Source organism: Acomys russatus, chromosome 1 (assembly GCF_903995435.1).
Source record: "Acomys russatus chromosome 1, mAcoRus1.1, whole genome shotgun sequence".
In the NCBI taxonomy this organism is placed as follows: Eukaryota; Metazoa; Chordata; class Mammalia; order Rodentia; family Muridae; genus Acomys; species Acomys russatus.
This window is the reverse complement of record NC_067137.1, coordinates 52,390,218-52,462,306: the sequence shown is the minus strand read 5'-3', so window position 1 is coordinate 52,462,306 and position 72,089 is coordinate 52,390,218. Positions and strand designations below refer to the sequence as shown.

Sequence of the window (72,089 nt, the reverse complement as noted above, 5' to 3'; positions counted from 1 at the left end):
GAGAAGTGTTACTAGAAATAGGATTAGTTAAAGGTTCAACATAGTAGACAAACAGCAAACCTAAAATTAGCATATTTTAGCATTGTTCTATTTGAATTTTCCCATTCTCATTTATTTATTGTTTATTTATTTATTTACTTTTTCTTGAGCTTGAACTTCACAGTCCCTTTCAAATCCTTGTCCATGTTAGAATTTTGTGCAATAAGTTTGTAAAGTTGGCCTATACTCTCTTCCTCTTCATGTTTTAAGTTTCTCCATTTTGTTTGAGGTTGAAGTCTAAGCTTTCAGAACATGTGGGGCAAGAATTCTTTCTTTTCCACTATGAAACTAGTAGTTGCCAAGCAAAGCAGGAGCCTATAAGGCAAAGTTATTTCTAAATCCACCTCCCACAAGTTCTTTATCAAGCAGGTGGAGTGGTGTCTGAGGCAGTTTTATTCCTGGTCAACCCACATTACAAAAGGAGATCCTATCTCAAAGCAAGCAAGCAGAAATCATAGACACAAGCAAGACAAGACAAAGCAAAGCAAAAACCAACTGAATGCAAAAAAAGCACTCAAAATTCTGCCTTTCTATTTCCATCTAAATCTAAGTTGAGTGTTGCTCAAGCTGCTCTTTATAGGCCCTCTCCTTCATAACTTCCAGTTGCATTGTACTAACTGATCTTTCTTTAGTTATTTATTTCACGTCTATGATTGTTTTTGTATTTGTGTCAGAACAGGAGCTGAACTGTCACCATTCTTGATGTCTCAGTTCAGCTCCTGTACTATAAGAAGAACATTATGATGGGCAGATCTAGGCCCAGAGGCCCTGCACAAACTAAGGCACCAGCCAAGGACAATACGTGCAGTAAACTTTGAACCTCTACCCAGATCTACCCAATGGACAGGACATTCTTTACAGTTGAGTGGAGAGTGGGGACTGACTTTCACACATACTCTGGTGCCTCATATTTGACCATGTCCCCTGGATGATGAGGCCTGGTGGTACTCAGAGGAAGGATAGCAGGCTACCAAGAAGAGACTTGATATCCTATGAGCATATATAGAGGGAGGAGGTCCCCCTCAGTCACAGTCATAAGGGAGGGGAGTAAGGGGAAAATGTGAGGGAGGGAGGAATGGGAGGATACAAGGGAAGGGATAACAATTGAGATGTAATATGAATAAATTAATAAAATATATTAAAAAAGAAACATCAAGACTGACATATGAAAAGTTTAAAAAACTACCTAGACGAAGCATTGTGAGACAAAACACTACAAAACCATCAAAACTACCAATGAGTACCTTTTGTGTTTGTCATCTACTGCTGGTGTGGGGCCTGCCCTTAATTGTGCTCTTTTGGAGAAAATGGTTTGTTTGTTTTTTCTTTGCAAGTAGTTGGTTGCAGATAGCTTTGTGTTAGGAAAGGTTGAGTAGGTCTATTTCACCTCTCAGCACTGGGTCCTCATCAGGCTTAGACCTGCACTGGTCCTGTGCATGCTGCCACAGTCCCTGCTTTCATATGCAGGTCAGTCTTACTGTATCTAAAAGGCCTTCTTTGATTGGTGTCTTCCCTCCTTTCTGGCTCTTACACTCTTTCTGCCCTCTCTTCCACAGGAATCCCTGAGTCCTGAAGGCAGAAATTTGATTGAGATATCCCATTATGACTGAGTGTTCCAGGGACTCCCACTCTCTTCAAATTGCTCTGTTGTGGATCTAATATTTGTTTCAATCTACTGCATAAGGAAGTTTCTCTGATGATGGATGAGCCTTTTCAGTTTATTTGCTTTTCCTATTTATTATTATTATTATAGATGCTTATTAGTATTCTAATGAGAGAAAGAAAGAAGAAAGGTGTGGATTTGGATTGGTGGAAAGGTAAGGAATTGGGGAAGTGAAACTGTAATCAGAATATTTTATAGTAAAAAACTATTTTCAGTTAAAAGAAAAAGAAATAAAATGATTGACATGCGAAAGAAGCTAGTTTGCAGAGGTATACTGGAAACTCTTGTTTGCCTGAGGTTCATCCAAGGAAGCGAGCATGCAGAAAGAAAACAATTATTTTTAAAAGCCCTTGACACAAATAGGAGAGATAGCAGCTATATTTGGTGTGTGGTCAGGGTGCTTTGAGTGCCCTTTCCTCAGCTCACAAGCCCACGTTGATTCTTGGGAATGCGTTTGCTTTCTTAATAAGCTGTCTTTATTTCTACTTCTAATTGTGCATCCACAACACTGTGGACATACTCCCTGTTTCTCTATCCTCCATGACTAACTTAAAAGACAAGGTTTTTCTGTATGTCTTCTCCTGATAGCAGGATTTTCAGTTTGCCTCTATTGCTGTTCTCTCAAACTAATAAAACTGTCCTTGAATTCCATTATGAGTCCATCTTTAAATTCTTTTATTAAGAACTCAGAAGAGGGGCTCTCAGCTTCCCTGGTAACAAGCTCATTGCACTTAGTTACAACATTCCATTGATTTTCGTGTTAGCCTTGTTGAATTTGCCTAGAAATTATATTATACTTTAGCTTCAAAATTTCTCAGTCATCCCCCCCCCCCTGCTCCATGCACGCAAGCACACATCTCCTGTACTGTATGAGCATCTCTCTGAGGATTCCATGATTCATTTTTGTAGTTGATTCCTATGTTTATTTGTAGATTAGCATATGTTTTATTACTGACTTTAAGACAAGACTTAATCATTGAAACTGTTAATTGCAAATAGCCATACTTCTTGAGGCAAAGTAAAACATAGATACAGAATATCTGTCTTACTATTTCAGTAATATTTCACAGTGTCTTTTATGACATATTTGTAACTTTAAGTGGATTCATCATAACTTAATTAAATTAGACTGTAGGGAGAAAAATCAATGTTTTTATATTTAGATGTTTCCAGGGATATTCAATAAAAGGAATATATTTTTATTTCATCTTTCTACAAATAGAGAAAATAGCTGTTGCCTTTCCAAACCTCCCAGGCCTTACATAATAAAAATAATACATCTTTATTGCCAATGATAGAAAAGCAGTGGTTAAATTTAAAACTATGTAGGAGGTATAATCCTGGCCACCTGTTAGAAACATAGTTGCAATAAAAATGTTTGCAAAGGCAACTATTAATCAAAACAGAATGTAAATCTAGGAGCTAAAGAGATGCCTCTGCAGTTAAAAGCACTTGCTGCTCTTACAGGTTCAGTCCTTGGGCCACATTTGGTGGCTCACAACTACTTGTAGGTAGAATTCAGGGGACCTGACATCCTCTTCTGGCCTTTGTGGAAACCTGCATGTGCATGGTGTGTGCATACATACACCAAAGCAAACACACACATAAAAATTTAAAAATACAGAATTAAGTCATAGCACGACTAAGCTCATTCTTTCCCATTGGGGCCTGAGAAAGAAGCCCAGTTAGCGGGAAGGGATACAGTGGCAGGCTACAGAATCAGAGACAGTTTCTAGTCCCATTGTTAGGGGACCCATATGTTGACCACGCTGCACATCTGCTACATGTATGTAGGGGTTCTATGTCCAGCCCATGTATGCACCATGGTTGGTGGTTTAGTCTCTGTGAGCCCCACCATGGGCCCAGGTTAGTTGACTCTGTAAACATGTCTTCTTGGGGTAGCCTTGACCCCTCTGCCTCCCTCCATTCTTCTTCTAACTCTTCCACAGAACACCCAGAGCTCAGCCTATTGTTCAGCTGTGGGTCTCCGCATCTGTATCCATCAGCTGCTGGATGAAGCCTATCAGAAGACAGTTGTGCTAGGTTCCTGTGTGCAAGCATGAAAGAATATCCTGCTGTGACTTGAGATGCTTCAGTGTGTTGATACCCCTTGCTGGCCTTACTTTCTCTGAGAAAAAGGAGAAGTGGGCGTGGGGAAAGGAAGGCATGAGGGCTGAATGAGAGGAGAGGCAGGGCCCGAGATCAGACTGTAAAGAGATTAAATCAATAAATAAATGGAAAAATGCAAAATTATTTCAGACAGGAGTTGAGGCTTAAATTTTTTGGTCTGTCCTTAAATTTTCATAAAACACCACGTTGGCCTTGTGCATCATGCCTGCATAGCTGAAGCTAGACTAATTTTATGTGTTTAGCTGCAGTCACACTTGATTCTCAGAGAAATAAATTATTTTATTATGATCCCTCTCACATAAAAAGACAAAGAAATTTCCATAAACAGGATATTTAAAATCTAGACTCAAACAGCTGGTAAATAGAAAACAAGCCTATTCATAAATAAGTTCCTAACAATATCTATGATCTACATCTCTTTTGAGGAAATCTAAACATAATAAATGGAGATGAAAAAATTTTAACTAAGTAAATTATTTCATTCTTGAGATCTATATATCTATTGGAGAGGGTCTAAAGCAGAATCGCTTGTCCATTTTAGAGTGGTGTCTTATGTATTTTACAAAATCAATAAATATTTATGAATTAATATATTATCTACCGTTTTTTCAAACTCTAAACTTGAACAAATGCAATTAGTGTTGTTAATACACTTTTTCACACTGATCTTGGCTTTGATCCAAGTGGTTGAGATTTTTTAATGGATCAGTACTTTTTGTAAACAAAACATGTATAAGTTTACATAATACACTCATCAACAAGTTTCTGAAAACCCTTTTCAGACTACACATATGCTCATGAAAATCCAGTACCCCTAGGTGAATTTTCTTCTTAGATTGTTATTTGAGTTAATATAGTAGCTCAAGTGAATAGCACAGAACATCAAAGTTACCAGTGTTTATAGTATTCAACAACTCTACCAGTCTGATGACACCCAGCGATGGTTCTTGGCACAGTCCCAATATAACTAGTTGTGACTGATGTCAAACTCTCAATAACAAGGATTTTATTTTTTATTTATAAAAATTTAAGCAAGGATGTAAGAATTTTCTTTTATAGTTTGTCTATATTTAGCCATGTCTCTTCCTTTCATGGACATGTGTTTTCTCATGTAGGCAAATCTGATAGATTTGTCGGTCAAAAAGCCTCTCTTTATTTTAAAGTGGCTACACATCATTTACTTTCTACACAGCCACTGATACCAAAATGGTCGCATGACATAGCTGCATGAATCTAAGGCATCTTTCATGGCTAGAATGTTTAATTTCTAGAATGATTAAAAAACCTGTTGAAGATATGAAGTGAAAATATTAGAAACAGAGGCAACATGTCAAAGGTGGTGAGAGGAAGGAGTTGACTAATGAATTTGTTTAGAGTCCTGGTTCTCGTCACCTTTTTATATTTTAAAAATATTTTTTGATTTAAATATTAATTTGTTTATATGGATGAGCCTACATGAGCTTACGGAAACCACATGTGTGCAGTGTCTTTGGCAGTCAGAAAAGGACACTGGACACCAGGAGCTATAGTTCTAGGCAGTTGACTTCCTAGCACCAGGTGGGTCCTCTGCAAGAGCAGTAAGTTCTCTGAAAACTGGAAACATTTCTCCAGCTCAGGTTCTGCTCATCTTTGAACATAGTAATTGAATCTTCTGACTCATTTTTTTATCGCTTTAAAACAAAATATTATTAAAGTTTTGTAGAATCACATTTATTTTGTATGAAACATAAAACAATGCTGCTCTTTGGGAATGAAAATTTATTCAATTTTGTTTTGGACTGATGATAATTATAAGCATAGTTGCAACTGTGATTATTATAACTAATGTTGATAGAGAATCTTGCAGCTTCACACAGATGATCTCACCCATCCTTCTAGGGAGCATTTTGCTCAGTTTCTGTGGCTGTGACAAACACCATTATTAGAAGCAAGTGAGGGGAAGAAAGGATTTCTTTCAGCTTCTGGGTTTCAGTCTGTCGTCTAGAGAAGGCAGGCAGGAACTCAGACAAGAGTGAAAGAATGAGAGGCAAAGCTGTGGAGGAATACTTCAGGTTGCTTTACACACAGGTGCTGTTTGTGTTGCTTCTGACACAGCCTGGGACCTGTCCAGGGAACACTGCCACCCACATTGTCCTGGGTCTTCTTAAATCAACCCATAACCAATACAATTTCCCAAAGATATGTAACAGGCCAATGCGATCTGGACAATCTGACAACTGAAATGCTCTTTTGCTATAACTCTAGGCTAAGAGGTAGAAGTCACTTGGACACCTGTTATCTCAAAGTCATCATTATCACATGGCGCACATGGAAGAAGATAAAGCACAGGGAAGGCAATCACATTTTTCAGGATCACTCATCTCTCAGGATCAAAGGCGAAACAGAAATGTGCAGCTTGCATTAAAATATATTTTGCTCTCTAACCAGTAAACAGTAATGTTAATATTAAAAAATAAATAAATGTGGAGAAGAGGAGAAAGAGGGAGGGAGGGGGAGAGAGAGAGAGAGAGAGAGAGAGAGAGAGAGAGAGAGAGAGAGAGAGAGAGAGAGAGAGAGAGAGAGAGAGCGCACTTAGAATATGACCTAATTAATAATGTACTTCCTGACTTTTTTATTGTGAATTTGTATATCAGGAAAATGTGGTCACATGCATGTTTTCAGAGCCTTTCTTATCCTTGATACATAATCATAAAATGATAATATTTGATCTTTTATATACATGCAAGCTTTTCCAACAAGATTTCAGATGAATCTTAGTTAACAATTTAAAAATAGATCCATATAGTTGGCAGGAAATGAAAAAGTTACAAAGGTCTGATTAATACTAGGTAGTCTTATTTAACTCTGGATGATGATTTAGTGTGTTTTATATTTAATCTGGTATTGCTGTTTTTCATTCTTTTTATCAAACCTGATCAACAACATAAACACCTGAGAACATAAGCTAAAGAAAGCGTTGTCGCCTGTGCCTGAAGAGGGTGAGGAGAGAGCACATCCCTATGTGACAGCCAGACACGGGAGCTTCTCCACACTTACAGGTTCCTGTAGATGTCTGCTGGCTGAAATGCCTCTTTCAAACTTAATTCTATTCTCAGTGAGTCAAGTGCAGACAAGCTTTGACATCCTGGCATCTCAAATCTAAGCAGGTGTCAGTGCATCCTCTCCCACTGAGTCCAGATAAGGCAGCCCAGCTAGGGAAAAGGGATCTAAAGGCAGGGAACAGAGTGAGAGACAGCCCCTACACCCATTGTTAGGGATGCATACATTGACCAAGCTGCACATCCGCTACATATATATTTGGAGTCTAGGTCCAGCTTATGCATGCTCCTTGGTTGGTGGTTCAGTCTCTGTGAGCGCCCATCAGTCCAGGTTAGTTTACTCTGTAGGTCTTCTTATGGCATCCTTGACCCATCCAGCTCCCTCTACCTTTCTCTGACTCTTTCACAAAGCTCCCAGAGTTCAGCCTATTGTTTGGCTGTGGGTCTCTGAGTCTGTTTCCATCAGCTACTAGATGAAGCCTCTCAGAAGACAGTTATGCTAGACTCCTGTCTGCAAGCATAGCAGAGTATCATTAATAATCAGGGGTTGGCTCTGTCACAGGGAGTGAGTATAGATTTGGGATAGTCATTGGTTTACCATTCCTTCAATTTCTGCTCCATATTTATCCCTACACTTCTTATAGGCAAGATAAATTTGAGATGAAGGTTTTATGGGTGGGTTGTTGTTCCCCTCTCTCAACTGGAAGTCCCACTTGGCTACAGGAACCTGGCAACAGCAGGCTCCTTAACCTACTGCTGGGAGTCTCAGCCATGGTCACCCCCATAGACTCCCAGGAGCCTCCTCTGTCACACAGATTCTCCCTTCTCTGATTTCCATTCTCTTTTCTGGTCCTTTCCCCCACCTTCTCCACTCTCCCTCCACCTGATACCCTCCACCTCCTCTTCCACCAGGTTCCCTTTCTCCATCTACTTTAGATGTCTGTTTTATTTCCTTTTCTGAGTGAGATTCTAGCATCCTATCTTGGGCCCTCCTTGACTTTTCTGGGTCTGTGGATTGTAGCATGGTTAACCTGTACTTTAAGGATAATATCCACTTAGAAGTGAGTACGTAACATGTGTGTCTTTCTGAGTCTGGGTTATCATACTCTGGGTGATCTTTTCTAATTCCATTGAGTTGCCTGCAAACTACCTGATATCTTTGTTTTAAATAGATGAGTAGTATTCCACTGTGTACCACATTTTAAAAATTCATTCTTTGGTTGAGGGACATCTAGGTTGTCTCCAGTTTCTGGATATTAGGAATAAAGCTGCCGTGAACATAGTTGAGCAGGGGTGTTTGTGGTATGGTAGAACATCTTTTGGATTGAAGTAGGCTGATGGCTCACTAAAATGCCTTTATTATGTTGAGGCATGATGCTGGTAGCCCTAATCCTTCCAGGAATTTTGTCACAAGGGGTGCTGGGTTTTGTTAAAGGCCTTTCTGCATCTAATGAAATGATCTTATGTTTTTTGTCTTTCAGTTTGTTTATTTTTTGGATTAAATTTATCAATTTATAAATGTTCAACCATCCCTGCATCTCTTGGAAGAAGCCTACTTGATCATGATGGATGATCTTTTTGATTTGGTTTGTATTTTACTGAGAATTATTGCATCCGTGTTCATTAGGGTATGTAATTTCCATTCCTTGTTGGGTCCTTATGGGTTTTGGTTATCAGAGTAACTGTGGCCTCATAAAATGAATTGGGCAATGTCCATTGATGAGTATTGTCATTAACTATTTTTTGAAAGTCTATTAGAATTCTGTGCTAATATCATCTGGTATTGGTTTGTTTGTTTTGATAGACTTTTAATTATTGGTACTATTTTTCACTATAGTTGTGTTTAAATTGCTTATCTTTTTATTTAACTTTGGTAAGTCCCATTTTAGTTTCTCTTAGATTTTTCAATTTGATGTAGCATAGGTATTTTATTTAAAGTCTATTTTTATGATTCTCTGGATTTCCTTGGTGTCTGTTGTTATGTCTTCCTTTTTATTTCTAATTTTGTTAATTTGTATATTCTCTGTACACATTTTAGTTGATTTGGATAAGAAATTTTCAGTCCTATTCATTTTCTCAAAGAATCAACTGTTTGTTTCAGTGATTCATTGTTTTAGTTTTTGTCTCTATTTTATTGATTTCAACCCTGAGTTTGATTATTTCTTGCTTTCTACTCCTTTTGGGTGTGTTTGCTTCATTTTATTCTATAGCTTTCACCTGTACTATTAAGATACTAGTATGAGCTCTCTCTCTCTCTCTCTCTCTCTCTCTCTCTCTCTCTCTCTCTCTCTCTCTCTCTCTCTCTCTCTCTCTCTCTCTCTCTCTCTCTCTCTTTTTAATGTAGGCACTTGCTGAAACTTGCCTCTTAGAACTACCTTTATTGTGTCTAATACATTTGGGCATGCTGTGAATTCCTTTTCATTCAATTCAAAACATTTTTATATTCTTATTCTAGTTTTCATTCAGCAATATGTAGGTTGTTCAGTTTCTATGAGTTTGTTAGCTTCCAGTTGATATCCAGCTTTGATCTGTGGCTATCAGGTGTTGTTTAAATTTCTTATATCTTATTGAGATTTGATCTGTGTCTCAATATGTGGTCAATTTTGGAGAAAGTTACATGAGGTTCTGAGAAGGAGATAGTCTTGTGTTTGGATGAACTGTTCTATAAATATTTATTAGGTCCATTTAATTTATGAAGTCACTATCTCTCACATTTCTCCTTTTAATTTTGTCTGGATGACTGGTCTATTGGTGAGAATGGGGCACTGAAGTCACCCAATGTGCTTTTACCTGTGGTTGTGTTTAAGAACTGGGTGTTCTTGTGTTCAGTTCATATATGTTAAGCATTAAAATGTCTTCTTGGTTGATTCTTTTTCTTTTGATGAATATGTAGTGTCTTTCCCTATTTATTCTGATTAGTTTTGAAGTCTTTTGGGGATATATTAAAATGGCTACTCCAGATTATTTCTTAGGCCCATTATCTTGGAATAATTTTTCTATACATTTACTCTGATGAGATATCTGTTCTTGATCTTAATGTTCATTTCCTAGATGCAGCAGAAGGTTGGAACTTGTTTTGTATCCAATCTCTTAGTCTATGTCTCTTAATCAGGAAATTGAGATTGTTGATGTTGAGAGTTACCAATTGGCAAAGTTCATTGATTCCTGGTTTTTTTTTTTTTTTTTTTTTTTTTTTTGTAGTATTTGTGTCTGTTTTTGTGTTTTGTTTTGGTGTGTGTGTGTGTGTGTGTATGTTTCCTTTCCTTTTATTTTCTGGTCTAGGGTTATTTATTCTTTGTGTTTTCTTGAGCGTGGTTAACCTCTGTAGGTCGGAGTTTTCCTTCTAGTACCTTTTGTAGGGTTGGATTTGTTGCTTAAATTTGGTTTTATCATAGAATATCTTATTTTCCCCCTCTATTGTGGTTGAAAATTTGCTGGATGTTATAGTCTTGGCTGATATCTGTCATCTCTTAGAGTCTGTAAAACATCTGTCCAGGCTATTCTGGCTTTTAGAGTCTGTCTTGAACCTTTAATATTTTTCTTTGTTCTTTATATTTAATGTTTTGATTATTTTGTATTGTGGGTACTTTCTTTTCTGGTCCAGTCTATTTGGTGCTTTCTATGCTTCTTTGTACCTTGATTGGCATCTCCTTTTTTTTAGTTTAGGAAAAATTTCATCTGTGACTTTGTTGGAAATATTTTCTGTGCCATTGACCTAGGTTTCTTCTCATTCCTCTATTCCTAGTGCCTCTCATTTCCTGCATGTTTTATGCCAGGATTCCTTTAGATTTAACATCTTTTGACTGCGATAACCATTTCCTTCATCTTGTTATCAATGACTTAGGTTCTTTCTCCCTCTTATAGCTAGAGGCAGGACTTGCCTCTGAGTTTCCTGTTTGAGTTCCTATATTTTTCATTTCCAGATTTTCCTGTTTGGATTTTCTTTACTGATTCTATTTCCACGTTCAGATTTTAAACTGTTTAATTCATTTACTTTCACTGTTTATTTGAATTTTCATAGATTTTTTAAAATGATTTTTTAATTTACTTAAGGGTCACAGGTTGTCTGCTACAGAGTTGGGGTGAGTCTAAGGGATTAGATTTGGAGGAGAGGGGAGAGTTGAAGATCAGCAGTGTGGCTATCTGCTTCCCTAGTCCCCATTCTTTTAGTTTTTTAAAATAATATATTTAGTCAAGAAGATAAAGCCAATTGTACTAATATTTTCTTTAAGACTTTAAAATTTTGTCTCAGAATAGTTGGTTTTCTTATCCAACTTTTAAAACTTGTAAGAAGCACTTATTGTGGTTTCTATTGAAATATTCATTATTTAAACAGAAACGTCTCATTGTGCCTTTGATCTTTTTTAAAGAAACTGAACATTTAATTTGCAAGTGGTAGTTCACTAGGACATTGCCCTACTTCTCTTACTGATACCAAGCCAGCCCTGGGAGATCCCTAAGGCAAGTCCTTCATTTAATTTAAAGTCTCTAGCTTGTGCTTGAGAGGTTTATTCCAATACAACAGAGACACAGCACTTTAATTAATTACCTTGCCAGTTGCCCCAGGGACTGCGCTAACTCCTAAATAGAATGTCTCTGCTACTGGGAGACGGTTGGTGCTCCATGTGCAGAAACTTTCTTATTCCTGGAGATCCCATTGAGTTGTCAGTTGCTCATCTCTGCAGGGTTGCTATTCCAATTAAATCCCATCTGTTTTTCACACTTAAAAATTCTTCAATTATTCTTGCCCTCTGAAAAATTCTTCCTATTCTTCTAGGATTAATTTTTCTATAATTTCAAAGAGTTTTAGCAAGAAAAACAAGTTAAAGCTTACATAGTCAGATTGACCTATAAACTATATCATGGATTTTGAAAAATAATTTTGTATTCTAAAAATGAAAATAAATGGTTTACTCCTGGTTAGAATAACACTTAAAGGTATTTTAATTTAATATCCTGAAACCTAGACTATATAAGAAAAAATAATTGATGATAATATATACATACATATATACATATATTTCTACTAATAGCTTCAAATATACAATGACTTTGGTGAAAATATCTAGTTAATGGTTTGAAGAAAGTGGTTTAGTCCTTAACATGATCATTTGAAGTAAATACAATTTAGGTTAATTTTTAAATTTTTTTCTGTTAGGGATATTATTAAATACGTTTATTATAAAATGAGTGAACAAATCACTTAATGAGGTATGAAATAATATTTTGATATATGTCTTGAAATAAAGCTCAATTTTAAACTATTAATTTCTGTCTTGTGAACATAATGACACAGGCCTGCCATTCTGGCAGGCACAATGTAGAAAGATCAATGGCATTGCACTCTACAGAAGACACAAGAGAACCACTACATCCTGAATAACTTTACCGAGAACCAATATTCCAGCAGCTATGAAATGTTCTCAAGTCATTTAGATAGCTGTGGGAGATGTTTCTATTTGCACAGTAGCAGTAAATGCATCAACAAAAGCAGCAAAGAGTCGGGGCAAGAAAATATGCCAACAGCCTTTCAGTTCAGACAATAGCTCTATGACTATGAACTATAAAAACTTGGCTAGATCCTAAATTTTTAAATCCATACTTGGCAACAATATAAAGTTCTCATCATCCTTCCTTATATGTGACTGTGTCACATAGTATATGCATCCGGGATGTAATCCTATGAAGGCTACTAATATTCTTTGGCATCAACAAAATTCACCTGTTGGACTAAACTGTAAAAGTAAAAATAGGGAAAACCCAGTAATTTATATATGTTCTATTTGGAACAATGCATGTTAAATATAAAATGAAGTTATACATCCACACACAGTTTTACAAGGAATAGAAGTGTTAATAATTCATTAATACAGAGTAAGGTATTGGCTTTCAGCCCATGGATTGTCAATTAATACTTGGGAGCACGGAGAAAAATATATGGAGACCAGCATTCCTTTTCAGGTGCTATACTTTTTCAGTGTCATGAAGAGATACTTAGAGAGACCTCTATCAATACCAAACTGAACTAACTTAATCTAATAAATATGTACTGTGATGCCAGAAGAAATGGGATATTGTGTTTGGATTTCTCTTATGGAAACCCAGCCTTCAAAGGAAAAACCCAGTGTTAAAATATTTTTTTCCATTTTATTATTTTATTCATATTACATCTTGATTGTTAGCCCTTCCCCTGTTTCCTCCCATTCTTCCCTCCCTCCCACTTCCCCCCTTCTCCCCTCCCCTATGTCTGTGATTAAGGGAGACCTCCTCCCCCTATATATGCTCTTAGAATATCGAGTCTCTTCTTGGTAACTTGCTATCCTTCCTCTGAGTGCAGCCAGGCCTCCCCATCCAGGGGACGTGGTCAGAAAAGGGGCACCAGAGTTTGTGTGAGAGTCAGATCTCACTCTCCATGCAACGGTGGAGAATATCATGATCGTTGGCTAAGTCTTGGTAGGGGTTCGAAGTTTAATGCCTATATTCTCCTTGGCTGGTGCCTTAGTTTGAGGAGGACCCTAGGACCCAGATCTGCCTGTCATAAAGTACTTCTTGTAGGTTTCCAGGACCCTGTGGGTCCTACTATTTCCTTATTCTTCCATGTTACTCTCACCTAAAGTCTCAATAGGATGTTCTCTCCTCTGACCCACTTTCTTGGTAAGTAAAGTTTTTCATGGTACATATCCCTTGGACTAGTGTTTTGATATAAGTGAGTATATACCATTTGTTATAAACTAAATGAAGAGGAAAATATATACAGGACAAACCATAAAAATATAGGAAATGTGAGTATAAGAGAAAAATAACGAAGAGAACCTGGATCCTCCTGTTAGATTTGTTTTTAAAAAACACACACACACACAAATAAACTGATAAGCTTGTATTCTGCTATTTCCTGAAGAAGAGAATGAAGGAAGCCAGTGAACGCAGAGTATCCATAAGGGAAGTTGGAGGAAGGCATGCCATAGAGTATGCATAAGGGAAGATGGAGGAAGGCATGCCATAGAGTATGCATAAGGGAAAATGGAGGAAGGCATGCCATAGAGTATCCATAAGGGAAGATGGAGGAAGGCATGCCATAGAGTATGCATAAGGGAAGATGGAGGAAAGCATGCCATAGAGTATCCATAAGGGAAGATGGAGGAAGGCATGCCATAGAGTACGCATAAGGGAAGATGGAGGAAAGCATGCCATAGAGTATCCATAAGGGAAGATGGAGGAAGGCATGCCATAGAGTACCCATAAGGGAAGATGGAGGAAGGCGTGCCATAGAGTATCCATAAGGGAAGATGGAGGAAGGCATGCCATAGAGTACCCATAAGGGAAGATGGAGGAAGGCATGCCATAGAGTACGCATAAGGGAAGATGGAGGAAAGCATGCCATAGAGTATCCATAAGGGAAGATGGAGGAAAGCATGCCATAGAGTATCCATAAGGGAAGATGGAGGAAAGCATGCCATAGAGTATCCATAAGGGAAGATGGAGGAAGGCATGCCATAGAGTATCCATAAGATAAGATGGAGGAAAGCATGCCATAGAGTATGCATAAGGGAAGATGGAGGAAGGCATGCCATAGAGTATCCATAAGATAAGATGGAGGAAAGCATGCCGTAGGGTTGGAGAAGAGCCAGCTGGCTGTACGTGTGGAAGAATGTGGTGTTAGAGCCTAGTCTATGAAAATTATATTGAGCAGGTTGTGTGCTTCAACTTGGTCTTGACTAATGAATTAAATTCAGTTTTCAAGAAAAGGAAAGGCATGAAATATGATAGATTGGAAGTGGAGGTGTTACCGGTCCCTTCTTCCTTTCATCTCCATGAGGCAGAAACCACAGCCAAGGCACAGAGGGCAAATAAAATTCAAATGTCTGTCTTGAAACTTGTTATTTACAAATGAAGCCATTTGTGCTCACTGAAGAACTTAATGTGGAATGTTTTTTCTCTACTATTTTACATCCTCATAAGTTGTAGGAATAAACCCAGAGAATCCCTTTAAGGGACATTCATTTTACTTTTAGATTTGATATATTTTTATTGGCTCTATGTTAGGAAAAGAAAACGAGCATTTTTGGAAGATAAGTCATTAAACTGCCTTAGTAACAAACACAGTTCTGAAGGGAATTTTTTCATCTGCAAACAAGTGCTGTTGCCACAATTAGGTAAATACATATTTAATATTGAACACAATGTGTTCCCCAAAACTTGAGTAGTTTCATTTAAATAGTTGTAAAATATTAACAGTGCCATTTGCGATTTGAAAAATTCCATACAATAAAATAATCAGTTTTATCTACTGGGCTAAGTGTTTAAAACTAGGTTCCAAGATTTATAATAAAGTCACTATTTAAGTGGAAAATATTTTTTCTCTTTCATATTAAGAGAAGCTAAAAGCATCACTCTCTGGTCTTAAGCCAGGTTCCATGTATTAACTGAACCTATTCCATAAGAGTGCTCGTGAACTAGTAACTATAATGACTCGGATGTGGGTTTGCAGAGATTCCCCTTTCTTCCTTTTTTGAATTTTATGTTTTTTATTTTTTCACATATACATTTTTATATTATTACACATGTATACAATAAGCTACCTACAGCAAGAAGAACCACAAAACAATCAGGAATCATATGCTATACTCATAGTGTTAAAGAGGGCAGAGAAGGCTGAAATATATGGAAGTCAGTCATATGCTTTGTATGAAATGTTCTTTGCAAGTTTCTACTGAGGCAAACGCTGAAGGAAAGGTGAAATGGAGGGCTGTCTGACCTGGAGTTACGTTCCTAGAAGGAGTCAGGAACTGTGACAAAGCACAAGGGTCATTTGATTTTTAGTACTGGGAAATGTTCTTCCATGCAATGCAGCCTTCTGTCAATGATCATGATTTTCATCAAAAGTAGTAATATGTGGGGCAGATTCTTACTGTGTTGTGTAAGCTTGGAGACAGGCAGAGAGCCTTGATTCGAGGTCAGTAGGAAATGCTCTCTGCCTGAGCTTCCTCACGACTTTAGCAAAGCATCCACCCGAGAGATGGCCAGTTTCTTCTACATGCCTCTCAGCATTACACAGCCAGTGGCTTCGAGTCCTTTCACTGCTCTGAGTTTATCTTTTCCGGGTAGAAACTTCAACATTGTTCTCCACTCATTTAGTAGTCTCCAAACCCTAGTTGATGAAACTTCAAGGTGCCTTTCCATTCTGAGTGCTCTTGCCTACTGTTGCATCACTTACGTTGTGAGTCGTTACTTTATCTCAAGCTGAGTCCTGTGGCAGTCTCTACCTAGCTTTTCTAAGCTTATTTCCATTGCTGACTATTATATTTCAAAATTGCCATTATGATTTGTACAATGGCAGTTAACCTCCTTCATTCGTAGAGATTGAATAGGGTTTTTACCTCTTGTGTAGTATTCAAGTAAATCTCCTGTACAGCAATTTACTATATTTATTGAATATCTATGTAATTCTTTACCTTTATTTGAAAGAGCATTTTATTTACTTGTAATTTTTATGTACATGGGTGCTTTGCCTGCATATTTGTTTATGCACTAGGAGAGGGCATCAGAGTGCCTGGGACCAGAGTTACAGACTGATGTAAGCTGCCATATTGTGCTACTAATTGTACCTGCATCCTCTGGAAGAGCAGCCAGTGCTCTCAATCAATTGCTGAGCCTCCTCTCTTGTCCCATTTATCTATTTTTGATAGCTATTTTTTCAGTGCTTCAGTTTTTCCCTTCCCTTACAACATGTTCCCCTATTTTGTACACTTGGAAAACCTTATGTCACTTAATCTCAAGTACAAATACCTGTATATTTTCACTTAATCCTGTCCATTCCTCAAAGTCATTTAAAACAATAGTTCCCTAATATGTATTAAAACAGAATTGAATACTCATTACTATTTATAATCTGTCCCCCATCACTTCACTCAGCTTCATTCTCATCTGTCTAAGTCCCTAGTGTACAATGCCTAAATCCAAATAATTAATATTGGTTCAATTTATTATCCCTACCCCATCAGAGATAATAAACAGTTGCTGTTTAATTGAATAAGAATATGAATGTTTTAATTTTATAAAATATATTATTTATCATAAGAAAGGTTGGATATCAAATATTCACAATTTTAAAATTTAGAGTTACAAAAATTGTTCAAACTAAGTTTAATTTTAGATTTTTTTCACTGTGATATACTTGGATTTTCCATAATATGTTTTCTTTGCAGCATTTGGAGACAAGATCTTCCAGTTCATTCCTGGCTTTATTCCCTCACAGCTCATTTTTGTCACATCTGTGTGTTGTTGGCTCAAATGTTTGCTTATGAAAGTCATCATGTACTTAGAATGCTGTTTTATTTGAAAATGTACAATCTCGCACATTCTTGTTTATTCAATATTTTCAGAAACACTTAGGCAACATTTTAAAACAATGGACCAGAATGACCTAATGAAAGAAACATATCAAGTTAATCTAAGACAAAGCAGAAAACTTTATTATCCCAGCATTGCCACACCACCACCACCACTACCACCACCACCATCAAAACATTTGAGAAAATTATAGAAGCAAACATAGTTTTAGGAAAATTCCAAGGCTCTCTGGTGGCATAGTAAGGATACACTTTCAAGGGTAATAGAATAGACATGTGGATGGACAGGGTGAGGGGAAGGACGGCATGGGATTAGGGATGGGAACAGTAAGAATCAGGGAGCAGGAGGATGGAGGGAAAGAGCACTGGGAGAGACAACTGAAATTGAGGTCAGCATCTCAGGGATGAGCTAGAAACCCAGGGCAATGGAAACTCCCAGGAATCCATGAGGGTGACCCTAGCTAAGACTCTTAGAAATGGAAGGTACACAGTCTGAACAGACCATCTCCTGTAAGACTTCCAATGGACAGATTAGGATACCAACTCAGCCACAAAACATTTGGCCTATAATTTTACCTGTCTACAAGATGTGCAGGGGTAAAGATAGAGCAGAAATTGAGGGAGTGGAAAACCATATGACTGGTCTGGCTTGAGGCCCATCCCATGAGATGGAGCCCACCCTGACACTGTTAATGATACTCTGATATACTTGCAGACAGGGCCTAGCATCACTGTTATCAGAGAGGCTTCACCCAGGTACTGTTGGAAACAGATGTAGAGATCCACAGATAAACATTAGGTGAAACTTGGGAATCCTACAGAAGAGGGGGAGGGGAGGAATGTAGCAACCAAAGGGGTCAAAGATACCACAAGAAAACCTACAGAATCAACTAATCCGGCTACCTAGGAGCTCACAGAGACTGAACTGCCAACCAGAGAGCATGCATGGGACTGACCAAAGCCCTCTGCCCATCTATAACAGATGTACGGCTTGGTCTTCATGTTGGATTCCTAATAGTGGGAGCAGAGGCTGTCTCTGACTTGTTGTCTGACTTTGGAACCTCTTCCTCCTACTGGACTGCCTTTTCTAGCCTCAGTAGGAGAGGTGCCTAGTCTTATGGCAACTTGATATGCCAAGTATAGTTTATAGCAATAGGAGCCCTCCCCTTTTCTGGCGAGAAGGGAGGAGGAATGGACCGGGAGTGGTTAGGGATAGAAAGAACTGGGAGGAGAAGAGGGAGGGAACACTGCAATTGTGATGTAAATGAAAAAAGAATACACCTTCAAAATTTTACTTCCATCTTGCTAATGTAATATTTCTTAATTTCTTAACACGTGTTGATAAATTATTGCATTTACCTTGCTTTAAGTTATTATTATTCTATACAGTTTGATTAATTGCAGAAGCAAAGAGAAGACAAGAGTTCTGAGAACCTTTCAGTGTTTCTGTCAGATCCATAGCCAAATGAATAAATGCTGAATGTATATTGTGCAGCAGGTAATGTGGGAGACAAAATGAAATGGGAGACATAACATGGCCGGCTCATTTGGTTGAAAGACACACAGATCATTTGTCAACTGCACAGGTTTATAATGAGTGCTCCCTAAGGGTGGCAGTGGTGCCAGTGAGAAGATCTTACTAAATTATCGAGGTTTAAAGGCCATTGTGGCGTAGGTGTTATGTAATGAGATATATAGTCATATTGTCTGAGTATATATCTCCTGGCTTATTTAAGCTTTAAAATTCTTGTACCTTTTTATGAAATTTTTATTAAATATTTTTTAACATATCCATTTATATTATTACACATATATACAATAAGCTATCTACAGCAAGAAGAACCACAAAACAATCAGGAATTATATAAATGTTACATTCATAGTATTTGGGCTATTTGTATTTGGCAGCATTGAGGAAAACATCTTTCCTATCTTGGTGAGTCTAAAATTTTGAATGTAAACCAATATCTGTCATATCTTTCCATTTTCAACTTAAAACATCTGTCTAGACCTAAAAACATCTTAAAACCTAAGCAACTAAGCTTAATTGTAAAACTAAACTATCTGGTCTTCAACCCCATCAGAGACTTGAGAAGGAATACAACTAACTACCTGAATATATTAGACTGGAGAGATGACTCAGCTGTTAAAGGCTCGGCTCACAACCAAAAATATAACTTTTTATTTTCGTGTGTGTGTGTGTGTGTGTGTGCACATGAGTACAGGAGTTGGCAGAGGGCATAAGAACATTGCAAGCCCTGAGCTGAAGGTGGATTACAGGCAGCTGTGAAATGTCTGATGTGAGTGTTGAGAACCAGACTTGCATCTTCTGTGAGAGCAGCAAATGCTCTTAACCACAGAGCTATGGTTCCATTACTTCCATTTTATTTTGTGTACTAAAATTTAACACCATCTGAAAGTACCTCCTTGCCAAACAGAATTTTCCCTTACCAAGCTTTTAGAACACACCTATACAAATGATGAGACATGGGTGACATGTTAGAATGCAGAATGAAAAGATATAGAGGAAGCAGTATTATTATTCTATTCAGTGCTATTCGGGGCTAGGAATGTCCCTGACTTTGGGATGAAGTGGATCCCACTGCCATTCTTGTACAAACGCTATGTAGATGGCACACACTTCTCAAAAGAGCCAATTTTGTGAGTTGTTTTCTTGAGTTTCCTGTTCAATGACATCATACCTGCATCTCCAAATTGGATAAAGCTGCTATACTAATGAATCAGGAAATGTCTCTGTTCTATATTTTTCCTTCAGACCACAGGCTTACCTGACAAGCACTATGTAGGCATAATCCCTGCCTAGCAATGTGGGAACTGATAACACTGCATCTTAGAAAACTTGATTTTATTAAATTAAGGTTTATTCTTTAAATGACTGCACGTTTAGGTGCCTCATCCATATCTTATCAGTCTTCTATTTTTGTCCCAACTTGAAATATGGCATTGGTGAATCAAGTACTGAGTCTTTTCCCCTTGACATTCTCAATTAAGTCAGCTATTATCACGGCAAGGGAGCCTCTCTCCAATTCTACCGTTGTTACCCTGGACTATTTTTACTTTTATTAGCATTTTCACAAGCACAAGCCAGAGCATTCCAGGCATTTGGGGTTAGTTTTAATAATCAGTTCACTAATGTTTAATATTTGTGAGTGCTAAGTGTAGCCTTAGTAACTCATGTCTAATCCAGGGTAATTGGCTTGCTTTTTAAGGATTCCAGAATTTTAAACAGGTTAACAGTTATGAGTGCTTGTTGCACACACTGAAAATTTTCTTCATATTTAGTCACCAACTAAGGAACAGCAGTGAGTGTTTAGTGATGTCACAGTGTGGAACTCATGGTTAGCATAGGCCCAGCAAACTATTCCATCGCCATGGGTACAAAGACTAACCCCTGGGAGAAGTGTTCCTCAAAAAGAAAGCAACTAGCAGACTTTTGAGAATTACATATTGTTCTGCACTTCATGATTTTCTTTTACAAATTCAGAAACAGGATTATATAAATTCTCTTTTGCAGAACTACTGAACTGTTGTTTAGAAATCACATTTTTTTTTTAAATTTCCATTTGATGAAATGACAGCTCACTGAAACCAAAGGACTCTGTGTGGTAGGGTTCTGTTTCAGCCCCAGTGGACTTTATCTCTACCATGCTTGGAAGTTTTAGATGGCAAAATGCTGAGCTGAAAACGGGCATAGTGGTGGCAAAGTAGCTTCTGCAAACACTACTGATGGAAGAAAACGAAGTCGGAAACTCTGCCAGGCCCTTGGAAACCTACAAAATATGCCTAGGTTGATATGTGAGCAGTGTCTTAGTTATTGTTTCTGTTGCAGTGATGAACACTATGACATAAAGTAACTGGGGAGCAAAGGCTTTTAATATAATTTACAGGGTACGCTTTGTCATGAAGGGAAATCAGGGCAGAAGCTCATGGAAGCAGGATTTGAAGCCAAAGCCGTGGAGGGGTGCTGCTCACTGGCCTGGCCCTGAGTGCTTTCACCAACAACTCAAGACCCCTTTCCCAGGAATGGTACCACTCACAGTGGCCAGGGTCCTCTCACATCAGTCATTAATCAAGAAAATGTCACAGAGACTTGCAAATCTCATAGAGACATTTTCTCAACTGTGGTTCCCTCTTCCCAAATGACCCGTCTTGTATCAAGTTGACATAAAACTAACCAGCACAAATGATGCTATGAACTCTTGAAAACCCTTCTCTGGTCTTCCAAAAAAAATCTAAGAATAATAAATATTAAAAATACATATTCTCCAGACCTGGCTTCAGCACACCTAAGTTAGCATATAAGCCATATATTCCAACATCATGACTGTGAGTAGAATCCTTTTAATATCTGTAATAGAAAAAATTACAAGTGCTTTAAAGAATTTACTTCACTGAATCTTATACTTGTTTATCTATGAAAGATTATATTTTGCTCATGCCATTCCAGTTAAAGATATTTCCCAGCATCGTTACTTAACTCTCATATTATCTTTGTACTATATATTGCAATATTATCCAGGTAAACTATTTCCAAATTTTTCACCCCATCAGAAACATTGAAACCTTTCAAAAATTGCTGACTTCTGAATCTTTATAAATAGATCCTGATTCAATAGATCTGAGGGATATGGGAAAACAGAGTGACAGGGCCATACATACGACATGGTGTGTGTGTGTGTGTGTGTGTGTGTGTGTGTGTGTGTGTGTGTGTGTGTGTGTGTGTGTATGTGTTTGTGTGTGTGTGCATGCATGCACATGTACACAGTTGTGCATGACACAGCAGGCATGTGGATGTCAAAAGACAATTTGTGCTCCTTGGTTCTTTCCTACTACTACATGGGACCTGGAGATTAAACTCAGGTTGTTGGGCTTGATGGCAAGGGCTTTTGTCCAATGAGCTGTACTGGTCCTAAGGACAATTTTTGTACTTTCCATATTTTAACATATATTTTTAGTTATCTAGAATTACACATTGGTGAAATGAATCAGTATAATATCAAGCCAGGAAGACTATAGTTTTTATTATTATGATTTATAAATGTTATAAGACTGTCAATAATTTAAGGCCAATTCACTTTTAACTTCAAGTTTATGCTTTCTGGAAACTCAGGAGTTTGTTATATTTCCTCAAAGCAGTGAATGAACATTGTCTTCCCAGCCACACCATTCAGTGTTCTAGATCTCAAGTTTAACTGGGGTATGTTTGACATAGCATCCTTCCTCATTGTTTCTTCCTCACTGCTTCTCTTCTTCCCCATACATTTTGTATTCATGTCAGCCTCTTCTCTCTCATCTGCCCCTTCCCTCTGCCTTCTGCCCCTTTTCTCCTCCCTTCCAGGAATATATCCTTTTGTCCTTCTCTTGCAGCCTCTTCATAACCTGCTCACCTGCTTCCTGTTCTCCACCTTTCCTCCTCATAGTTCTGTTTTTATCTCTTGCTCTTTGGACATTTTGTGTCCATCTTCTACCCTTTTCTGATAATTTCTACTCCTTAGTTCCTTTTCTGATGTTAGAATTTTTTTGTCTAAACTATTTTTGAAGTAATTTTTTAGCATATTAAATTATCTGACTAGTCCTTAAAACATGTAAATTTATATCTGTTTGTTATGTGAATGCTTTATTTTTTGAAGATGTTCTAAACATATGGAAATGCATACTACAAAACAAGTACCAAACTGATAACTATAGTTTCTTAATCCATTTATCAATTAGTAAAGATATATCTTCTCAAGTGTGTCCAGAAGGCCATGCAAAATATTGTACCAAGACCCTGAATGTGTTTGATTTTGTGTTTGCATAACTTCACTTTGCTCCAGAAAACGTAGTTCATTTATCCAACCACCATCATTACTCTATTTTAAATCATGCACAACTACTATAATTTCTTCCATATCTGTACATATCTCACAGTCTCGATGCTTTATCTATGTCTGAAAGGGCTTCTTACTCAAGAACACTGATATACTGTTTGCCCTTACATAGTTACTACACATATTCTCTCAATACAGCCTTTTCACCTTATGCAGATAAAGGATAGGCTACAAGGTTTATGCCTAGAGCTTTGATTCTTTGTTACTCTGGAATCAACAAAGCCTTCATATGTGCCCCCCTCCATGCCTCCCCCTCGTCTGTCTCATACACATATGTTCATTATGTTCGCTTTCCATAGTTCTTACTTCTGAGGGTTAGGATGTAAGTGTCTGTACAAAGGGAGTCCCTCTTCAAAGTGGCCTTGGAACTAAAGTAGCTTGTTTGCTGTCCCCCAAAGGAAAGCATTTTAGTATGACAGAGGTCATTCTCCCTTGGAGATCAGCAGAGGCTGCAAAGCCCACAGATGGCATCCTAGCAAACAGCTTAGCATTTAATTACAGTGGCCTTCAAAGCATTATCACGTGGATTCTCCTTTATCTATAATGGTCATTTTACCATTGAAATTCTCTCATATATTTTATATAAAGAAGTTTGATTAGATTATATCAGGCGTCTACTCTGTTTCTATTTTTTTTAAATCAATAATAATTGAACATTAGAAATGAGAAAAGAAAGTATTTAGCCGAGAAAATTTTACCTTACATCCTCCCCCACCCCCGATTAAAAGCCTCAATTAAAAGCCTCCATTGAGTTTGTTATCCAGATGGCTGTCATCAGCTACTCATTAGTATGTGTAGTCGTTCCTGAACTGATTGGGAGGCAAGAACAGTGCACTTATAATGCCTAATCCTCTTCATTTCCATTTAAAGGGGTATCTTTCACAAGAGTATGATAGTGGGAGCACTTCCCCCTTAAGGAGCCAGCAGATTTATTCATGCTAATCAAGGTCATCAAAATATGAGACTACAGAGCTACTTTGCCTATTCAGTAAAGACTCACAAACCAACCATTTAAATGGGTAACTGTAACAAGCTGACCTGAGGATGAAGCAGTGTTTAACGTTTTGCTTTTCTCTTCTTTTAATCCACTGTGATTTGTTCTACTTCCATGTCTGCATAAACACCACTACAGGCTTCTGTGTGCTGTGCCATTCCAATAACCTTACCTTGTTTTTGTTATTTTGATTCTTCTGTGTTAGCTCTCTCCACCCCATTGCTCACTTTTCCTTAAATGAGAAGTTTTGTTTCATCATGTGCCACCTTCAGTTGTCATTTCCCTTCCTCCTCCACAAGAGATTTTCATGTGATATGCGAAATCAATTGTACTTGAGGTACAACGAAGGGTGGCAAACACAGCTACTGCGTTTACCGCAGTGACCCATCTTCCTTATGTGAACTAGCTGGGAGAGTGGAAGAAACCCTAGAAAATAATACGTAATAAAATCAACTGGAGAAAACTACTGAGTAATTTCCTTACCTTGTGAAAAGGTTAAGATAATGTTTAATTTGCAGATTAATAACCAGTGGTTAATGACCAATTGCCTAGGTTAACTGCGAAGTTACAAAGCAACTACCACAGTATTCTAGCTCACATCTTGTCTAAGTTGTGATTATTGCTTTTTTTAAACTTGTCTTTGAGGAACTATCCTACCTCACGCTATATCTCATCGAAACAGATGTGCATCTCAATACATGCTTTGTATAACGCAGAACCACCTCAGGTACATACAGTGCTGAGGATGGTGTTTTAGGTATAGCAGGGGTTCCTTCTGTTAAGTCAAATTACTTATTATGCTGTCTATACAGTAAAAAATGAAAATTGTAAATATTTATAAAACAGAAAGAATTAAGTCTTTCAGCATTTAAACAGAAAATACGTTTTTGCCCTGAGCAATTACACACTCAGTATGATGACTTGATTTTTAACGTTATTACACAATTAGTTTGTAAAAAAAAAATAACTTGAACTGTGTAACTGTCCTTTTGCACACACATGTGCAGCTAATGCATGTATAGTTACTGGCTGCCTTGTTCACTTGGTTATGCAGTCCCTATGCCTCTTCTGATGTAACATTTGCCATACAGATTCTGCACTCATTCTTTGCTACCCACTATAATCACATTGTGTCTTAAACTCACTGATTAAAGCTTAAACTGCCTTTTCAGAAGCCTTTATTATAATAGTCATAGATATGCAAAGCTTTATACTAGTAAATTAAATATACAATACATTTTGTTAAAAATATAAATATCCATTCTTATTTTTGGATAGAGCTTAAGTTAGCAACTTTCTAGTTAGGTTGGTGAAAAGTATTTCATTAGAAATAGCTATAAATAAAAAGTTATGAATAAAAAGGTAAGAATGAAAATATGTTCTTTTAAGATGTTTTATTTCATCAATAAAGATCACTAAATTATTTTTATTTTTCTATATTTGTTTTTAACTTGTTTTGTGGACAGTGTCATGTGCTATGGGGCTGGAGAACGGGCTTAATGGTGCCCAATATTTACTGCTCTTGGGGAGGTCTGGAGTTTGCTTCCCAGCATCCACAGTGGATCACAACTGGCTCTAGCTCCACTACCAGAGATTCCAAAGCCATCTTCTACACATTACAAGCACATGGCACAAATATACATGGACAGACAAACCACTCAGACAGTAAGATAAGAATAAATATGCTTACTGGCGAACCATTTTAAATAAAGAAATAGGCATCTAAAGCAAACTTTTCCCTATCTGAGCGGACAGGCATGACTAATGTCTGTGAACCACAACTGCCTTCTACTCGCCATCTGACTCCAGTGTTCAAGGAAATGAGAGATGCTAGTTGTGGTGGTTGTCTGGGCTTCTGCTCACACAACTGCTTACATTTTTTGCAGACACCTCTGCCCTCTTCGGGTAATTTTACTGGATCACTTTTATGTTCCTTTAATTGGGGCACCTGGTGAGGAAGAGTCCAGCATGACACTAACTACTTCACTCTCCTTTTTTGGGAGGGGGAGTGCATGAATTCTATCTTCATCCTCTGCTTTCCCTTCTTCCTGCTTCTGCTGAGACAGGGCATAGTCGTGGCTTGTGGAGGTGTGGTCAGCTTTGAGATGTTTGCTCACAGTTACCACCAGTTCAGGTTGCTGGCTCATAGGGCCTGGTTAAAACCATTAATCATTAAATTTCCTCTAAATAATGCATAAAATAACAATTAGTCCTTTCTCATTTTAATTTTCACTCATTTAAATGTTTGGACTTAATTTTGTTTTGGCTTTTTAAAGAGACTTTCCACTAGAGAATTCTTCATTTATGAAGTCTCTGATACTTACTTTAAAATTTTTTTCTTTTTCTACCCTTTCTTCTTAACTAACTACTTACTTTCTTTTCTGTATTTTTCAACTTCCTCCCAAGCACCCGAAAATCACCTTTTCTAACGGATACTTGCCACAGAAGAGAGACCTTTACAACTTTCACTATAGTTTTTTCTATGTCATCATTTAAGTCTGATTTCTTTCTTCTTACAAATACTATGTCTCTGATTTGACATGCCTTTTTTGTTGTTGTTTTTATAAACTCCAAAAATACATTATGAAAAATGAGAAAAATCCTGTCCACCTAGATGCTAATCTGGCTTGAACTTAAAATACCATCTGGGGAAATGAACGTGAAATCAGAACCAAACAAAAGGGAAAATAAAGTAGACAATTCTGCCTGCCCCCCACCCTTGAACAGCAGATTAGAGATCTGGTTATGACATAAAAAGTCCTTGCATGGGAGGGGGAGCATGTGAGCTGATTCGGAATGAAACCACAGCAGAGCCAAAGAAAATTGTTGGTAAATAGTATAAAATCGCAGTAAGGAAAAGGAGTATCTGTGTGCATCAACCTTACACTTCCCATACAATTTTACAATTGCCTAGTGGTTGTGTTATAAAGAGTATAAGTCATTTCTGCATTTAAATGCAGAAACACAACCTGATGCGCTGTGCCCACACTCTCAGTCTGTGGATACTTCAACACAGGACCACAGAGTTCGAATCTCCATCTGTGCTTGTGGTGTTTTACTTTGGTCATAATTTTTACAACAGAAAGCATCACTTGCCGTTTTGTAATATAGTGCTAATGAGGAAATAACGGTCCCCGTGGGAAGCAGAGGAATTCCTGAGCACATGAATGCCTCAGCAGATGTGTGTTGTTCAGAAAAGCCAGCATTATAAAGGACTCATGGGAAAATGCCAACCTCCTTCTGGGTGAGGCTCAGAGGGATGGCAAAATCTTCTGGTCCCTGAGGACATGTTAGTAGTGTTTGTGGGAAATTTCCACCATTGTTCCCTCACTCATTTAGCCTCACATCTGTTCCCTACAGAGTATGTTCCTACCAGGATTATTAACCCTGCCTCTTTGTTCAGTTGTCTGTAATGGCGCCTGTCCTCTGTTTAACTGTATGCAATAAACAGGCTAACCTTCCACTCACGTGCGTCTCCATCCTCTGATGGAGGAAGCCCAGTTCTGTGTGTCCCCTTTCGTGTTTTCTTCATTCTCTTACTGCCCTTGGGATGTAAGTGTGCAATGTGGAGTACTTGCCATCTTGAGTGGTCCTTTGGTTACAGTTCCAAATATCTTTAATATTAACAAAAGTGTCTGTGCGGTGTAGTGCAAGTTTTGGTTATGTTATGTGGGATGTGAAACTGCCCTTAATTTATCCATAGCCGATAACAGCCTCATGAGAGGGCACATGATCACTGTCAGCTGGAATCTGGGTGGGGCAGGGGTCATTGTCTTTGCCAGCTGGAAAACATTCTTCTGTGGACTCTGAGAGGGTATAAACAAGAGCCTGTGGGGGCGGGGAGGGGAGAGAGAGAGAGAGAGAGAGAGAGAGAGAGAGAGAGAGAGAGAGAGAGAGAGAGAGAGAGAGAGAGAGAGAGAGAGAGAGAGAGAGAGACAGGAGACATTTCCTCCTGTGTGCAATTACCTCTTGAGGGTTTTCACCTGAGAGGAGGATTCCTGTTTGGCTGCCTATAAGAAGGCTCTTTGGAACTCTGGGAGGATTATTATTGAGAATAATAAACTGCTGCTGCCGCTGCTGCTGCCGCTGCTGCTCTCTTAGCCTGAAGGACCCGCTGTGTTATTGTGTGTGTGTGCATGAGTTAAATCCGCAGTCCCTTGCCCTTGACTCGGTACCGCGGTGGCGCAGGCACCACACTGGTTGATTCCAGAAGGGAACAGAAGGTCATCAAAATCGAAGGTCCCATTTCTCTCTGAGGAGTGGCTTAGAGTGCTCAAGGCAAGGCCTGTGTTCTAGACAAGGCTCCTGTTCTCAGCTTGCCTGCCAGCAGTCAAGTCCCTGGTGTCCAGCCGATATTCTTCCCCAGAATAAATGGAGGAATGGAGTGAGAGTGAGCAAGACTTTGTTTTCATGAATCAGGGACAATATACATATTGGCCAATGGGAGGGATTTCTAGGGTGAATGTATTTCATTCCTTGGGGCTAAAGGAGTATAAAAAAACCAGTACTATCATAGGGGAAGGGAGTAAGGGGAAAATGGGAGGGACGGAGGGAGAAATGGGAGGATACAAGGGATTGGATAACAATTGAGATGTAATATGAATAAATTAATAAAATATATTTTAAAAAATTAAGTAAAAAATAAAATTGTTTATTGTATTACTAAAAAAAAACCAAAACAAAAACAAAAAAACAAAAACAGCACTATCATAAGGAAAAGCAGTACTTAATTATCCTATGGGTAGGAGAGAATCTCCAGGGACAGTTAAAGGTCGTTGGTTGAAAGCCAAGGCATCAAGACATCTCATTATCGTAGGAATCCGGGAATACTCAGGTGCTTGTTTCTTTCTCAGAAAGGTGTTGGGTCTGTAATCTTCTCTGAGGGCTATGTGGTACTTTTTAGAGGACCTGGGGTTCCCCAGATCAGGCAAAGAGAAAACTCCACTGAAAAAGGGAATCCTTCCTTTTTATACCGACTTCAGAGGCTATCCGAAAATTCTTTGCCCTTCATAGCAGGATTCCTCACTGCTGTTGTTGATGCTTTGTTTGCTGTTTAGCTGGACTGCTAAAATCCTGATGATGAAGAGTTAAATTCCCCCAAGGAAGTGAGTTTAAAAGGGTCTATATCCCCCTGTCTCTAACCTTTCTCTCTAACCTAGATGTCATTCATGCAGAAATGGACTTGAGAAAAGCAAGTGAAACTTTCTGGATGTGGCTCACCACTGCAGTTATCTGTGATGGCTGTACCCTAGTAGGCAAAGTCCTTGTCGCTGATTGCCTTTGGCACACATACATACACACACATATATAAATCTCATATACGATATATATATATATATTTTCATTGTCTATGCTCTGATGTAACTGCAGTTTTCTTCCAGACAAATTCTTGCAGAATCGTTATGAGGATTAATTTATAATTTTTGATAATGACTTATAAATTGATACAAGTGGATTTTTCAGCCTCTCTTGCAGAATAACTAAGTCTGCTAGGAGTTCTGTGATTTTTCACTTGTCACTTACATATAAACTTTAATAACATATAAACAAGCCTGAGACAGATTTGTGTCTTCAGATAACCTTCTACTGTAGAGATGGAACCATAAAATTTCAATAAACCCCAAATACAATAGTGTTACCCATAAATGTCTAAATTAAGTACATACCTTAATATAAAATGTATAAACTGTTTTGCTGAAATTCCTTATACCTTGTCAGCTTATGACATAATATATTGTCATTCAAAATTTACTTTGTATCTTGGAATGAAAGACATAAAATTCTTGTCCTGAACTCACTACAACTAAGAGATAGCTGGAAAATGTGTAACCAGATCAGTCCTAATTGAAAAGGCATATATCTTGTTCTAATCTCTTGGACCCTGTTAACCTTTAGGCCTTGACAATTTTGTCATTCAGAACTCACTATGAACTTATGTAATAGATATGTAAATAAGAAGTGCTCAGTTTCACTAAAAAAAAAAGCATATAACCTGTTATATTTTTAAAGTTATCTGTTTTTGTGATTAATTGCTTTTTTGACTATCAGGTAATTTTTCTCTGACATAGACAGCTTTGTGACATAGCACAAGCTACCTATGTGCAGGGGGCCTAGAACCAGTCTATGCATGCTATTAGTTGATGGTTCAGTCTCTGTGAGCCCCCAAGGGCCCAGGTTAATTGACTCTGTAGGTCTTCTATTGGAGTCCTTGAGCCCTGTGGCTCCTTCAATTGTTCTGCCAACTCTTTCATACAACTCTCTGAGCTCTGTCTAATGTTTTACTGTGGGTCTCTGAATCTGTTTCCATCAGTTGCTGGGAGAAGCCTCTAAAATAAGTTATGCTAGGTTCCTATCTATAAGCATAGCAGAATAACACTTAGGACCAGGGATTGGTTCTCTCCCATGGGATGGGTTTCAAGTACGGCCAGTCTTTAGTTGGCCCTTCCCTCGATCGTTGCTTTAGCATTGTCCCTGCCCAACTGGTAGGCAGGATAAATTCTGGGTTGAAGGTTGCATTGGTGTCCTTATCTCTCCACTGGAAGTCCTGCCTGGCTACAGGAGGTAGCCACTTCAGGCTCCATATCTCTCACTGCTAGGAGTCTCAGCTAGGGGGATGTCCCCTCATAGAGTTCCCAGGACCTTCCTTATCTCACATCTCTGGTGTGTCCCAGAGATGCCCTCCCCTTCTGATTTCCATTCTCTCACCCAGCCCTCTGTCCCTGACTTGCCTTACTCCTAACCCTTTACCCCTGTTCCTTTCCCCATCCCCTCTCCTATCCAATTCCCTCTGCCTCCAAAGCCCAATTTATTTCCCCTTCTGAGTGAGATTCAAGCATCCTCCCTTAGGCCCTCCTCCTAACTTAGCTTTTTGGGAGATTGTAGTGTGATTATCCTGTACTTTATAGCTAATATCCATTTATATGGCTCTCTTTCATTCCTGGGGTCATTGGCCACTGGTTCTGAGGAATGAAGAGGCAGAATTTACAGACTAGGGATTTGGTGGTCCGTAAATACAAACAGAAATGACTTTTTGGGACCAGCTTTGGGGAGGCAGATCAATTTTATTCAGAGTGAACGAGAATGTGGGTTGTATAGACCTTTGGAGAGGAGGGTAAAGCTATCCAGGGTGGGCAAAGGTCATTGGCTGAAGGGCTAAGGTACTAAGATGCCTCATTTGCATGGGGAGGATTTCCAGAAATCCCAGGTGCTTGCTGAATAGGTTCATTTGGGGAGAAAGGGGATTGGATTTGCAATTTCCTTAAAGATTAAGGCATTTCTCAAGTAGAAGGTGTTGGGGTCCAGGAGCTCCAGGTAGAGAAAAGGAAGCCTCCATTTTGCACCAAGCTCAGAGCTTTCTGGTAGTGGTGGACTGGATGAGACCTTAGCAGTAGCATTTCCTGACACACTTATAAGCGAATACAGACCATGCATGTTTTTCTTTTGCATTTGAGTTCCCTCACTCAGGATGATATTTTCTAGTTCCATCCATTTTCCTGAAAACTGCATGATGTCCTTGTTTTTATTAGTATTCCACTGTGTAAAACTACCACATTTTCTTTATCCATTCTTTGGTTGACAGGCATCTCTGGCTATTACTAATAAAGCTTCAAGAAACATAGTTGAGCAAGTGTCCTTAAGGTATGGTAAAGCGTCTTTTGGGTATATGCCCAAGAGTAGTATAGCTGGGTCTTGAAGTACAACTATTCCCAATTTTCTGAGAAATCTTCACACTGATTTCCACAGTGCTTATACAAGTTCACACTCCCACCAGCAATGGAGGAGTGTTCCCCTTACTCCATCCGCTTCCACAACAGAGTGTGCTGTCATTTCATGTCTTGATCTTAGCCATCCTGATGGGTGTAATATAGAATCTCAGAGTCATTTTGATTTGCATTTCCATGATGACTATAAGGACATTGAGCATTTCTTTAAGTGCTTCTCGGTCATTAGAGATTCCTCTGTGGAGAATTCTTTGTTTAGATCTGTACCCTATTTTTAATAGGGTTATTTGGTTTTTTGAGCAGTTTATATATTTTGGAAATTAAAGCTCTGCCAAATGTAGGGTTGGTGAAAATCTATTCCGATTCTATAGGCTGCCATTTTGTCTCATTGACAGTGTCCTTTCCCTTACAGAGGCTTTTCAGTTTCATGAGGTCCCATTTATTAATTGTTGGTCTTAGAGCCTGAGCTTTTGGCTTTCTATTGAGGAAGTTGTCTCCTATGGCAATGAGTTCAAGGCTGTTTCCCACTTTCTCGTCTATTAGATTTATTGGATGTAGTGTTATGTTGATTTCATTGATACACTTGGACTTCAGGTTTTTTTTAGGGTGACAGAGCTGGATCTATTTGCATTTTTCTACATGCAGATATCCAGTTAGACCAGCACCATTTGTTGAAGATGCTTTTTCTCATTGTATACTTTGGGCTTCTCTGTCAAAAATCAAGTGTCCATAGGTGTGTGGGATTATTTCTGGGTCTTCAAATTGATTCTATTGTTCAACCAGTCTATTTTCATGCCAATACCATGCCATTTTTATTGCTATTGCTTTCTAGTACAATTTGAAGGTGGGATGAAGATAGCTCCAGAAGTTCTTTTTGTTTTAACTATTCTGTTTTTTTTTTTTTCATATGAAATTGAGAATTGTTCTTTCAATGTCTGCAAAGAATTGTGTTGGAATTTAGATGGGAACTGTAGATTGCTTTTGGTTAAGACAGCCACTTTTACTATGCTAACCCTACCAATCCATGAGAATGGGAGACCTTTCCATCTTCTGATATCTTCTTTAATTTCTTTTTCCAAAGACTTGAAATTCTTGTCATATAAGTCTTTTACTGGCTTGGTTAGAATTACACCAAGATATTTTATATTATTTGTTGCTTTTGTGAAGGGTGTTGTTTTCCTAATTTCTTTCTCATCCTGTTTATTACTTGTATAAAGTATGACTACTGATTTTTTCGAGTTAATTTTGTATCCAGACACTTTTGCTGAAGGTGTTTAGCTTCTGTAGGTATTATCTGGTAGAATTTGTGGGTTTACTTATACATACATACATACATATATACATACATACATACATACATACGTATCTTCTGTGACTAGTGACTTCTTTCTTTTCAACTTATAGTCCCTTCATCTCCTTATTGCTCTATCTAGAACTTCAAGTTATATATATGAGATACACAGAGAGTGGGGAGCCTTGCCTCATCCATGATTTTAGTGGAATTACTTTAAGTTTCTCTTCATTTAGTTTGATGTTGGCTATAGGCTTGCTGTATATTGCCTTTATTGTGTTTATTATGTGCCTTGTATCATGACTACAACTATGTCTTAAATGGTTCCTCCAATGAAGAATCAGCTCAAGTGTCTCTACTCATCTACCTTCCTTTCTTTCTCAAAACTTGGTCCTCCTCTGTTGTTTTGTTCAGCATCAGAACCTTGGTCTCATAGTAACATTTACATAATTTTCTTTCCTACAGAATGTATATACTTCATGAAAGTAAATTATCATGTACATCAATACATACAAATAAGCACTACCTTTATATCCAAATTCAAAGAAAATTCATTATTTCTATGAAAGAACATATATCATTGTCTACAAAGGACAATGAACTTTGGCGTGGCTAAACTCCTGCTGGGAAAATTAAACTGGCTCCCTGTTATTTCACTATGCTAGTCTTTTTACAGATATCTTGCTTTACAAATCTAGAAGTTTACTAAACATCTATAAAAAGATAAATATATAACATGGCCAAAGAACAGCTTATTTTATGTAATATAATATATTTACATTATTAGTGTCTTATTATTGAAACTGTCCTTATAAAAATACTTGTCAATAAATTGTGAGTCATCTTTTTTTTTTTTTTTTTTTTTTTAACCACTGTATTTTATTTTATTTTATTTTTTTATTTTTTTTTTTTATTAATTTATTCTTGTTACATCTCAATGTTTATCCCATCCCTTGTATCCTCCCATTCCTCCCCCCCCCCCATTTTCCCATTATTCCCCTCCCCTATGACTGTTCCTGAGGGGGATTACGTCCCCCTATATATTCTCATATGGTATCAAGTCTCTTCTTGGCTACTTGCTGTCCTTCCTCTGAGTGCCACCAGGTCTCCCCCTCCAGGGGACATGGTCAAATGTGAGGCACCAGAGTATGTGAGAAAGTCGTATCACACTCTCCACTCAACTGTGGAGAATATTCTGACCATTGGCTAGATCTGGGAAGGGGTTTAAAGTTTACCTCCTGTATTGTCCTTGGCTGGTGCCTTAGTTTGAGCGGGACCCCTGGGCCCAAATCTGCCTATCATATTGTTCTACTTGTAGATTTCTAGGACCCTCTGGATCCTTTTATTTTGCTGTTCTCCCATGCGTCTCTCATTTAGAGTCCCAATAGGATGCCTTCCCCTCTGTCCCAGTTTCCTGGTAAGTGAAGGCTTTCGTGGGACATGCCCCTTGGGCTAGTATGCAGATATAAGTGAGTATATACCATTTGATTCTTTCTGCTTCTGGGTTAACTCACTCATTATGATCATTTCTAGCTCAATCCATTTATCCACAAATTTCGGGAATTCCTTGTTTTTAATAGCTGAGTAGTATTCCATAGTGTATATGTACCACAGTTTCTTTATCCACTCTTCTACTGAGGGACACTTAGGCTGTTTCCATGTTCTGGCTATTATGAATAAGGCTGCTATGAACATGGTTGAGCAAATTTTCTTGTTGTGTGCTGGAGCATCTTCTGGGTATATTCCAAGGAGTGGAATAGCTGGGTCTTGAGGAAGCCCTATTCCCATTTTTCTGAGATAGCACCAGATAGATTTCCAAAGTGGCTGTACTAGTTTGCATTCCCACCAGCAATGAAGGAGTGTTCCTCTCTCCCCACATCCTCGCCAGCATGTGGTGTCGCTTGAATTTTTGATCTTAGCCATTCTGATGGGTGTAAGATGGAATCTCAGAGTTGTTTTGATTTGCATTTCCCTGATGACTAAGGAGGTTGAGCATTTCTTTAAGTGTTTCTCAGCCATTTGATACTCCTCTGTTGAGAATTCTCTGTTTAGTTCCAAGCCCCATTTCTCAATTGGGTTATTCGGTTTGGTGGTGTTTAATTTCTTGAGTTCTTTATATATTTTGGATATTAGACCTTTGTCAGATGTAGGGTTGGTGAAGATTTTTTCCCAGTCTGTAGGCTGTCGCTTTGTTCTCTTGACAGTGTCTCCTGCCTTACAGAAGCTTCTCAGCCTCATGAGGTCCCATTTATTAATGGTTGACATTAAGGCCTGGGCCGTTGGTGTTCTGTTCAGGAAGTTGTCTCCTGTGCCAATATGTTCCAGGCTCTTTCCCACTTTTTTCTTCTAAGTGGCTTAGTGTCTCTGGTTTTATGTTGAGGTCTTTAATCCACTTGGATTTGAGTTTTGTGCAAGGTGACAAATATGGGTCCAGTTTCATTTTTTTACACATAGACCTCCAGTTAGACCAGCACCATTTGTTGAAGATGCTATCCTTTTTCCATTGAATGGATTTGGCTTCTTTGTCAAAAATCAAGTGACCATATGTGTGTGGATTCATATCTGGGTCTTCGATTCGATTCCACTGATCAACCAGCCTGTTGCTGTGCCAGTACCATGCTGTTTTAAGTACTATTGCTTTATAGTACAGTTTGAGATCAGGTATGGAGATTCCTCCGGAGCATCTTTTATTGTACAAGATTGTTTTAGCTATTCTGGGTTTTTTGTTTTTCCATATGAAGTTCAGAATTGAACTTTCAATGTCTTTAAAAAATTGTGTAGTTATTTTGATAGGGATTGCATTGAATCTGTAGATTGCTTTTGGTAGGATGGCCATTTTTACTATGTTAATTCTCCCGATCCATGAGCAAGGAAGATCACGCCATCTTCTCAGGTCATCTTCAATCTCTTTCTTCAGAGTTTTTGAAATTTTTTTCATACAAGTCCTTCACTTGCTTAGTTAGGGTAACTCCTAGATATTTTATATTGCTTGTGGCTAATGTGAAGGGTGTGGTTTCCTAATTTCTTCCTCTGTAAGCTTGTCATTTGTGTATAGGAAGGCTACAGACTTTTTTGAGTTAATTTTGTATCCAGCCAATTTGCTGAAGGTGTTTATCAGCTTTAGGAGTTCTCTGGTGGAGTTTTGAGGGTCACTTATGTACACTATCATATCATCTGCAAAGAGGGATAATTTGACTTCCTCCTTTCCCATTTGGATACCCTTGATCTCCTTTTGTTGTCTTATTGCTCTGGCTAGAACTTCGAGTACTATATTGAAGAGATATGGAGAGAGTGGGCAGCCTTGCCTTGTTCCCGATTTGAGAGGAATTTCCTTGAGTATCTCACCATTTACTTTGATTTTGGCTATTGGCTTGCTGTATATAGCCTTTATTATGTTGAGGAAAGTGCCTTGTATCCCCGATCTCTCTAAAACTTTAAACATGAATGGGTGTTGAATTTTATCAAATGCTTTCTCTGCATCCAAGGAGATAATCATGTGGTTTTTTTATTTTCAGTTTGTTTATATGATGGATTACATTGATGGATTTCCGTATATTAAACCATCCCTGCATGCCTGGAATGAAGCCTACTTGGTCATGATGAATGATATCTTTGATGTGCTCCTGTATTCGTTTTGCAAGTATTTTATTTAGTATTTTGCATCTATGTTCATAAGAGAAATTGGTCTGAAATTCTCTTTCTTTGTTGAGTCTTTGTGAGGTTTAGGTATCAATGAGACTATGGCCTCATAGAATGAATTTGGTAATTTTCCATCCATTTCTATCTTTTGGAGTAGCTTGAAGAGTATCGGTATTAGCTCGCCCTTAAAGGTCTGGTAGAATTCTGCACTGAAACCATCTGGCCCTGGGCTTTTTTTGGTTGGGAGAACATCGATGATTGCTTCTATTTCTGTAGGGGAAATGGGACTATTTAACTTGTTTATCTGTTCTTCACTCAACTTTGGCAAGTGAACTTGATCAAGAAAATCGTCCATTTCCCTTAGATTTTCAAATTTTGTGGCGTATATGCCTTCAAAGTAGGATCTTATGATTCTTTGAATTTCTTCAGTGTCTGTTGTTATGTCTCCCTTTTCATTTCTGATTTTGTTCATTTCAATACTGTCTCTCTGCCTTTTAGTTAGTTTGGCTAATGGTCTGTCTATCTTGTTGATTTTCTCAAAGAACCAGCTTTGGTTTTGTTGATTCTTTGGACTGTTTTCTTAGTTTCTAATTTGTTAATTTCAGCCCTGAGTTTGATAATTTCCAGGCGTCTACTCCTCTTGGGTGTTTCTGCTTCTTTTTTTTCTAGGGCTTCCAGTTGTGTTGTTAAGATGCTTATGTGCGATGTTTCCAATTTCTTTTTAAAGGCACTTAGTGCTATGAATTTTCCTCTTAGCACTGCTTTCAATGTATCCCACAAATTTGGGTATGTTGTTTCATCATTTTCATTGAATTTCAGAAACTCCTGATTTCTTTCTTTATTTCTTCCCTGACCCAGGTGTCATTTAGCAGAGAGTTGTTTAGTTTCCACAAACGTGTAGGCTTTTTGTTATTTCTGTTGTTGTTGAATTGCAGCCTAAGAGCATGGTGATCTGATAGGATACAAGGTATTATTTCAATCCTCTTGTATCTGTTGAGGCTTGCTTTGTGACCTACGATGTGATCAATTTTGGAGAAGGTTCCATGGGGTGCAGAGAAGAAGGTGTATTCTTTCTTGTTTGGGTGAAAGGTTCTATAGATATCTGTTAGAGTCCATTTGACCCATGGCATTGGTTAATGATGTTATTTCTCGGCTTAGTTTTCTGTTTCAATGACTTATCCTTCAGTGAGAGTGGGTGTTGAAGTCTCCCACTATTATTGTGTTGGGGATCGATGTGTGGTTTAAGCTTTTTTAGGAGATCTTTTACATATGTGGGTGCCCTTGTATTGGGAGCATAGATGTTCAGAATTGTGATGTCATCTTGGTTGACTTACCTTTGATGAGTATGAAGTGTCCCTTCCTCATCCCTTTTGATTAATTTTGGTTGAAAGTCTATTTGTTCGATACTAAAATGGCTACACCTGCTTGCTTCTGTGACCATTTGCTTGGAATATTTTTTTTCCAACCTTTTACCCTGAGGTAATGCCTTTCATTATGGGTGAGATGTGTTTCTTGGATGCAGAAGAATGTTGGGTCTTGTTTATGTACCCATTCGGTTAGTCTGTGTCTTTTTATTGGAGAATTGAGGCCATTGATGTTGAGAGATATTAATGACCAGTGACTGTTAAGAGTCTTAATTTTGATGTTGTTTCCAGTCGAGCGTTTGTGTAGTTGTGTTTTTGCCATGGGATAGTTATCTATTTCCTGGGTAGTTTTGGTTGTAGCTTGACCCTTTGGGATGGAGTTTTCCTTCTAGTACCTTCTGTAAAGCTGGGTTTGTGGATAGGTACTGTTTGAATTTGTTTTTGTCATGGAATATTTGTTTTTCTCCATCAATGGTTATTGATAATTTTGCTGGGTAAAGTAGTCTGGCCTGGCAATCTGTGTTCTCTTAGGGTTTGCAGGATCTCTGTCCAGGCCCTTCTGGCTTTTATGGTCTCTGCGAGAAGTCAGGTGTAATTCTGATAGGTTTACCATTAAATGTTATTGGCCCTTTTCCCTTGCAGCTTTTAATATTTTTCTTTGTTCTGCATGTTTTGTGTTTGATTATTATGTGGCGGGCAGTTTTTCTTTTCTGGTCAATTCTATTTGGTGTTCTGTAGCCTCTTGTATGTTTATAGGCATCTCTTTCTTTAGATTGGGGAAATTTTCTTCTATGATTTTGTTGAGAATAGTTTCTGGGCCCTGGAGTCTGATGTCTTCTCTTTCTTCAATGCCTATTATCCGCAAATTCTTCTTTTCATGGTGTCCTTAATTTCTTGGATGTTTTTGTGTCAGGAGTTTTCCAGATTTGGCATTTTCTTTAATGGTTGATTCAATATCTGTGATTGTATCTTCTAGCCCTGAGATTCGTTCTTCCATCTCTTGGATTCTGTTAGAAAAGCTCACCTCTGTGTTGCTCGCCTTCTTCTCTGAGGTCTCACGTTCTCGTTTTTCTTCTGTCTGTGTGTTTATCATTGAATCCATTTTCATTTTCAGATCTTGAACTGATTTTTTGATTTCTTTCATCTGATTTTTTGTATATTCCTGAGTTTCTTTCCATGCCTCTTTATAGGTCTTCAGAGCTTGAACCGTTTTAGTTATTTCTTTCATCTGGTTGTTTGCATTTTCCTGCAATTTTTTCCAGTTCCACTCTATGTGCTTCTTTTATGTCTCTCACCTGTTTGTCTGCGTCTTCCTGCATTTGATTACGAATTTTATTTGTTTCCTCCATTATCATCCTCATTACTAAAGATTTGAGGTCATTTTCTTGTATTTCCGTTGTATTTGAGTTCTCTGGGTGGTTTCTTTGGGATAGCTGGAAACTGGAGACGCCATGTTGTTTTGGGGTTTTTTGCGTATGCTTTTTTCGTTGTCCTTTAGACATCTTGCCGTCTTTGTTTTTGTTGGGTAGCTTCCAGAGTTGAATGGAGGGTGTCTGATGATAGATTCACTTGTTTTCTTACGATTTCCCTAGGCTGCGAGCTCAAAGCTTCACTGGTGTGGATGTTAGGAGGTTAGCCCTGTTGTTCTGGTCTCTCACAGCCAGTGATCCTCAGTCCCTCTCTGCTGTGGATCCTGCAATTGTTCTGGGTCTCTGAATGAGCGTTGGGTCAGGCCAAGGTATCCACAGCCTTCTGTGTTCCCTGCCAAGTCCAGCCAGGAGCACTGGGACCGAACCACGGGCAGAAACTCAGCTAGATTCTCAGGGCCAGAACCGTCTGCCAAGCTCAGCTAGGGATTTTGGGCCCAAAATGCACACAGGGCCCAGCCAGAATTTTTGGGCTGGGACTACGCACCAAGCTCCACTAGGCCTTTTGGCCAAAGTGCGTGCTGTGGTCAGTTATTGACTCAGGGCCCAAACTGACCACCAATCTCAGCCAGGAATTCTGATTCAAACTGTACACTTGTCCAACCAGAGTCTTAGAGCTGGTGGAACCGAGAGCTCTGTCCAGCCTGTGCCACAGCAGGAGAACTGCGGCTGCTCTGAGTTAGCGCCAGTGGTGGAACAAGTGCTCCGCCCGGCACTGTGTCCCCCGCAGGGGAGCTGCCGCTGAGCTGAGGTGGTGCCTAGGATGGAACCGAGCACGTCACCAAGCCTGCGCCACAGCAGGAGAACTGCGGCTGCTCTGAGTTAGCGCCAGTGGTGGACAAGTGCTCCGCCCGCACTGTGTCCCCGCAGGGAGCTGCCGCTGAGCTGAGGTGGTGCCTAGGATGGAACCTGAGCACGTCACCAAGCCTGCGCCACGCAGGAGAACTGCGGCATGCTCTGAGTTAGCGCCAGTGGTGGAACAAGTGCTCCGCCCAGACTGTGTCACCGCAGGGGAGCTGCCGCTGAGCTGAGGTGGTGCCTAGATGGAACCGAGCACGTCACCAAGCCTGCGCCACAGCAGGAGAACTGCGGCTGCTCTGAGTTAGCGCCAGTGGTGGAACAAGTGCTCCGCCCCGACTGTGTCACCGCAGGGGAGCTGCCGCTGAGCTGAGGTGGTGACTAGGATGGAACCGAGCACGTCACCAAGGCCTGCGCCACAGCAGGAGAACTGCAGGCTGCTCTGAGTTAGGCCTGTGGTGAAACCAAGTGCTCCGCCCAGACTGTGTCACCGCAGGGGAGCTGCCGCTGAGCTGAGGTAGTGCCTAGTGTGGGAGCAGCGTGCTCAACTAAGCCTGCGCCACAGCAGGGGAGCTATGGCCACGCTGAGTTAGTGCCTCAGGCAGAATTGTTTGCTGGGCCCGGCCAATACCCGGGACTCTGGGGCCGAACTGTCCGCCGAGTCCAATCTGGGTCCAAAGGCTCCACGCGACCCAAATCCTGCCCCGAGTCCCCTCTCCCGCAGCAATTCCCACCAGCCACCACACCAATCGCCTCCACCGGAAGGCTATGAGCTGCAAACCTCAGCCGCCGCTGCTGGTGCCGCTGGTGCTGCTGCCTCTGCCGCTGCCGCTCCGATCAGAGAAAAACCACGCTCCTCCCGTGTGCAGGGGCACGCAGGTCCTCCGCACCCTGGTCCCTCCGAACCGTGGAGCACTCCTGCTGCCGTGATGTTCGGACCTCGGTGTTCCTGGCTCAGAAATCTGTGCAATTCCCTGAATTGTTCACTGGAGCCTCCAAACGCGGTCCACACTGCTCGCCGCCATCTTGGATCCTTGTGAGTCATCTTTTTAAGGTACCTTATTTTGGTGCTTAGTTCCATACTTTTGTTTTTGTTTTTGTTTTTTTCAGAACTTTTTTAATTAAACATTTTTATTTTTTACATATATACTTATATTCTTACACACATATACAATAAACGACCTATGGCAAGAAGAACCATGCACAATCAGGAATTATATAAATGCTACATTATTAGTGTTTTGGCTATTTGTATTTGACAGCCTAAGTTTCATACCTTTTTCATGTTTAATTTGCATATACTGTATTTTCCCTTATTTAGGCATTTTGACTCAACATACAATTTTCTCACAATATCAGAAATTGCCCAAGGATTTTAGGTGAAAACACCACATTCTATCAGCACTGGTTAGGAATAGCATTCCCATTTTATTCTTTTAAACAGTTGATCATGGTTTCTCATAAATACCATGTTGCCCAAACAAAGCATTTATATTTATGGGCATGTGTTTTTGCCTCACAATTTATTTGAGATTCACGACACTGGTGTTTATATCATCAACAGTGCTCATTATTCTAGACATTAAATCTTCTTGACTTTATTATATTTTTCCAGGAGAAGTTTTAATATCTAAGAAATAAATTATTTAAACTAAATTGTAGAGTAAATATGTTGCAAGATTCAGAATGTTACCACATTGACAGCCTCTCCTGAATTTTTGAAAGATTACCAGAAGAATGAAAATTGTTCACTGCCTCCCCCCCTCAACTTCTGATGTCCTGCTGTTTTAAAGAGCTTTGTTTGTGCTACTTTGGTCAGCTCTCCCAACATTCTTGTGAGAGAGTTAATGTGATTATCTGTTTTCAAAGGAAAGTTAAGCACCAAAAGATTGATTTTGTAACTAAGTTCATGAACCTGAGATGCACAGTGATTTCAGTTTGCACCTGATGGCTCTACAGCTTAGAAGCTGAACATCACATAACTTGGAAGCTGCTCCAGGGATTCTGGAATAGTTTTAATTACTCTGCTTTATAACCATTCAGACAAAGTTGGCGGATACTTTCCAAGGGAATAAAAATAATTTCTGTAACCATGAACTATGTAAACATTATTCAAATTATACAGTTCATGTGCCTCAGTGAAAATCTTTTCAATACTAACTCTACTAAAATTAAGCCATCATTTTAGTAACACTCACTATAATTATATTCAGGGTAATTTTGAGAGGCTTGATGGCATTTTTTGGCCTCTGTGACAGTGAATATGACCTCAGGGGATGGGCCGTGGCTGGAGATGACTGAGCTCAACAGTGTTCCCCAGACACCTCTCTCTAGTTACCTCAAATAAGAACCTTATATACTTATGTTTTTCAGATAATAACTTGTAGCCTTTTACAGCCAGGAAATTTTCTAGGCATTTGTTTAGATCAGGCCCCGGTTGGCTGCATTATTGGCTGTCATTAATGTACTGGGTGATTCATTGTAGCCACTTACAGCAACATGAAGTGTTTCTGCTGCTGCTTTGGAAAAAATCACCTTCCAAAAAACTAAGTTAGCTATCTATAAATATGACATAATGCTCTTAAAATACAGCCATCGACAGACTGAGCTTCCAGTCTGGGATTAGAAAGAGAAATCTGACTTCTAATAAAACACCCAAAGCATCCGGTTTCTTCTTATTGAACCCGTATTTTACTTGCTACCTCTACATAGATGTGTAGAAGAACACATTGGTACCCGCGGTTAATTCTATTGAGCCAATAGAATCAGAGACAGTATTAATTTATATTTTAGAATTTGTATAAAAGTTAACTGTGAAAGCCCTCTGGTGTCCAGCACCATTCACAGACTTGCACCTAAGTAATTAGTTGAGTGTGTGGTTTTGCTTCACTGTTGTAAGTAGAACAACACTGTGACATGACATATGCTTTTATATATACATACATGTATATATTAAAATATATTTTTCATATAATATATTCTGATCACAGTTTCTCCTTCTCCAAGTCCGGATAGATGCTCCCCACCTTCCAACCCTCCCAAATCCTTACCATTCTTTCTTTTTTTTTTTTTTTAATTTAAAATTTTTTTATACTTTTATTTTATTACACATGTATTAAACAAACTACATACAGCAGGGAGAACCATGTGACAATCGTGAGAATAATGAGTTCTATACATGTTACATTCATAGTGACTTGGCCATCTGCATTCATCTCGTTTGAAGTAAGTGTCTTTCCTGTCTTGTTGGGTCTAAATTTCCAAATGAGATTCAATATATATCCTATCTCAACTCTAATAGCTTAACTTCCTTTTTAAAAAAATTTTTATTATTAATTTATTCTTGTTACATCTCAATGGTTATCCCATCCCTTGTGTCCTCCCATTCTTTGCTCCCTCCCCTTTTCTCCTTATTTCCCTCCCCTATGACTGTTCCTGAGGGGGATTACCTCCCCCTGTATATGCTCATAGGGTATCAAGTCTCTTCTCGGTAACCTGCTGTCCCCCTGAGTGCCACCAGGTCACCCCCTCTAGGGGCCATGGTCAAATGTGAGGCACCAAAGTACATGAGAAAGTCATATCCCACTCTCCACTCAACTGTGGAGACTGTTCTGACCATTGGCTAGATCTGGGTAGGGGTTTAAAGTTTACTGCCTGTATTGTCCTTGGCTGGTGCCTTAGTTTGAGTGGGACCCCTGAGCCCAAATCTGCCTATCATAATGTTCTACTTGTAGGTTTCTAGGACCCTCTGGATCCTTCTGCTTTGCTATTCTCCCATGCTTCTCTAAACTAGAGTCCCAATAGGATGTCCTCCCCTCTGTCCCAGTTTCCTGGTAAGTGAAGGCTTTCGTGGGACATGCCCCTTGAGCTAGTATGGCTAAGATCAAAAACTCAAGCGACACCACATGCTGACGAGGATGTGGGGAGAGAGGAACACTCCTTCATTGCTGGTGGGAATGCAAACTAGTACTGCCACTTTGGAACTCTATCTGGTGCTATCTCAGAAAAATGGGAATAGGGCTTCCTCAAGACCCAGCTATTCCACTCCTTGGAATATACCCAGAAGATGCTCCAGCACACAACAAGAAAATTTGCTCAACCATGTTCATAGCAGCCTTATTCATAATAGCCAGATCATGGAAACAGCCTAAGTGTCCCTCAGTAGAAGAATGGATAAAGAAACTGTGGTACATATACACTATGGAATACTACTCAGCTATTAAAAACAGGGAATTCCTGAAATTTGTGGATAAATGGATTGAGCTAGAAATGATCATAATGAGTGATTTAGCCCAGAAGCAGAAAGACTTAAATGGTATATACTCACTTATATCCTTACCATTCTTTATTATCAAAATCCACACCCTTTCTCTCTCTCTCTGTCTGTCTCTCTCTCTCTGTCTCTCTCTCTCTGTCTTTGTCTCTCTGTCTTTCTCTCTGTCTCTCTCTCTCTGTCTCTGTCTCTCTCATCAGAAATCAAACAGGTAAATTTAAAAACAAAACAAACCAACCAAACAAACAAACCAAACAGAGATGTTCAAATATTCACACACACATATACTCTCATGCACACAGAAATACTAAGAAAACCCAAAATCAGAGAAACTATAATATATAAACAAAAGACCTCTGAGGTTTTAAAAAAAATGTCCAGACAAAGCATTGTGAGGCAAAACTCCTCCAAAAATACCATTGAGTTAGTTTTTGTTAGCATTGTAGTGTTGGGGATGGAGCCTGCCTTTAAGTGTGGTTTGTATACCAAGTGAGCCTGTTGTAGAAAGCTAATTTTACCTTTGCCAGCAGATAGTAATTGGAAACATCTTCTGAGCTAAGGGTATGGTGTTATGTTCTTCCTCTCAACATTGGTACCCTATCTGGCTTAGACCTCTGCAGGCCCTTGAATGCTGTCATAATCTCTGTGATTTTAGATGTACACCAACATCTAGAAGACCTTGTTTCCTAGGTGTCTTTGTCCCTACTGGTTTTATAATCTTTCTTCCTCCTCTTCCACAAAATTCCCTGTACCCCGAGTGGAGGGGAGAGACTTGATGAGATATCCCATTCAGGACTGAGTTTCCAAGGTTTCTGGTCTTTGTATTTGTTTCCTCAATGATTGTTGAGCAAGACACTGATCTAAAAGAATGGAAAAATGACATTAGGAGTCATTTTATTGCTATGTTCTTTTAGCAGAACAGTAGTATTTGGTTTCCCCTAGATCCAGTTTTCTATCTAGGCCCAGTTCTTGGCTACCTGCTCAGGGTCAGGCATGGGTTCCATCTCATGGAGAATGGACTTAAATCCAACCAGATAGTATTGGTTATCCCCTCATCTTCTGTATCAACACAACTTGCAGGGAGATAAGCACTGTAGATCAAAATGTTTGTAGCTGAGTTACTATTTACCTTTCTCCTCTGTCAGTGTCACAAACACTAGTCAGTAGTATGTAGGCACCAGCTCTACTTCAATGAATAATATATATGTGTTGTCTCCAGTAATAGGGCCTTACCATCAACTTGTGGAAAGCCACCAATAACCTTGTCAATAGGCTGGGTTGTTTGGGGTTTCCATGAGGATTCCTTTGCCAACAACTCAATTAAGCATAATATATTCCTGGCACTGGAGTTTTCATTTGGTAGTTAGAGAGATCTATTTGGAGCTTTGTCTCACCCATTAACTGAGGATTTTATTTATATTACTCTAATATTTATGTATACTTAAGGATGCTTCTAGTGTAGTAGGTTCCTTTAGACCCCCTAGCTTTAGTTGTTCCTCCCTGAATTCCCTCCCTTATGTCCTTCTTGTCTCCTTTGTCTCCTTGCCTACCCCCCCCCCATGTTCGTTTAACTATATATATTCTATACTCCCTTCTACCGGAGCTCCTTTCTTCCCCAACAGTCCCTTATTCTACCTACCTTCTGTGGTTATAACTGTTGTAGCCTGCTTATCAAAGACTAGAAGCTAACATCCACATATAAATGGATCTGTGTTATATTTGTCATTTTGGTTATGGGATACCTCAGTAAGGATGATTTTTCTCTAGCTCTATCCATTTACTTGTGAATTTCAATGTTAATTTTCTCTAGCTCTCTCCATTTACTTGTGAATTTCAACATTAACACTTTAATATTTTTAACAGTTGAGTAATACTGCACTGTGCACATTACCACATTTTCTTTATCCAATCATCCATTGACAGACATGTAGGCTGTTTCCAAGTTCTGGCTATTATGAATATAACAGCAATGAATATGGTTGGGAAAGTGCCCTGTAGGAGGGTTTTAAATCATTTGAGAATATTCCCAGAAGTTGTATAGGTGGATCTTGAGGCAGATCTATTTTCATCAGCCGAAGAACAGCCACACTGATGTTCATAGTGGCTGTACAAATTTGCACTTCCACCAGCAATGGATGAGTGGTCCCTTTATTCCACATCATCTCCAGCGTGAGCTGTCATTTGTTTTATTGATTTTGGTTATTCTGACTTGAGTAAGATAAAATCTCAAAGCAGTTTTGATTTGATTTTCCATGATGACTATGGAGGATGAACATTTGTTGAGATTTCGTGGAGGCAACAGATTCACAGAGAAATGGAGCAGAACAACAAGGAAGACTTCTGATCATTGCCAACTGAGGGAGTAAGAGCATAAACAAAGACTGTTTTTATAATAAATTGTTCCATGAACCACAATCTCTCATCACAAACAAAAATAAATAAAAAATGGGTTGAAGACTCATAAAACAAGATTATAAAAGATTGAAAAAGACATGGAGGAGACATTTGAGAATAGTCATATGCACAAGGATTTTTGGGATATGACGGAAGCTGAAAGTAGACAAATGGGATTATATGAAGTTAAAAAAAAAAAACAGTGTGCCTAGAAAGTTAAACACCAACAGAGTCAAGTTAGGACCAATAGAATATTGAAAACATTTGCATAATTCTGATGAATGTATATTAGTGTCTGACCTGCTTTGGCCATTATATACAGTCCAGGAGCCCTTGTTCAGGCCATAGTACCATCTACAGTCAAGGAGAATATTCAAACACCAGTCAGCATAATGAAGATATTCTCCTACAGTCATAGCCAGAGGCTTGACACTCAGATGATTCTAGAGTCTGTCAGGTTGGCAGAATCAACACTAACCATCATGGTATTAACAAAACACAACAAGCAACAACAACCTTTGCTTTTATTTGAACATTTTGAAAGTCATCACAGGATTTCCTGATGAATACAAAACCATATACCGTGAAGTTCTGAAGTTCTGTGATCTCTGCTTCACAGGATTTTACTTCAGCTTAGTCATGCTGTGTTAGGGTGTTAGTAAACTAGCCTGCTTTACGGAAAATAGAGTTCAGTTTGCCTAAACTACCAAAGGATTGGATAGTCTTGAAAGATGTGAAGCAATTCTCCCATGCAGTCTGCACATTAACCTCTTCTATCTAATCTATCTACAGTCGTTTACAGGTGTGTGGTATCCCTTGTCAGATCACTAGATGCATGACTTAGTTTCAAGAACACCCTTGGAGAAAATACCAACACTGGCACTGTTGTTGTGTTTAACTGAGATATGGTGCCATTGTTTGAATGGCCTTGGGTAAAGTGGTCCAGGAATGAATAGCGGGGCAGGTTCAGGTCCTCACAGGGTTCTCTATAGGACATACCAGCTGTGCTATGGGTATGGGAGTCTGTGTTGTTGAGGACTATGTCTTCCATTTCATGTCTACACTAATTCATCTTTTTTCACTTTGCAAAGCACAGTGGAACAATGCAAATTAATTCAAGATCGTCACCATATTTGAATTACTCACTCATGTTGATCATTATGAGAAAACATGCAGCCAATGTATTAAATCATCTATTACATCTTTGTAGAAAGACAATAGTAGCATATAATATAATTAATATAAACCATTTGAAGGTGCAAGCAGGAACCTCATAATAACTCACAGCTGACAAACATGCCGTTTAACTTATTTATCCCATGTTAGCTTGTCAAATTGTCAAGATGTTTTAGGCATTTAGATTTAAATAAGCATAGTATATTAAGGAGTAATTTATCACTAGATGACTGAAGAAAGCAAGTAGCCCAAGCAGTAAGAAGTTGACATTGAAATGTTAGAAAAATACAATGTGATTGTCTTAAAATGTAGTATAACATAAGAACATTAAACTAGTAGTTAAGAAAATGAATACATAAATGTTGAGAATTCAGCATCTTCAAGTCTCTGAAACCATCCACAGGGCTTACTTTCCTTCCTTGGTACTGACATTTCTTGGATCACTGTTATGTGGCTCAGTATGTCAATCATTGGCCAGGCTTGAAATAGTCTTTAAAAAGAAACATCTTTAAATCTTATGTCAAAGTGAATGTTCCAGTGTAAAAATATGTTACAAAAGGTTAGAGTGTTTCAGGTGGATGTATACATTCTAACTCAAACCATCATATTCTGTACTGTGCTCCTAGAAAGCTGTGTCAGTTTAACAGGAAAAGTGGTGGAGATGGTTAGAAGACCACAAGTGAAAGACAGGTGGACTTGGAAACGCTAAAAAGCAAATGGCTGAATTAGCCTTGATCAGGTCCCCATTATTCTATGATGTAGATGGTTTCCCCTCCTTCATTTTTGGGAGCTTAAAGCTCCAGCAGGGTAACACTATCTCCCATGACTGAGGAGAAGCATAAGCTGTAACTTATAAGCAGGTAACATAACAGCTAATAATATGTTGCAGATAAAAGCACTCCCCCACCTACCACCACAAACTGATGTCAAATAGCCCTTTTCACCTGAAGATGCCTGCAGTGTGGCATTAGACCATGGTAAATGCTGTTTACGGTACCCAGGATGGAGACTTGTGATGCTCATAGACATTTTGAATCTTGTGTGGTCATGTTCACAGATTCACTTCTCTGGGTGAATTACCACAGCTGAGCAGAGCCTTGCTGCTCAGAGAGTCCTGTGGAGTATTGCACAACACCTGGGAAAAGCTTAAAACCAAAGGTGGTGTAGGGAGCATCGGTGAGTTCCTCCCCCTTCCCAAATGTCTGTGAAGCAAATCATGTTGACAGCCTCGTTAGTTGTTTCCGTACTATCCCTGTTTCACTGGCTTCCCTTCAAACTGCTCCTGGAGCTTTTCCTCAGGCACAGCTCAACCATGGCACACAAGAGGGTATCCCTACAGAAGATGGCAGAGCATACTCAGTCTTTCATAGTCAAAGTTGAGAGAAATGACATGCTGGCTCTGGATGGAGGAACAGCTGTGGAACAACAAAGTTCCTTTCCCTGAGAGTCCCGGTCACACGTTGTTTGAATGAGCAGCTATTGAAACAATGTGGTAAACAGCGTGTTCTGGTTTGGTTTCTCATAAGGAGACACAGCTAGGGGGGAAATGGGGCAAACTCCATGGGCTTTTCAGTAGGTAGAATTTGAGAGACTGTGCAAGCACTCACAGTGAATTACTCCCTGTGTCACTTTCCTATTCTCTCCAAGGAATCATCCACACAGAGCTGCATCTGTTTCTTCTTAGGAACTCCCACTGCTTTCAGCATTACGTTCTCTGAGATAGGACTGAAGTAGAGCAGATTTGAGTGCTGGGATTACAACCATGCACTACCATGCCAACTAGCTTCCACAGCTTTTTGAAGAAGATCCTAGATTGCAATGTGTCCATTTAATAGCAGCAATTTTCCTGAAAATTCACTGGAGAATGAGATAGCCATTCAAGAAGCAAGTTTTTTTGTTTTTTGTTTTTTTTTTCATTTACTCATTCTGCCAATTTCTTAGTGTGTAATGCAGATGCCACAGTAGATATGGCACACCTCAATTAGGAAGCACAAGTTCTGTTGTGCTATGCTGCCATCTAATGGGGACATGAAGACATACATCAAAAGATGTAGATGGACTCATTATCTGCCATTTAGATGCCTATTTAATGTGTGCCATGCTTTAAAAGACTACACGGTGGGTTTTTTTTTTTTTTTTAATTTCTAAGCTAGAAAAATCAGATAAGCACAAACCTACCAAAGCCTAATGTATTCATGTCACAATTACTGTCTGCCTTTGTGCAGCTGTCTTTTTCTTTTATCTATGACATGACCATGCCCATGCTGAAAATTATATTCTGAATGGTAGAATCAACATAGGTACAGCAAATGCTTTCAGCCCATACCTATGTCTTCTTTCTGCCTCAACTGGAAATGGCTTCTGTCTTTCTCTCTTCCTTGCAGTCATCATGGGGGCCCCCCAGAAGCTGCTCCCCACTCTTCACTTCATCAGAGGTGCACTGCTGTCCCTCTCTCCTTGTGTCTTCACCTTCAGCTTCCCAGCTCCTCCTTATCATCATGCAAACATACCCAGCTGTTGAAGGATACTTGATCACACTGTGAACCTAGAGATTGTGCTGTTTACTGGAAAAACCTGTTTCCAGTTGTGCTGTGTCTCAGCCCCTGCACACACCTTTAATCCAAGAGCTTTCTGCTTGAATAGGATTAAATAAAATAAATTGTAGGTCAGGAGGCAGAGCAAGCAACCAGTTGACAGGGTGTGAACATCAGAAAAAAAAAACATAGAGATTAAAAGGAAGTCAGGAGGATGGATAGAGAGATGCACAGGAAGTAGAAGAGAGTAATATATGAGTTTGAGGGTTTCTAGACAGTAGAGAGGAGAACTTTCTTCTTTTTGGGGGGGGTGTGGGGCATCAGCTTAGTGCTTTCTCTGTCTCTCTCAGCTAGCAGATTTTTTATCCAATAGCAGGCTCCAAAGCCTTTATTGGTAAAACATAGCGATTGAGATTTTGTTAAAAACAATACCCAGCCCTTTCCCCTATGTTATAACATCAAAGAATAAATACTATTATCCAAATACCAGAAATGGCAAAGAAGTCAATTGTCAGTCACAGCCTTTGAATGACAGGTGCAGTTTGCACTTTCTCCGTTCTGTGTAGTCAGCAAAGGGAACAGGGATACCTACTGTCCCATGAGGTTTGGCTTGTATATAGACGATATGCAGGTTCTAAGTGAGTGATGATAAGAGCTGACTTGCATACAGACAATATGCAGGTTTTAAGTGAGTGATGATAAGAGCTGACTTGCATACAGACAATATGCAGGTTCTAAGTGAGTGATAATGAGGCCTGGCTTGTATATAGACGATATGCAGGTTGTGAGCAAGGAATAAACCAAACAGCAATCACACTTGCTTCTCCATTTCCTCTGTTCACAATGACAACATAGCAATCTGGATTTTGGCCATGCCCTAGCATTTACCGTTGGTTTTCGGCTACTTTGGATTCTAAACTTAATCACTGAGCAACATTAGTCATTTCCTCAAATTCAGACACTGCCCTTTGTTTTAGCTTAGCTTTTCCACTATGACGTATAAAAACTCAATTCAGAATGCTTTCAAAATGTAATTTTAGGCTATTAAAATTATTGGTCAATGTATGTGAAAGTACATATGCCAGATTAATGGACTCACCCTAAAATAATGTAGTCCCTATGCCCTTTTCACCTTTTAAATCACATTGCTAGTCTGTAGCTAGGTGGCAGAGCCATGTTCTTAAAGAAGGAACATTTTATTTGGAGATAGTTGCAATTTCGTGTGCAATTGTAAGTAGTAACACAGACAGAGCTTTCTTTGTTTTCTGTTTTTGGATCTTCCTTAATGGATATGTCATGTAAAACCCTAGCACAATATCAGGACATTAACAGCACAAAACCAGGACATTAACATTGATACCTTACCCAGACTGTCCTAGGCTCACTTATAAAGTGTAACAGAGTACATGAACTTTATGTAACTCTACCATATATATAAATTCATAGATCCACCAAGACAGTCAAGGTACAGAACAATTGCATCACCTAGAAGTCCCTTTATTCTGCCTTATGCACCTCTCTCCATTAAAACTTCCATCATTCTTAACTCTATTGCCAATATATTAATTTTCCTATTTTATATTTTTCATCCAAACATTCAATAAACCAAAGTGAATAATCAACTCATTCTCCACACAGTACAATTTCCTGGAGACTTATCTAGACTGCTGTGTATACATCCTTCACTCATGATTATTTCTAAGTGGCATTGTGTAATTGTGTGTGTGTGTGTGTGTGTGTGTGTGTGTGTGTGTATGTGTATATAGTGTTAAAGTATTATCATTTGTATGCCAGTTGTCATGGAGAGGGTCCAACTTTCTGCTATCATGACTAATACTGTTTTGAACATTCGTTATGAATTTTACATACAAGTGTGTCTTTTTAACATCACAGGATAACTATGTAAGAGAACAATTTCAGTGCTGTGTGTGTGTGCCGGTTAGTTCTTTATCAATTTGGCACAAACTAGAATCATCTATGAAAAGTAAATTGCAATTGCGTTTTACTATTTTCTTTAAAAAAATGTTAAAATCTTTACATCCAATGTGTTTTACTCATATTTTTTTCTTGCCCTTAACTGTCACCTCCTCACAGACCCTTCCCACCTTCCTATTCATTCAATGTTATGTTCTTTCTCACTCTCAAAAACTAATAAACAAACAGGAAAACCCCAAGAATAAAAAGCAAAAATTAAAACAGAGAAACTTACAAAGAAAATCAATTAAGACAAAATAGAACACCACCACCACCACCACCACCACCAACAACAACAACAAATGTGCCACAGAGCCCATTTTGTGTTGGCCAACTACGCCTGGGCACGGGGTTGGACCTAGAATGTGATTGGTATACTGAGAATCACTCCATTAGAGAAAATTGATTTTCCCCTTTCTATCTGATACCAGTTGCAAATAGCTTCTTGCTTAGAAGTACAATTTTGTAGGCCGGGCGTGGTGGCACATGCCTGTAATCCCAGCACTGGAGAGGCAAAGGCAGTTGGATCACTGTGAGTTATGAGGCCAGCCTGGTCTACAAGGTGAGTCCAGAACAACCAAGGCTACATAGAGAAACCATGTCTCAAAAAAATAAATAAATAAATAAAAGTAAGAGTTTGTGTCCATTTTCTTTTCTCATTGCTATGATTTTAACCTCTGATGGTCTTGGGGGTCCTGCCACAGTCTCTGTGAGTTCATATATCAGTCAGTCCTGTTGTGTCCAGAAGACATTATTTCCTTGCAGTCATCCACCCCCTCTGGCTCTTACAATTTTCCATCTCTTCTTCATAGATCCTTGGATGGTGAAGTTAATAAAGATATCCTGTTTAGGGTTGAGTCTCCAAAGTCTCTTAGTCTCTGCATATTGTCCACTTGTGGATCTTTGGGCTAATAACTGTTTACTGCAAGATGCTTCTGTGATGTGGGTTGAGGGATGCACCAGTTTATGGGTATGGCAATATGTCATTTTATGTCTATGCTCCTTTAGCAGAACAATGGTAGTAGGCTTCCTCTAGTGCCCATGACCTATCTTGTCTCATGCTCTTGGCCTTTTAAACAGTGCCATGTATGAGTTTCATCTCATGGAATGAGCCTTAAAGCCAATCAAGGAGTGGCTGGTTACCTCTATAACAGTTGTATCACTATTGAACCAGTACGAATAGCACATTAATTTTTTTTAATTGGTGCAGGAGGCCAAGCTCACTGTGGACAATGCACAGCATTGTTTAAGAAAAGTAGTTGATACCTCTGCCAATAGTCAAAGGAACATCTTGTTGGTGTTGTTGTTCTTATATCAGTCAGGGACAGAACAGATGGCAATACTTTATTCATCCTAGCTTGATGCCTGGCTTGGTTGACAAAGCTGTTTTATACCTAGCACACATAAAAGTCAAATGGAATTGAATTAAATTAGATCTAGGTAGCACAGCACAGAAGGAAGGGAAAAATGCCAACAGACCTGCCCTCTGCCCCACAGTATGGGCAAACCATAGACACACATAAAGAACTGCCTGCAGCCTGGGAGGAAGAAACAGATAGAGAACTGTGGGTCACTCACTCACCTATAGACACTTGCTTGCTGCCACATCATGTAACATGGGCATGGAATGTTACCCAAGGGTTGGCCAGCCACTTGGCCAACTTGCAGCAGGGGCCACCACAGTGTGTGAGTATGTGGTGGTCAGATGGGAGAGAAAAAAAGTGGAGCATCTTGAGCACTGTAGGGAGGTATGAACCTGGAGACTCAAGGATGGTGAGCTCAGCCTGTTGTAAGTGGCCAGCTCCACCACCTGGGGCCATGGTGCTGTTCCAGCACAAGCTGCTACAGAGGGCTATATCTGGGTCTTTGGCTGTTCAGTGGCAGGGGTTTACTGTCAATGTCCATGTCTCATATTACCACTAGAGAGATGTCCAGAGGGTGTGGAGAGCTGGCCCTGACCCTCACTGGTTGTGGCACTCTGGAGAGCTGGCCCTACCTCTCACCAGAGGCAGCACTCAGGAGAAGAGGCACTGTCCTTCACCTGGGCACCACAGTGGAGTTGTCCCTGATGGTAAAGGCATGGATGAGTCAGGCATTAACACAGGAAAACAGGAGAGATGACATTGCCTCCTGCCAATGGCAGCATTGGGTGGCCTAGCCAAAGCAGGATCAGGAAGAGCTGGTGCTCTGACCACCCAAGCCTAGATGTAGAACTCTGAGTTTACTCGCCTCAAAATCTATATCATCTGTGAATGGTTGGGACACATGTAAGGGCCAGTCTTGCTGGTCCAAGGCTGCAGGATCTCCATGACACAGCACAGCACAGCGATGACCCAGGGGAGTCCCAATGAAGATGGAATATTAATGGTGTCACAGAAGCCAGAGATCTCATTGAAATGAGCATTTGCAAGTGAAGATGTGTGGACAGTGTAGGAACCAGGCCAGACTGGGCGGCCTGTCTGTCTTGCTACTTCATATCCTGTTTCTAGCAGCTTCCGTGTTTGTGTTTATGTTGGTTAGCTAGTCATGTTTACTGCTCTGAGAACACACCCCTCCCCTCCTTGAGACTTTTCTTCCTATGCGCAATCACCTCTTGAGGGATTTCACCTGCAAGTGGCATTCCTGTTTTGCTGCCTATAAGAAGGCTCTTTGAACACTGAATAAAGGCTGCCGCCGCCGCTGCTGCACTCTTAGCATGATGGACCCGCTGTGTTATTGTGTGTGTGTGTGTGAGTTAAATCCGCAGTCCCTCACCCTTGACTCCGTACGGCAGTGGCGCAGGCACCACAGACAGAGATCCCTTTTGGATACTACGGGACACAATGTAACCTACTAATGCTTCCACAATGAGATGGTTTGTATGCTTTGCTTGTTAGTTTCATTTATTGGGGGGTTGCTAGGGCAAAAGGGTGGATATGAGGGGATGGGGAGAGGAGCAGGACTAGGGATGTGATGTGAAACTTGTAAAGAAAGAAAGAAAGAAAGAAAGAAAGAAAGAAAGAAAGAAAGAAAGAAAGAAAGAAACAAAGAAGAAAGTAGGTGAGGAAGGTTCAGAAAACAAGTTAGTAAGAAGTCTTCATTCATGGCTTCTCCTTGAGTTTCTGTCTCACCTTGATTGATGGTAAAGTATACAATGAAAACTCTTCTTCTACAAGTTGCTTTTAGATGGTACTTCTTCACATCATCTGAGAAGCAAACTGAGATAACTAGGTTATGAAACATGGCTAAACTTTCCTCCCGCAACCCAATCTATATTGGTGTGTCAGTTTCTCTGCATATTAGACAGCATTTGTGTTGATATTGGCCATTCTGACAAATGTGTATGCTGCCTCCTTTTGATATGATTTTCACTTTCCTAGTGGGTGACTTTGAACACTTGCCTACTTGCCTGTCCTACTTGCCATCTCGTCTCCTCATTGCTGACATGTCCGTGCCTTCTTTCACTCATCTATCAAATTATTTGCCTTTTCTGGCTATAATTTTAGAGTTCATGTTATATTTTCAATACTGTTTTTTTTTTAAATCAGGTTTGTGGTTTTTGACCATTTACCAATCCATACTTAGCTTGTCTCTCATTTTCTTAGCAGAATGAAGCATCGTTATCTTTCTTTTTAGGCTTTTCCTATGGATTATGATTTCTATGTCCAGTCCAAGAACTCTTTGATTTTTCCCAAATCTTGAATCTTGTATTATTATTTAAAATGTTAGTAGTTAAATGTTAAAATGTTAGTAGTCTGTGTTTTACATTTAAGCTTATGCTTTTTTCTATTTTTCATAATCTATGAGGTTTAGAATGATACTCATGGTTTTATCGATGGTGGCAAATAGTCCAAACAATATAAGCTGAGAGCATTAATCCTCACTGTGTTGTTGTTTGAAAAAATATTTCTCTTTCTCTCTATCTCCCTGCTCCCCTCACCCCCCTCACACACATACAATGAATGACCTTTAAATGATTTGGATTTCATAAACTATTTGCCTTTCAAACCATAGTTTCTATCTATAGCCTCTAGGTGGCATGATTGGCTTTTCAAAAAAATTTAAATTATTGGCAACTGATCAGTGAAGTTTTCATATTCTCCACCAAATTTCTTTTACACTTAAGCCCTCCAATCTGTTATACTAATAAAAAAATAGTGGAAGTTCTCTAAATATGGAACAAATAATAACTATGGTATTACTGCATTTAAAATACCACCTAACGTCCATGCTGAGTTTGGTAGCATGTGTGCCTGTCCATTCTGATAAGTCTGTTTTAAAAACTGTCCAATGAAGAGAACAGAGTAACCATTTGATTCTTAGATTTGAGAATAAGTTATTATTATAATTTATCCTTTTTTTTTCTAAAACATCTCCCTTTCAATCTGAGAAATGCTTATTGATTTTGGAAATATGGGGATGAAGGACAGTGACTTTCTAATGCAGTGATTCTCAACCTGTGGGTCCCATGTTATGCATCCTGCATATCAGATACTTACATTACAATTCACCACAGGAGTGAAATTACAGTTATGAAGTAGCATCCCAATACTTTTATGGTTGGGGGTTCACTACAACACGAGGGACTGTATTAAAGGGTCACAGTAGGAAGGTGGAGAACCATGGTTATAAAGTGAATAAAATGAAGAAAAAATTTATTAGGAAACATTTGTGTTGGACATACCGCTTAGTGTCTATGTTTTTATTGCACATTTTGATTACTTTCCTTTGTAGTGAGTTATTAGCTGCCATTGTTTAAGTCAGGAAGATATACCAGTTTGTTGTTCACCAAACCATATAGTTATCTGATAACTATCAGAGGGCCCTGAGCAACGACCTAGCACAAACTACCCCCCGTGTTTCTTTAACACTCCATCTTACTGTTTACGCACCTCTGGGGCCTCAGATGCCACTTGTACTTTGAAGCATCTGTGTTAGAAGCAACTTATCTTAGAAACTCATCTTGAGTGGAACCCAGAGAGAGGACTATGTTGGGATAGTATTCACATATTTCAGAGCTGTTGGAGATGACACTCATATGTAAAACTGTAACTATAAGTTTATAATCATGTGAGTGACAGTTATAGTTTTTAAAAGGAGCAGAAGTTAGTGCATGGAGGAATAATCCAAATTATTCAGTTGCTTAAGTTATGCTTAACTTTTCGTCTCATTAAAAAAAAACCTGAGAATTAAAATTATTACTACTGGCCCAATAAAACACAGCCTTCACTTATCTTTATTCTACTTGGTCGTCCTGAGATGACCCTAGACTGGAAAATCATGCTTCAAGATGACTTCAGGATCTTGGTTTTTTACTTTAACTTACTTTGAGAATATTTTCATTTTTTCTGTTAGTTGAGTGTTTTCATGAACACGTCACACACACAGTTTGCTCCATGTCATTATGTGGCAGGAGCAAACGCTCTTATTTCACAGCCTCATCACTGGCCTGGCACAGCAAAGCAGTTAAGTAGAAGACTGGTGTTTGAGTCTGAGTTTTGGAAGCTGTTTCTCCTCAGTTCATTAGTTTTATCTTTCTCACCTGTAAAACAGAGAGATTAGAGAACTGACAGTGTAAAAACGTCATCATTCTGTGACTTACAGGACTCCCGTGGCACCAGGGGGATCCTCAAGTGTCAGTGAGACTGAGTTTGCTGATATGCAAGGAGCAAGAATGAGGAAGGTCCTCACGTCAGAAACTTGCAGGTAAAAATCGTAGGTGTGCATATTTATGGGATAATAGCAAATGCCTTCATAAATCTCCAATAGATCCTAATAATTCCATGGACAAAGATTGACCTTTTTATCCAGTAATAACAGCTACAAGTGCCTGTATATTAGTAGAAAATAAGAACCAGCAGGACAAGATAGAAGAGGGTATTTTAGTGGTAATAGTGGATAGAAAAGGGGATTAAAGTGATCCTAATTAAAAGGTGGATCTAGATGAGAAGTGTCACCCTGAGGACATCATCAAATACCGGATAAGAAACATTACCGAAGACCCACATTCTATGAAGCTGCCTTAGTTCCCGAGAACTCTTTATGTTTCTTGATACAGTTCTACAACAAAGGTAACAGGTGCAAACAATCCTTCACTACCTTTATATGTTACTAATAGCATGTTAATAATTTACAAGTATTGGAGGGAGGGAGGAATGGGAGGATACAAGGGATGGGCTAACAACTGAGATGTAATATGAATAAATTAATAAAATATTTTTTAAAAAATTTACAATTATCATTTTGCATCTAGTATTCTCATTTACTTTTATTTCAACAATAATCATAAGTGAATTTTCTTATTGAATAGTTGGTGTAAATTCATATATTAATAGAGAAAATAAACCTAACCTACATGCATAACAGTGTGCGATGATGGAAGAAAATCACTTCTTTATATGTGTATTTATTTGTAAGATACTGCATACAAGTATATAATGAATTAGTATTGAAAGCATAGGACCAGGATGGGGAACTGCCAGTAGATGGGGAACTTGCTTTGCAAAATAATAAGTTGAGAGGGAAACTCGAGCCAACTAAACTTTGCTGCCTAGGCAAAATTTGCTAATTTGGGCTATATATTAGGCCACTCAGTTTCAGTGGTCAGTGTGGTTCATTGTCATGAGAGGACATAATTTGTACAATAACTAAAGTTGAAATTAATACTCAGAAACAAGCCATACTCTATTTAGACCTAAAATCTATTAAGCTGTCTGAATTAGAGGAAGGAGCTGAACCAAAGAGATAAAGCCAATTTATTTTATTGGACTAGCTGAAAATTAACACAGTACTCAGGACGAGAAGAGTAGGATTGAACTCTTGTTCACATTATTTAATGTTAATTGGGAAAGAAAGAACAGTTCAAACTATTTTAAATGGTATTAGGACTACATTTAAAAAACCAGCATTGATGGAATTTTATCATTTTTTTGACCAGTTAGGCAAAATTTGAGAAATGTAAATGTGACAACAGCATCATATTGGCAGGTGTTTTGGAAATTATGTGAAAATATGTCAATCGATGCCAAAGACTCAGTAAACCAATGCAAAGGACCCTCTTGCAAGTCCTGAGTCTCCTTCTCTTGGTCCACTGTTTGCATCTCTACACTGGCATCTCTTTTATGCAGGAAAAGAGAAAGAATCTCTGTGAAGAAATGGGCAGACGGATGGGGTGCTCATGCCAGGGAGATGCTGCATGTTTTGGGAAGTTGTTTCAGTGTTATTGTCCAAGAATGGAAAAGGAACTCCTGCCAAGATAATTCAGTGTTCTACAAAGCATAACACCATATGTATGTTCCACAGTCAAAGTTGCTTAAGAGTCTCAACTGTAACCAGTAGCTGTGTGTTGATTCCCATGATTTTCTTCTTAGTAAATGCCACCAAATAGCCTCTGCACTAAAAAAGTCTTAGTTTTAACTTGTTTCAATTGATATTTAATTATAAAGATTTCATATTTTGTGGTCTATATATTCAAGTATATGCTATTGTGTTTACATTCAGATTTTGCTTTACTTTCTGTTTTTAAGCATGTAGAACTTTGTAGATACAGTAAAGAAGACAAAACCAAAATGCATTAGGATAAATGTTTCCCAAATACCTGAATTCTGCAAAAAGATAGCACTTACTATTATTTTTTATTGTTAGATTACAGAAAGATTCTATGACTTTCACTTGTCAGAATCATCTGGGAAGATTTCTTATTTTCTTTTAACACAGATCTATCAGATAGAAGCAAAAAATTATGATTTAGTGAATAGTGGTTTTTTTTTTTCAGAATATTCAGGTTTGGAAACTACATCTTACACTGTATACTGTGGTGGAGACTCACTCTTCTGTGTGCTATAACACTTGTGCCTAATACTGTGGCCCAGAATGTCCATGCATAGGCTCCGTGAGTGCATAGAGATGTCTTTAGGTGTCATAGCAAGCAACATTGTACCAACTGCACGCGTGCACACACACACACACACCACAATGTATTTTGTATATAGCCTACAAAACAACTTATTTAATGAGTAAGTTTTCATTCAGAATGCTTTAAAATTCAGATTTTTGCTGGAGAGATGGCTCAGAGGTTGAGAGCACTGACTCCTTTTCTAGAGGTCCTGAGTTCAATTCACAGAAACCACCTGGTGGCTCAAAACTATCTATAACATGATCTGATGCCCTCTTCTGGCCTTCAGGTGTACATGCAGGCAGAGCACTATATACATAATTAATAATTTTTTAAATTTAATATATTTAAAAAAATCTATTCATATTACATCTCAATTGTTATCCTATCCCTTGTATCCTCTCATTCCTCCCTCCCTCCCATTTCCCCTTACTCCCCTTCCCTATGACTGTGACTGAGGGGAAGCTTCTCCCCCTGTATATGCTCATAGGGTATCAAGTCTCTTCTTGGTAGCCTGCTGTCCTTCCTCTGAGTGCTACCAGGCCTCCTCATCTAGGGGACATGGTCAATTTTTTTTTTAAAGTCCATATTTTCCTACCAAATCATAGATCATGTAAAAACTAAAATTAAACTTTACTTTTTCAAGAGCTAGTATGTGCACTTGCCCAGTGATGAGTTTCAGCAGCTTAAGCCCTCACAAAAGATTTATGTTCACAAAACTTCTTAAAAGCATTGGATTCTTTTACTCAATATTTTAGAGTTAATCCTTTATTGTTATTTTAAATTGGTGTGTGTGTGTGTATGTGTGTGTGTGTGTATGTGTGTGTGTGTGTGTGTGTGTGAGATGCATGTGTGTGTGTGTGTGTGTGTGTGTGTGTGTGTGTGAGATGCATGTGTGTGGAAGGGAGTCAGGTCGTTTGAAGATGGAGCAATGTGGTTGTGAACAGCCTGATATGTGTACTGGAAGACCAATCCTGTTCTTCCAGTGCTTTCTCCTAACTGTGGAATCTTATATCCAGCCCCTCCTTTGTGTATTTGAGATCAGGTTTCACCGGGTAGTTCAGATTGACCTCTGATTACAAGGTAGCCCAGATTAGCCTTAATTCTGTGATTCTTCTGCCACGGCCTCCAAAGTGCAGGGATTGTGGGCCCGTGTAACTCCATCTAGCTTTAGTGTTTTTCACTGAAAAATACTGACAACCTTTTGATTTTTGGATATCAAAAATAATGTTATAGTTTGAGAAGCATAATTGTAAAACAAAACCCAACCTTTATAAAACTCATTGCTGTTAGTAACAGGATAAATAGAACAATGGAACAATATCATTAGCCCATTACTACATTGGCATGCAGAAAAAGCCTCCTATGAAAACTTCTCTATGGCATGCTGGGTAGGATGTAAATGTGCATTGTTTGATGATTGTCTGATCCAAACATTTTGTGCCGCCATTATATTTATTCCACATATTAATTTTGTATTTATTATTAAAATGTAATAGTGCAAAACATAAAACTAGGGAATGAACAAACTTACCATCACACAAAAGAAGTTAAGAAGTCCCCAAAATGTCTCTTTGGGAGTATATGTTAAGTTTGAAAACACTGGCTAGAATATTTAGTATGAACAATAAACAACATACTAACTAACGGCTATGCCGTTCACATTCATGACACAGCCTTTCAGAGACTCACTGTCAGTAAAAGAATGGTGCTTCACATGTCTGCAAAGATTAAATGGTAGGAGTGTGTCCTGAACACACAAGGCTTGGATTTCCGAGTGAACAAGCTTTCATGGCACCTGGTGTTAACGAGTCAATAGGAAAATATCAATGGATCCAGCATAGCCCCACCTTGTACTGGTGAATGGACTGAAGGCTTTGTCGAATAGCCACACTGGATTGTTCAGATGTAGTGTTGTCAGTCACTGTGTCCCAGCTGCAGGTGCCCTTTTTACAACAGTCTCTGCTGTTCTAGACAGTCTCATATTCTTCTATCATCTCATTCCTTGATTAGCAGTATGGGTGACATATTCTCTGGAAAGCAGACACACTACACACTGACATTTAGTTGTCCAAGCTTTTATCTTGAGCAGATAAAGGAACTCATATTCCAAAGCCCTGTGAGGACACCATTTCTGATGTTTCCCCACACTTCTCTCTTAAATTTTCAAAATTTTCCTTTTTAGAATTTTATAATAATATTTATTAATTGATTTTCACTAGAATTAAGTAATGATTTTGACTCCATAGCTAAAGACTGGATTACTTTGGGACAGTGGCTTTATGACTTCATTCTGAGGGGTTTAAAGCTGCCAAGGGATGCTTAATGTTGTTACAGTAAGTGTTGAGAACCACATGATTTATGTCATTGAAAATTTCTGGTTTTCTTTCCGAAACTTCGAAGTGATTGAGAATTTAGATATGTGAATTTAACTCAGAATTAGTTCTAGACAGCCAACAACAACAACAACAAAAAAAAAAAAAAAAAAAAAAAAAAAAAAAAAAAAAAAAAGAAAGAAAAATGGTTACTGTCTCAGAGTGAATTCATGGGGGAGAATATAGACTGAACAAGACTTAAAGTCGTAAGGATCCTCTAATAAGGTTGAATATGAACAGAAAGAGAAAAAGAGTTGGTAAGGGTCATATGGTAGAGACAGATTATTTCTTGAGTTTTAATATGCTTTAGATGTATATTTAGCAGACAAGTGAGGTGGTTATAGAAACTGGGGCTTGCAGGACCCGTGGAGCTATTTTACAGACTATCATAGGTGAGAGGAGAGTATGGGTGTTGAAGCACTTGATTTTCCAAGGAACTTCAGCATATCCCAGTTACAGATATCTTCTAATTTAAAAAGTAATTTCCCTAGTTCCAGCATTAAGCCAATGCAGCACAGCCCTTGAGAGGAAGAAGGCATTTCACCAGCCACCTCTTTGGGTGCCTGAACAGCCAGCACATGTGTGGATGACTTCCACTACTTCTAAAATTGAAGTATAAACATGCATGAACTGAAACTATAAGAATGAAATCCACATAAAGCAGTTTGTGTGATACTTTAATTTTGTAAATAATTTTATTCTTCCCTACTTTGCATGATTTTTTCATTTCCTTAACATCTTGATTTTTTTTTCATAAGGAGTCACCTGAGACACTTAATTTGAAGACCTATTGATTTAACTGGAGATTGAAGAAGTCAACTGGAATTTAGCAATGACTTTTTCTCTCCTCGGGCCTTAACATATGTTATAGATTCATATGCCTCATTGTAAACACCCTGCCACATCTTCCGTCCACCTGCTAGAGGGAGTTGGAGATTCTGCTTTTAACAAGAAAGATAAATGAACCAAATGTCATCAAGCCTCAGGGGTATCAGAGATGGTGAAACAAGTGGTTTAATGTGCTAATTTCCTTTTAATGCATGTAGTATGAGAGCTTCAACTAATCTCTGAAACCACACAGCTGAGTGTGCCCTCTGCCTGTGCTAAGAAACATTTGCCCCAATGAATCAGGCGGATACATAATCCTCCTCACATTTCAGCTGTATGAATAGCATGAAAGCAATGATATGAGTAGATCCTGAATCCTAACTGTATTAGGTAAGAACTCTCTGCACAGTACAATGACATTGACACAGAATTTTTATTATTGCCAAGCTAGATTCTCTTACACAGTAAGTGGTGTAGCACTTTGACGCCATTCTTTTTCGTAGGTGACCTCAAACAAGAGACTGTTACTGAGGACTCATGAGCTTCAAGGTTCTGAAGCTAACTGTGACTTTGTGGTTTCACATATATATGTATTTAGGAATAAAATGCCCTTGAAAATGAGGTAGATTTACCACAACCGTGAATGACATAAATTTGAGAAAAGCAAGCAGGCAAGCAAGCAAGGATCTAAAATAATAATAATAATAATAATAGAAGAAGAAGAAGAAGAAGAAGAAGGAAGAAAAGTAAGAAGAAGAGAGAAGAGAAGAAGAAAGAGAAGAGAAAGAAGAAGAAGAAGAGAAGAAACGAAGAAGAAAGAAGACGAAAGAAGAAGAAGAAGAAGAAGAAGAAGAAGAAGAAGAAGAAGAAGAAGAAGAAGAAGAAGAAGAAGAAACACAGGGAAAGGGATCCACAAGGTTTAAAGGTTCCCTGCAATTGGAGACATTTTTGGCATGGAAATTGGAAGATTGTAGTCAGCTCATGATAGGTGGAGAAAAGCAATAACCAACGATAAAGAGTAATTTAGCTGATAAGTCATCAACATTTCTGTAGGCATGTGTATCATGCATTCATGCCAACTTTTGATCAGTGTCCTGACTACCTCACCCTGATGACTTGGAAGTTGGTGGTAGGAAGAGATGTCACTGGAGATTATCTTGAAGAATGAGACTAAGAAAGTGCTGTTTAACCCAGGCATGATCTTAGGTACTGTGTTCAAATATTTAGACTAGGTCATGCCTGCTTCTCGGTTTTGGCCTCTGTGCAGACACTGGGGAGCTTTACTTAAAGAATGTGTTTTTGACAGCCAGGAGATGAATGCATTTGGGAAGGAGTAGATATGAGGTTGTAAATTAGAAGAATGATATAGTAGCCTCAGAAAATATTAAGGACAGAATATGCTTTCTTATATTTGTATTTTCTAAAGAGGAACACATTTAACAAAGTAAGTATAGCTAAACTATAGGTTATTTTATTATAGTAAATCAGCATACTTTGAGTATATTTATTATATTATAGTATACTGAATTATATTCAGTTGGGACACATTTATATGTACACTCAAACATTTCTATGTTTATCTCTTCATCCAAGTAATTACACTTGTTAGTAACTTCATATGTAAATGTCACTTCCCTAGTTATAGTATATCCATATATCCTGATTGATATTGTCTGCCTAGCTTGCATAAGAGTACTGTTAGTATATTGCTTCTTCATTTATTTCCCAATAAATCCATATTCTGTAATGCAAAATTCTAGGTTCTTCTTAACTTTCTATTAATTGACATGGCAGTCTTATGCCTAGTTCCAAGCATGGACTCTGGCTAGTATAAGGTATCTATATTATCAGAACATAGTTTACTTCCTGCTCATAGAGGGGTTTGCTCAAACACTTGGTTCTCTTAGCTATATGTATGCTTTCCTTATCTTCTGCCATCTTGAACTTTATCCATTTGTCCACAAATTACTCTTTTTTTATTTGTGCATTTAAGTGGTTATTCACTCAAGGAAATCCTTCTTAATTCTAAATTTGTTGTTTAAAAATCTGCTGGTACATATTTACTAATGCCCATATACATGTGATACCAAAAGAGCTTCTTATATAATAACTTAAAGGTCTAAATAAAAAAAAAGGAAAGAAAGAAACTGAAATTGAAGTTCATTTGTGTTCCCAAATCTTACTCTACACTTATGTTATTTATAAGTATATTTTAGGAGTTTCTTCTTATCTTTTTAAAGACTTGTCTAGATTATTAATTCTGTGAATGTTGGTGTGTGTCTGTGTGTCTGTGTGTAACTTGATATGTCTCTTGAACAACTATGTATCAATGCTGAATTTTGGAAATAAATTCCTAGTGAAAAGCATCATCATTACATGAAGAGAAATATGCTGATAGGCCACATATTTGTTACTACATTCGTAGATAGCTTGGATGGGAGAACTTAAGTTTTGTTTTTATTTTAGTATTAGAACTCATACCTATGTGTGCTTGTTTGCCTTTGATGACACATTGTAGGCTTACTATGTAGAGCGTATGATCTTTGAACATTTGTTTAACCCTGGTGTATGGAGACTACAGCATTCCGTATTCTTATTTTATAAAGAAACCACAACTCTGACACATTTCCTCATTGGGCGCTTCAGTGAACCTTAGTCTTCTCATACATGAAGTTAAAGACTTCTTTAAAATATAAGAACTACCTGGGGCCTCCTCCTTCCCAGGTCTCTGGCAAATCCCAGAGATGGCCCCATCTCCTCCCATGGCTCTCTTTCCCCCACTCTTCCCGCTGCTAATCCCACCCCTGCTTTCCTTCTCATCTCCTCTCCTACCCAGTTCCCTTCCTCCATCCACCTCAAATGCCTATTTTGTTTCCTCTTCTGAGTGAGATTCAAGCATCCTTGCTTGGACACTCCTTGTTACTTAAACTTCTTTGAGTCTGTGGATTGTAGCACGATTATCCTGTAGTTTATGGCAAATACCCACTTATAAGTACATACATACCATGCATGTCTTTTTGGGTTGTTACCTCACTCAGGATAATCTTTTCTAGCTCTACCCAATTGCCTGCAAATTTTAAAATATCCTTGTTTTTAATAGCTGAGCATTATTCCATTGTGCAAATGTGCCACAGTTTCTCTATGCATTCTTGGCTGAGGGGCATCTAGGTTCTTTCCACTTTCTGACTATTATGAGTAAAATGACTATGAACATAGTTGAGCAAATGTCCCTGTTGTATGGTGGAACATCTTTTGGGTATATGCCCAGGATTAGTATAGCTGGGTCTTGAGGTAGAACTATTCCCAATTTTCTCAAAAACCACCAGATTGATTTCCAAAGTGGTTTTACAAATTTGCTCTCTCACCAGCAATGCAGGAAGTCTGTGGGAGGTCACCCTAGGATACACTCCCAGCAGCAGAGGATGTGGAGCTTGAAGTGACCTCTTCTTCTAGCCAGGCAGGACTGGCAGTGGAGGGATACTGACACCAACCCATCCACAAAATCTTTAACACAAAATTTGTCCTGCCTGCATGACGTACAGGGACAATGATGGAGCAAAGATTGAGGAAATGGCCAAGCAAAGACTGGCCATACTTGAGACCTATCCCATGGGAGAGAACAAATCCTTGATAGTATTAATGTTATTCTGCAATGCTGTAGACAGGAGCCTAGCATAACTGTCTTATGAGAGGCTTCATTCAGTAGCTGATGGAAACAGACACAGATACCCACAGCCAAACATAAGACAAAGCTTGGGGAGTACTATGGAAGAGTTGGAGAAATGGTTGAGGGAGCCAGAGGGGTCAAGGACTCCACAAGAAGACCTACAGAGTCAGCTAACATGGGCCCTTGGGGGCTCACAGAGACTGAATCACCAACCAAAAAACCCACATGGACTGGTCGTAGGCCCCCTACATATATGTAGCAGATGCACAGCTTGGTCTTCATGTGGATCTCCCAACAACTGGAGTGGGGGCCCTCTCTGACTCTGACCCCCGACTTTAGATGCTGTTTATCTAACTGGACTCCATTTTCTGGCTTCAGTGGGAGAAGATGAGCCTAGTTCTGGAACTACTTAATGTGTCCGACTGGGTTGGTACCCATGGGGACTTTCCTCTTCTGAGGAGAAGGGGAGGAGATGAGGGGTCTGCAATCAGGATGTAAAGTGAATGAATAAATAAATAAAAATTTAAAAATATAAAAAAAATTGTAAAAAGTATATTTAAAATCAGTCTCCAGCTGTTTTAGTTTTTGTTCATGGTCACATAAGGGAGAGCGAATACAACTGAACTGATTATGAAATCATGTGTCATTTTATTGGTGATGAAAAATAGGCTAGACAATAATGTCATCAACTTCTCTAAGTACAGACATTCCATCAGCCTTATGAACAGAATAAGTATTTCTAGGCATCCAAACTTGCTTAATGGCTGTCAGGTGTGCACTAAAAATTTGGTACTCCCTTAGGGTGTAGGTAACAATCCATCAAGGTTAAAGCTGGTGTGCCTTTCAAAACACATAGATCATCTGGCAACATCCTCAGCTTGGTACCCTGTCATGTGGGGCGTCTCTGGATTAAAATGGTCCCACAAAGCTTTGCTACTACATGGAGGCCATCGATGAACATATAAGATTTTGTATTCTCATCAATTTACTCCATTATTTTATTCTATACAGATAAGTTGGTACTTATATCATGAATATAATGATGTCACATGGTGATGAGAAAAAGAGTTAATATATTTAAGTGAATGCAGCACAAAAATTCCCAAATATGAAGGGGTTGAACACATCTTGGGAGAAATCCGCCTATAATATATAAACTTACGATGCATTTTAATGTTCACATGTTCCTCTGTTATTCAGAATACTTCCATATTTTTGTTTGTTTTCGAGAGAACAAAGGTAGAATTTAAGTTATCAAAGCAAATGGGTGAGATTTTGTAACGCGTAACATTGGGCATATTAACTAAACGTTAAAAACAATACTTTTTTTCTTTTGTTTTATTTATTTTAAATTTACATATTCAGTTTTCATCCTGATCATAGCCTCCTCTCTCCTCTCCTCCTGCTTCTCCCTCCGCCCTTCTTTCCGCATCACCCCTCCATTTTGCCTTAGAAAAGGGGAGCCCCCCCCCTCACTAACCCACTCCAGCATATCAAGTCTCATCACAATTGGCTTATCTTCATCCACTGAGGCCATGCAAGGCTGCCCTGCCAGGGCGAAGTGATGGAGAGCAGGCAACAGAGTCCATGTCATAACAGCACCCAGCCAACTTACTAGGGGACCCACATGAAGATCAAGCTGCCCATCGGTTGCATGTTTGTAGGAGGCCTAGTTCCAGACCATGCATGCTCTTTGGTTGGTGTTCCCATCTCTGTAAGCTCCAAATGGATCTAGGTTATTTGACTCTGTTGGTCTTCTTGTGGCATTTTTGTCCTATTTGGGTCCTTCTATCCTCCCTGACACACTCTTCCACAGGACTCCCCAAACTCTGCCTAAAGCTTGTCTATGAGTCTCAGCATCTGATTAGATGAGCTGCTGGGTGTAGACTCTCAGAAGACAGTTCTTTAAAATGCTTACTAATGTATACACATAAAATAAAATTTGTTAGAAGGATGATGACAATATTTGAATTTTACATCGGTTTAATTTCTTTTCTTTTTTATATTTTAATATACTTAGATCATTTACTTCTTCCTTTCCTCCTTACAAGCCCTTTCATATACCTCATCCTTGCATTTCAAATTCATGGCCTCTATTTCCATTAGTTGTCATTATATACACACACATGAATATTCCTAAATATAGCCTTCTCCACCACTATAATGTCACTCAGTATATTTCAAGGCTAACCACTTGGTATTGGATAGCCTGCTTTTATTTAAATAATTTGTTTGTGATTCTTTCTTTTATGGCTTAGGTATGACATAAAAATGTAAATAAGTAGAAAGATTTATCTCAATACTAATTTTTTTTTTTTTTTTTTTTTTTTTTTTTTTTGGCTTTTTGAGACAGAATTTCTCTGTGTAGCCTTGGCTATCCTAGACTTGCTTTTTAGACCAAGCTGGCCTTGAGCTCACAGCGATCTGCCTGCCTCTGCCTCCCAAGTACTGATTAAAGGCATGAGCCACCACACCTGGCTAAATTTTTGAAAATATACAGTTAGCAAATCTGTGATAAAAATAGTGGAAAACAGAAAACCACTTGAAACCATATTTCTATGTTCTATACTATGGCTTCCTTTTATATTGTTAATTCTTGCAAAGATGTTGAAATAAATATCATGTTTAATTCCTATAATTTATAAATAAAGCAACTGAAGTTAACAGGGCATAGGCAACTTGTCCAACTTGTCCAGCTGATTAAAACTGAGATCAGAAGGTAAACTGTGTTGGTTATTTTTAATTGACACATTCTAGACTCACCTGGGAGTGAAGTCACAATGAGGCATTGTCTGGATCAGGTTGTCCTGCTGCTGTGTCTCTGGAGATTTATTTTGATTTTATTTATAGATGTTGGAAGACCAGCCCACTGGGTAACATAGACCCAGACAGCCATCATATAGGGAAAGGTCTTTGAGAGACTGTAACACTTGAACAAATTTAAAGGAAAGACTCTGGAAGAAATTCCACTCTGTTTAAAATTGAGGTAATTTTGTCAATCTGTAACATGAAGTAAAATCCATTTACAACAATAAAAATTTAATTATTCTCCCAGAACAGGTCCATAATGAGAAGTACTGCAGCCCAAATTGGACATTTTATCTACTCTTGTTCTTTCTTTTTAAGTGGTTACATTTTAAAGTTGTGCATTTACCTACAATATCCTTGATATTATCTTTTCACTCATTAAGCCCAAACTGTGTTATTGCTCCTACTTTTAAGTATTTGCTAAGTGATCACTATAGAGAAGATTGGGTGGCTCCATCTTACTGCATTTCACAATTAACAAATACTTGTGTGGAATAGAACTTTTACAAGGCAGGACATAATGACTCCTAACATGCCTTTGACTTACACTTTATGATATTTAGCTGCCTTTACTTTATATTGAAAGCCTTACTGAAGGAATTAGAAATAGTAACTCTGTCCCAAAGCAGTGGTTTCTAAGGTTTTTGTATCAGAGGTCTTATTATAAAATTTAGAATTTGCAGATAAATATATTAACCCACTGAAAGTTTCCTAGATTTCTTAGAACCTAACCTCTCTGTTTATACAGCATGTAGACATTTAAGCACCATGGGTATAGAATTTCTATTCTGTTTATTTTAAACAAAGATTGGTTATTTATTTGCTTTAACAGTCACTGCAAAATCCATGGAGGCGGAAGTTTCCATCCACATTATCTGTTGGCTTTCCTTTACACAGAGGAAATGAGCTGGCTCTGAATAAGACATTGGTTGGTAGGCAATACTGTTTTATCCTCCTAAGTTTGATTCAGAAGTTGCCTTTAGTGGTTTTTCTTCCCTCAATGGTTAGGTCTTTTGCAAAGTCAATTATAAATATGGGGAATATAAGAAGCTACATTACAGTTCTCCAATTGGATTGCCATTCTTCATCTTTCATTTGGATATAAAGGAAACAAAATATTTATGTCAAAGCAAAAGTCTTGATAAAGCTTTTAGGACTTCACTTAATGCACTCCAGCCTCCTAGGTTTGGCTCCATCCTCGGTAGCTCAAAATAGCTAACAAATGGCTTTCTAGCACCACTTGAGTTTTATTGGGTTTCTATTCTGCTTGTTGGCATGCACGATATGGGGAAATGACATCATATCTATTAAGTATTTCTCATTAAGCAAGTCCTTAAGATACTCTCTGTTAGAGATACTTTTTTTTTCATTTTTATGTATACCTGGGAAAGTGCAAGTCAAAACCACAAAATAATGTAGTTTCAAAAATTGGAAATAGTAGGAAGCCAAAAAATATCCAGGAGAAATATTTAATGTGGAATACATGCACATGTACTTGAGTAGGATTATGTCTTGGTGTATCTGTACATGATCTCTTACTATTTTCCAATATTAGACTTTTCTACCTTAGGAGAGCATAACATCTCAGAGGAATCTTCTAAAAAATAACTTACACCAAGTCTGTCCTGTCCTCTGGAAGAATTCATGAAGATGAATTTTTAGATAAGAGGACATTTCCTAGGATACAAGGAGAGATCTTCATTTTTCATGATGTTGGATTGAGAGGGACTTGAAGAAGCAAAATTTTGGGGACCACCTGAGAATTCAGGACTGGGGCATTCACTGTTGACAGGGCAGAAACGTTTGGGATGGCAGGAGAATGTACCAGTGAGTGAGTGTGCTC

At 38.7% G+C, this 72,089-nt stretch overlaps 1 non-coding gene across 1 annotated transcript; it reads left to right on the top strand.

The window, feature by feature from the left end:
• Positions 1–53,958: 53,958 nt before the first annotated feature.
• Positions 53,959–54,102, top strand: LOC127197348 (small nucleolar RNA SNORA48). The gene has a single exon (XR_007831655.1). It is a non-coding gene; the product is annotated as a small nucleolar RNA SNORA48 (small nucleolar RNA).
• The last annotated feature ends 17,987 nt before the right edge of the window (positions 54,103–72,089 follow it).